We start from the raw sequence: 72089 nt of genomic DNA on the forward strand, positions 1-72089 counted from the left end.
TTTCTAATTACTCAGTGTTTATTACATTTAGACTTACGTTTAATTAATTTGGTTTAATAACGATAAAATAACATCAAACTACATTAGAAATGATATATAAAGTATTAATAGAAAATTCAAAGGAGAAGCTCCCATAACTAGATATGGGACCTACAATGCAACAATCTCTGAAGAAGCAGAAACTTTAGCCTTGCTAGAAGCAGTTTACTGGGTAAAGGAGATGAAATTTCAGGACTTCTGGCTAAAGGGAGACTGCTAGAGAATTATAGAATTTACAAATAGAAGAAACAACATGATACAATGGAGGAACTTGGCCATCATCAAGGAAGCATTAAAGATCCTTTCATGTTGTGTCTAACTTTTTGGGTTTATGTTTTAATACTAGAATGAATAATCAGGCTGCAGACACAATGGCAAAAGAAGTTAGAATACAGAATGACCATAAGAAACAATGGATAGCCATGCCAAACTACCTTTACTATGTACTTGCTATAGATATGATGCATATGTTTTCAAATGTTTCTCAATCTTTATTTTTTGAGGATCAGAACCTGTTTGGAGGTATCAATATCTCAATTCTTTCGAATGAAATAAGGGAATCCAACAGAAATGATAACCTTTTGTAAGTTTGTTTTCTGTTTTATAGAAGTCTAAATTTCAAAAAATAAATAAATAGAGAATTCAAAGAGAGCTGTTGGATAACGACAATATTTATAATGGCCATATTTTGAAAATTAATGAGAATATTTGTAATGACTATATTTTTAAAATTATTAATGACTATATAATAATGGATAGATTTTTTCTATAAAAAATCACACAAGTGAGATTCTAAACACAACCTACCGAAAGCATTATCCACCAAAACCAAGCATTCTAAAACCAAAGGAAAACTATGTATAGAATCAAAAGAGGTTTGTTCATTATGCTTCATGGATATCCATATTCAGATGCAATTCCCTTGGATGTATGTTAAGTATACACAAGAAGGTTGTTCACTCATCATAATGGTCATTGAATCACAACCAGAAAAGCTCAGGTATTTACGATGTCAAGATCCTAACTTTCATGAGGAATTAACTACGTATGCTAAATGAAGTTATGAAGGTTAAAGAAGATGAAAAAAAGGTAGCAGCACTATGCAAAATTTTTAAACTTACAGCCAAATTGAAGAAGTTACACTGCGACCACTGTGGATATGGAGATCACCAAATAAACATTTTCCACAAAGAATTAGTGTATGCTCAAAGCATGGTTGCATGACTTATATGCATTTCTGCACTTCTATATAAGAAGACACATACAGAAAGCACTTCTGAAAATGTCCTACGTGTATTTTGGTGGAGTGGACTGATTAAATGTAGGAACTGATCCATTCACTGTTTTTATGTTTATTTATTCAATGAAAATTCTTTGCACTTGCACCATTAGTGTATTTCTTAATTAGTTTGAACTTTCTTATTTTAAAGCAAACTACATTGGATTGGATAAAAAAATAGATCGGATTAAAGCAAAATCATTGAATTAAAACTAATATATCATTTAATTAAAACTAATCTACAATTCGATTAAAACTAAATTATAAAACTCGTTAATTAACGTCTTTATTCAATGGATGGCCGGTTGAGCATCTAGGAAGCAGAAGAGGTTGAATCTTTGAAGCTCTCTTAGAATGTTGAAATAAGCTTCATAAGTGAAAGGTTTGACGTTAGATGACCGTTATGTCACTAGAGTTCTTTGTATCAGTTCAACTTCAATTTCACCGTTCAATCTATGACAACTATTATGCATTACCAATCATAGGAATTGATTGACATGGCGACTCATTACTTAAAAACGAGCTAACGAGCATTGAGTATCACGTCTCATTGACTTTCCCGCTTCCTATGCGAACTTTGTAAAAATATTCAGCCATACACTATGAATCGTCATATTTACATTACCATGGATACTTTCCCTTTTTATTAAGAACATAAGCTCTACAGCGAGCTAAATCCTCTTCTTGAGTATATCTTGGAGCAGGAACTCTGGAAGGAATTGATATTGATTAAAGTGAGATTACCTAGAAACTGAAGTGAAATTACAAGAAATATTGGGAGTAGAAGATGTGGTTATAGAGTTGAAAATTATTGAATTTATAGGGAATGACATTAGAGCCGTTTGGATGGAAGTAGCCATTGTCAGATCTGAGAGAAAAGTCCGGCTTAATATGGGAGAAGCATCGTCTTAATATGAACCGACCCTCGGCCTAGGAGAGGCCGAACGTCTCAGTTTAATTCAGTCGTCTCAAGTTGAGTCGAGCGTCTAAACTTGAGATGGGATGGGAAAACTCTCATATTCGCCAATTTGCCCACCCCATTTGCCTGTTTGCATATCCCACTGTAGGATAGGAATAAGCAAATATGCTTTTTGCTTTTAGAGAGGACAACTGGTAAGTTGGTAAACCATGAAAAGACGTGTAATGTTAAACAACATTCCTTCACCTTCTTTGCCTTTGGTATGAGATTTCTAAATCTAGACATTGTAAAACTCCTCAAAAGAGTTAAGAGGTTCATGCATGACAGTATCCTGACGTCTAGGTCATTGGACTTTTTTTTCCTCTTTAAAGAGTCTATGATTCACAATCATCTGATCAACTCAATTGTTGGACGCTTACACTATAATTTCTTATCCATTCACAAACTACATGCTTATGATTTCATAACGTCTCAGAATAAAAAACTATTGCATCACAACAATTTTAACCTCTACGTCCCAGCAGAACGAAACTTTACACCGTTATCCGAAACCCCAAATTCTGGCTTTGCTTGTCATCACTGGTTACCATTTAAGAGCATCTCATCAGATAGAAGGTGGACGTTTTATTTTTTCCATAAATACACTTTAGATCCTCATTTAAAATAAATTCAATTCCAATAAAATTCTATAAAATGGAATAACCTCCATGGCATCAGTCTAACTAATTTTTTTTATCCTAATTATTAATTAGAATTAAAATAAACGAATAGAAAAAAAAATAGTCTAGTTTTTAAATTAACTAATATAAGATTTAAGGTTAAAATCTTACACTATTGAAAATGGTTTATAAGCCAAATGGATTATTTCTGCAAGATATATAAATCATACCTCCATACGGGAATTTTAGCACCCGTTAGTGGAGATGCCCTAACAACTAAACTTTCAATCACAAAGCAACGGCTAAAATTTGTAAAATGAGGAATTATTTTTTCTTTTGATTCTAATAAAATAAAATAAAAAATTTGAGAAACTCTTTTAACCCTTTTCTTTGCTTCCCTTCTACTTCCTTTCCACAGAAGTCTATTTGGCGGGAAGTAGGACCCACAGTCAAAATCTCACTCTTTATTGTCTCACTTTCTCTTACAGACACAGTCTATTAAATACCCACCAAATCCCTTTCTTCCTCTTCTTCACAGAGTGGAAAATTCAGAAAGGAGTCAAAATTAAATGAAGATAGTTCAACTACTCTTCTTCTTGATCCTATTCCTTCAAAACCCTAACCCGCTTTCCTCATTATCACCAGATGGTTTATCACTACTAGCATTAAAATCAGCCATGGATTCATCACCATCTTCAGTTGCAGTATTCTCAGATTGGAATGAAAACGATTCAAATCCATGTCATTGGTCAGGTGTCTCATGTATGAAAGTCCATGGATTCCCTGATCCTCGTGTCGTAGGCATTACAATTGCTGGAAAACACTTAAAAGGATACATCCCATCAGAACTTGGTAGTTTGATTTTCCTAAGAAGATTAAATCTCCATGGAAATCAACTCCATGGTTCAATACCAGATCAACTTTTTAATGCTTCTTCTTTACATAGTTTATTTCTTTACGGGAATAATTTAACTGGTTCACTTCCACCTTCGATATGTAATTTACCGCGGTTACAAAATCTTGATTTATCTTCCAATGCGCTGTCGGGTGGAATTCCAAGTTCTTTCTCTAGTTGTCGGGAGTTACAGCGGTTGGTTCTATCGCGTAATAAGTTCTCTGGTGAGATTCCGGTTGGTATATGGTCGAAACTTCAGAATTTAATGCAGCTTGATTTGTCTTCCAACAGTTTTACCGGTGAGATTCCTAATGATTTGGGTGAGCTGAAATCACTAACAGGTACTTTAAATCTTTCGTTTAACGAATTCACTGGTGAGATTCCGAAGGCGTTAGAGAAATTACCAGTTGCCGTTAGTTTTGATCTGAGGAACAATAATTTAAGTGGTGAGATTCCTCAGAAAGGTACATTTTCTAACCAAGGTCCAACTGCTTTTCTTAATAATCCGTCGCTGTGTGGTTTTCCGCTTCAAAAGTCTTGTCAGAACATTGAAAATCCTTCGTCGGGGAGCTCCGTTTCAGGCCAAGAACGTGGGAATAAGCCAAAGAAAGGATTGAAACCGGGGTTAATTATTTTGATTTCAGTAGCTGATGCAGCTGCGGTGGCACTAATTGGTTTAGTAATTATATACATATATTGGAAACGAAAAGATTCGCCTAATGGGTGTTGCAGTTGTACCAGTAAGACCAAATTGGGTTCGAACAATCAGAATCAGAATGGAACGATGGGCTGTTCTTTGTTTTCGTGCTCGTGTGCGAATGGGGAGGCAGAAGAATCGGACTTGGATTCTCCTTCTGAGAAAGATAGTCATGAACATAATACGAGCAGTGGAGACCAAGAGGAAGGGAACTTAGTAGCGATTGATAAAGGATTTAGTTTCGAACTGGATGAATTATTGAGAGCATCAGCATATGTTTTAGGGAAAAGTGGATTAGGAATTGTGTATAAAGTTGTGTTAGGTAATGGAATTCCTGTGGCAGTGAGAAGATTAGGTGAAGGTGGTGGCCAAAGGTATAAAGAATTTGTAGCTGAAATTCAAGCAATTGGGAAAATTAAGCATCCAAATGTTGTTAAATTAAGGGCTTATTATTGGGCACCAGATGAGAAATTACTTATTTGTGATTTCATTTCCAATGGCAATTTGGCTTTTGCTCTTCATGGTGAGTTTCTAACTTTCTATTTTCCATTACTTTTTCTTGTTTTGTTTGCTGTCTTATTATTTTTTTTTTTCTTCTGTCCTAACCATTGTTAGTTGTTCATGCTAGAAATACAGGTGCAACGCATTTTCGAACATGAGTCGTAGACTTCGACACCCAATGACTTTACCTTTTTATTACCTCTTTAGTCTTTCCTGGAAAAGAAAACAACATATGCTGCTTTTTTTTTACTGCTAACTTACTTGATTTTTGTTTGTTCTTATTCTGTTTTGTGTATTAGACTGTTACTTTGATAAATATTTTGTAGATTTAGTTTTTCTCCAATGCACAAAGGAAATGATAGTACAAAATGTACGGATGTACCTGCCTTAAGATTACAGAATGACAATAACAACATACATGCTGTGTGTGGGAATTTGCTTCCCTGCATTGTCCAATTTAGGATCCCTTGGGTCTACCTCTTGCCATTCCATTTGTGCTAAAAAATGCAAATATCTTTTCTTTTTTTATTGTATTCAGATATCTGTCTAGTGTCAATTGCACATTGTTAATGTTATCTTTGGAATGTGATTAATCAAAAGTTTGTTTTATTGACTCTCTGGTTAAAAGTTTGTTCCGTTGATCCGTCCGTCAGCCTTCTTTTTATTTTTGATTAATATACTTTTGTCTAATTACGAATTTGTTTACGATCAAAATGGGCTTTTCAGAAAGCTACTTTTTTTTTTCCTTGTAAGTACATCATTTCTTCTCTACTTGAAAAGGAAAAGAAAGATAGCTTTGAAGTAAAGATGTTTAATTCTTGTTGGAATCCCGTTGAAGCTTAGTAGCGAAGAATGCGTTTTTTTTCCTCTTGTGATGATTAATAATGTTAAAAGTGCTAAAACCGTTTTACATTTGATGCAGGGCGAAATGGGTATGCATCAGGAGGAGGTAGTCTGTCATGGACGACTCGCTTGAAAATTGCAAAAGGCGCAGCCAGAGGACTAGCCTACCTGCACGAATGCAGCCCAAGAAAATTTGTACATGGAGATGTAAAACCAACCAACATTCTTCTCGACAATGACTTCAATGCTTACATATCTGATTTTGGTCTCAATAGGCTGATTAGTATAACAGGAAGTGATCAAACTTCCACTGGTGGACTAATTGGCGGAGCACTGCCATACATGAAGGCGGTGCAAACGGAGAAACCAAATTACAAGGCCCCAGAGGCAAGAGTAATAGGAATGAGGCCAACTCAAAAATGGGATGTATATTCATTTGGGTTAGTGTTGTTAGGATTGTTGACGGGGAAATCACCCGAGTCTTCGTCGTCACCAATGGCATCAGCATCTACATCGTCAAGGGGAGAATCAGGGGTGGATTTAGTGAGGTTGGTGAAGAGAGGGTTTGAGGTGGAAAAACCATTGTCTGAAATGGTAGACCCCATGCTACTACAACAAGTACACGCTAAGAAAGAAGTGATGGCTGTTTTCCATGTGGCTCTTGCTTGTACTGAATCTGACCCTGAAATTCGACCTAGAATGAAAACTGTCTCAGAAAATCTTGATAAGATTGGGAATTAGATTGTAAATTAGCAAATAACTAATTCAACCAAAACAAAATGAGATAGGTCGTCAATCGTCATTGTTATTTCTCCCAAGGAGGCAAGATATCCGGTTAATTTCTTACAGTATAATTCAATATTCGAAGGTGGTTTCATTATTCTTTCTGTTTTCATTGATGCTAAATTGTAGATTGTGTAGTCATTCTCTCTTTCTGTAACTCGTGTGTTCCAAATTGATAGCAATTGGGATCATAATTTTTTTTGAACTTTTTGCCTCTATTATATTCAAGTACAGCCTATAGTGCTCTTTGTATCTACATTGAGCGACCTGGATGATTCCCTCAGACTACTTTTCTGTTTATCATTTGGCTTCCGAAGGGCAAGTCCTGTGGCAAAGGATGCAAATCCATCAACCCATTGTTTGTTTTAAGTAACATGGATAATTTCCTATTTTGAAAAGACTGAAGTGTTAACACTGATTTGAAGAATCTAATATCGGTAAATACCTGTAACTCGTACATTTGTGATCTGTTCTCTTATGTAACCCTATCACTATCAGAGTGACATCTTAGACATGCGTGCAGTAATTACACCACATACTTCTTGTTTGTAGCTTGAAATCTCTCTGGACGATTACGGAAGAGTTCAAAGAACTCTGACCACTCCACTATCAGTGTATCACCATTTGTGGAACCGATGCAAAGTACAGAGAGTGCCCGTCTTCAAATGGCCCAGCCCATTTGCTTAGTAATGGGGGCCCACAAACTCTGCAAGAAGATTTCTTAGTGTTCTTTAAGCCTTTGGGTTGGGATACACATGCAATTATTTGGTTCTTTATTTATTTGGCCATTTGGGAGCTTGACCCTGTCATCATCAGTGTAAATGAACCGATAGATTCCTGCAATTGGATAGTCGTAATATCTAGGTTGTTTTCTTTGCAGATTGAATATTATTTTCTTAGTGTTTTCATGCATCTCAAAACGGTAGATTGTTTACTCACTCCCTCTTTCTGAAACTCCCTTATGTTCCTATATGCAAGCAATTGGGATCATTTTTTTTTTTTGTTTTTAACATTTTCCCTTTAAGTATATTTGTATACAGACTGTTATAGTTTTTCTATCTAGGAAACTTTCAGTTGGCCTTGTTCAAATGCATTTGCTTGTATGAGGATTACTTTTAGTCAGCGTTTGCAGATTCCTTCAGAGTTTTCTCGCTGTTTTATCATTGGTTTCTTAAGAGAAATTTTTTGATGGGGGCCTTTTTTGAAGGAGGCATGGAGGACAAATGATACGTTAACACATGTATTTGATATTAATTGATTCCCATGAATTTTGTTTTCAAAAATACTAACACCAATTAAGAAAACAAATTTTCTCTCCAAAAACATGGCGAGATTGAGGTATACCCATTTTATTCCCATCCAGTCTTTTTTTTACTCGGTCAACAAAAATAGAAAAAAAAAAAAAAACGAAACTGTACAGGGACTAGGCTATATTAGCACTAAGCCAAAAGGCTGCACGCCAATAAAACCTATTTAAAACGAAAATAAACCTCTCCAGGCCATTCAACAGAATGAATAAAACCTGGCCCACCCTCATAAAATTCATAATTTTCCTCAGCCAACAAACAAGCTTGTTTGGCCGAGGCATCAGCTGAAAAATTAGCCTCTCTGTAGATATGAACATAACTAATATTGTTGTAAAAACTCTTCTCCATTCTCCACTTCTGCATTAGCTGCCACGGCAACTCTCCTTTTTGAAGAGCAAAAATGCAACTCATCGAATCCGATCTGACGCATAGATTTTTGACATTCCATCTTTGAGCAACAACTGCGGCATAGATAACCGCACAAACTTCCGCATATAAGTTGGTCTGCCAGCCCAGCCCAACGCACAAAACTCCCAAAACTGCCGAGTTAGCATCACGAAAAACTATACCAGAACCAGCTTGACCCGGGTTGCCAAGTGATGCACCATCACAACAGATCATAAGCTCACCTGGATTAGGCGACGTCCAAGTAACTTCAATTGGAACTAAGTGTTTGCAAGACCTATGTTTCACTCTAAAGAAATTCAAAATTCGCAGATCATCTAAGGCATTATACATGTGGCCCTTCATTCTAATTGAGTTATGACAAATTACCTGATGAACCCGTCCCTTAAATTCAAGCCATCGAACTCGCATGTTCTCATAATAAGCCTTGTTGCGCAACTTCCATAATTCCGTAACTATTGCAAGATTTGCAACAAGCCACAGATCCTTTATCATCCTACTCCGCCCTTTTGCAACCTTGTAAGAGGCCACAAGATCTTCTTTCGGTTTTAGATTAAAAATATCAGTTGCCCAATTCCAAATCTTCTTTGCAATGCCAAGTAATATGGCTGACATCTTCGCAATCCTCCCTGCACAAGCGACACATAGAAGGCATCTCCCTACCTGTCTTCTTCATAATATTATCATCAGTAGAACAACATTGCTTATGAAATAACTTCCAGTACTGAACACTTAAAGTAGGATGCGCAACACTTCTCGAGAATAAAGCTGCAGTTGGCGAAATTTTTGCAGGCCCCCTGATGGCAGCCTTAGCCGACTTAACAGAGAACACGCACTTGCTGTCCAAGTCCCAAATTTTGTAATCATCTCCACCACCAATAAGAGGCAAATTATCAACATCAATATTGCATCTTATCATCAATTCCTTAGTCTTTGGAGGAATAATCCAAGAGCCATCAACAATAATATCACTAACTTTGGCCTTAAAATCATTAGGACCCTTTTAGTGATGCCAAGTCTTTGCGCAATTGAAAAATCAACACACCAATTATCAAAAAATAAGGAAGTATTAGCACCATTACCTATAATTGAGCGCGTATGCCTTTGCACAAAATTATGCACCAATCTGATTCCTGGAAAAACCGAAGAACCCAACTTATAATCAATCAAGTTGCCATTAATCTTAAAATACTTCGCCTTCAAGAATCTTGCCCAAGTCTTATCAGAGTCACGAATCGAAACCCACAGCTTCATAAGCACGGCCCTATTAACATCAATCAATTTCTTAAGACCAAGCTCACCTTCACGCCTAGAACGGCATAAATCATCATAAAGAACCGTAAAGTATTTACACTTCTCAGCATCTCCAGAGCACAAGAAATTTCGAATGGCTCTTTCAACTGACTTAATAGCCGTGCATGGCCATTTATACACAGCCATGGAATGAAGCAAATAACTAGAAATCACTGATTTAATCAAAACTAGCCGAGCCTGAAAAGACAAGAGCTTACCCTTCCAACCTGCCAGTTTATCCATAATCTTCTCCATTACTTGACGAACATGAATATGACGCACAATACCAGGTTTTAGTTGGATTCCCAGATACTTATCTGGGAATAGCGCCCTTTCCATGCCCATAAAGTTTGCAATAGCAACAGCACGAGAATGCCTGTCGCCACCATAATAGAACTTGCTTTTGGCATAACTAACGTATTGCCCAGAAGCAAGTTGATACATACCAAGCATCTCCTTCAAATGCTGCAAACTGTGAAGATTACCTTTACAGAAAATAAGAATATCATCCGCAAAGAGTAAATGAGTTGGCGCCACACCTTTCTTGCTCACCATATGGTGCATACTTTTCGCTGCAAACAACTTAGAGATATTGCGGCTCAAGACATCTTCAATAAGAACAAAAATCAAAGGTGAAAGAGGATCACCTTGACGCAGACCTCTAGTGATACTGAAAAAACCTTCAGGGCTACCATTAATCATAATAGAAATCCGAGCAGAGTTGAGAATATTAAGCAGCCACGAACACCATGCATCAGAAAAACCATATTGACGAAAAACCTCAACAACAAATTCCCAACTAACCGTGTCAAAAGCTTGGGTTATGTCCAGTTTGAGGCCAACATTACCATGCTTCCTTTCCACACTAATCTCATTGATCAGTTCCGACGCCAAAGCTATGTTTTCATGAATGTTTCTTCCCTTCATAAACGCCACTTGCTCCTCAGAAATCAATTTATTTAGCACTGTACCAAGTCTGGTAGCCATAATCTTTGTAATGATTTTGAAGAAGAAGTTGCTTAAACCAATTGGCCTATAGTCTTTAATAGCATCAGATTTATTATTTTTTGGGATTAGAACAATAAAACTAGAGTTAATGCCATTAGGAATTTTCCGTATCGCCCAACAGTTTGCAATAGCATTAAAAAGATCTCTTGAAATAATGTTCCAACAAACTCTAAAGAAAGAACCTGTAAATCCATCAGGGCCAGGTGCAGAGTCCGCGCCCAGATCAAAAACAGCTTCCTTAACTTCATCCAAAGACGGAATAACATCCATAAAAGCACTTTCAGCAGCTGAGATGATTTCATGCTCATAATCAAACAGCTTTGGATCAATATGCATATCTCCACCATTGAATTTCGCACGGTAGTGATCAACAATGTAATCTTTTATTTCATCCTGCAAAAACAAAGTAGAGTTAGTAGAAATCTTCAATTCAGAGATTGTGTTTTGGCTTCTCCTCATACGAATGGTGTTGTGGAAAAACCGAGTATTTTGATCACCATCTTCCAACCAACTAGTTCTCGATTTTTGCTTGAGCATAACTGCCAATTCAGTCCGCACCTCATCAACAGCTTTCCTGGCATCGACAACCTTCAAAAATTGCAGCTCACACCTAACATTTTGATCCAATATATCATTCTCCTTATCAAGATTCAATTCCGCTTGTTTTAAGCGAAACTGAACATCCCCAAACACAGTTCTATTCCAAACCTTCAATGCATCCTTCAGTCTTTTCAACTTAGACGTGAAAACAAAAGGAGGCCCACCATCCAGCCTGACACTCCAATTTTCCTTTACAAAGTCCAAAAAAGTTGGGTGAGAAAGCCACATTTTCTGAATTCTAAAAGGAGCCCTATTTGGCCTTGGACTATCAAAAGCAAAACCAAAAAGAGGAGAATGATCAGAGCAAATTCTTGGCATAGCTTTGCACCTCCAGTTAGCATACTTATCATGCCAAGCATCGTTAATAACAACCCTATCATGTTTAAAAACGATTCTATGAATGCCACTCCGACAATTAGACCAAGTATATTTCTTCCCAATAGCATCTACTTCCACCAAACCATTGTCAGAGATCCAACTTCGAAATTCATTCATAAATATTTCTTTGATCGGCCTTCCACCCTTCTTTTCATCCAAATGCAAAACACAATTAAAATCACCCAACACCAACCACGGAATATAAATAAATCCCAACCCCAGTTGCCGCCAAAGAGACCTCCTTGCCACCGCATCAGAAGAAGCATGCACAGCCGTGATATAATTACCAGAAAAATCCAAAGTGATAGCATGTTTTGAAGAAGATAGAAAATTCGTCCTTGCCAGAGAATTCCTCCAAAAGACCCAGATGTTACCTCTCTGACCATTCACCTCATTAGTGATAACATCTTCACAAAATTCAAGCAAATTTAAATTTCTAACAAAACGTGTAGTGCAACGAACCTGCGGCTCCGCAATACAAATTACATCAAGATTGTGCAAGCGATAAAACTCACTCAAATTGGCCCTTGCACCATCTTTAGCCAAGCCTTGAGCATTCCAATAAAAGACACGCATTAATTAACTCTGCTCTTCGAAGGGCTTGCCGAACCCTGTCTGGAAAATTTTCCGCCTCGTGTTTGAACTTGACTAACATTTGCCACAGTAATAGTCTTCTTTTTAGTAACTTTTGATTTTTTTCTTTTTGTCAACCAATTCCTTCTTCTCACGCTCATCTAGTTCTTTGTTAGCAAGTAACTCCAAATTTCGTGCATCCTCTTCAACTACCTTGGAATGCTACCGTGTCCACCGCATCTGCAACTTCGTCATCAGTTTCAATAACTACCTTATCAATTTCTTCGGTCCCAGTTTCAAATCTATTAGAAAGCGTTAAGTTCTCTAAAGATTTAGCTGGAGTAGATCTTCTTGAAGTTTTAGTGGCTTCACTAAAACTAGCTTCATCATGAGCATCCATAGGAGTCGGACTATTAATTGGGGAATGTTGCAAATCTAAAACCTTCTTCCTCAAATTTTCTAGCCTTGTCTTAGCAATCTCTTGTTGAATTTTGGCGACTTCAGCATCAACCTCACATTGCCGGGCTGTCTCTTTCATGGCCTCATAAGTCTTATAAGCTTCCATCTCTTGCATCCCCAAATTGTTATCATCCTCCTTGCACAAATTATCGTGCACAGTTTCCGCAAGTTATGCACCATCACTATGCAAAACTGATTCAGCATTATCATTGCGTAAAACAGATTCTGCATCATCATTATGCATCCCAGGCAGAGCCTCACCACCATCGTTGGCATCATCTCTGCATTGTATGGAATGAACAACCCCATCAATGAGCTGCACAGATTGGACAACACTTTCATTGCGAACCCCAGATAATGACGTACCATCATTGTGCGGCACGGACGATGCTGTACCATCATTATGCATCTCTGATTCATTACCATCTTCACCAAATTTTCCACCAGAACTAGCACTATGCTCGGGGAAAATTGTGTGTTTTCCAGTAGCCATCTCAAGAATTGAATTCTTCTTCTTCATAGTTTTGGGATCATCTCCAGGCTTGTTAGTTTGATCTTTCTCCAAGATTGGAGGATCTTCTGGCACGTTCTTCTTACCTTTAGGAATTCGTTATTTTTGCCAGAAATTCTTAAGATCATCCATATCAGCTTCAATTGATTTTTTGATCTCAGGATCAGTTTCTTCATCAGCTTTGTCCTTCAAATCATCAAACTTTTTTGTTCTACAATCATATTTTTTATGGCCAATAGATTTGCAATAATCACAAAAACTTGGCCTGTTTAAAATTTTATAATCCTGAACAAAGATTTCCTCATTCTCTTCACCATCAATCAAAATCCTTCCTAAAGGTTGAGAGAAATTTATGTCGATCAAAGCAGCAGCAAAGTAACCATATTCATGACGCAAAGTACGCGGATCAACAGAAACCGGCTTACCAAGCCCTCTTGCCATTCGAAAAATCGTCTCTTCATCCCAAAACTCCATTGGCAAAGCCGTGAAACGAACCCAAACTACAGCTCTAGTAATCTTATCCTTCCCAGGATCAAACATAGGCGTCCATGGATGAATTTTAAGCTGTTGAAACCCTGTTTCAGATTTAATCTTCCACGGACCATCATAGCTTACACGTTTTCGATCATCTTCATTGTCTAGCTTAATAACAAAATATCCTTTTTTCCATGGAATAAATTGAACCGAACCTGATAGCTTCCATTGATTCAATAAATCTTTTTTAACATCCTCGAATTTTAGGGTTTTGAAAAATATCAAACGCCCAACCAAACTAAATCTCCACACATCCTTAATCCTTGCGTGAGTCTCTCGTGGAATTTTAATCAAAACATCATTGTTTGTTGTAGAACGAATTGGAGAATGAGAGAGCGTTTCAGCATCAATCCTTGACAAAACATGTGTTCTCTTCTTTAATATAGCCGCATAAGAGCCTTCCTTATGCACGCCTTGATTGCCATCTTCATGCGGATTCCTAAACACGTTAGGATTGTCGTCTTCATGCAGATTCCTAAACGCGTTAGGATTGCCATCTTCGTGCTGCTTCCCAAACTCGGACGATTTAGGGTTCATAGCATTAGGGTTTGCAGCGTTAGTCCTTGGGATATAGATACTTTTTGTTCGAGATTGATTACATACCCTTTTAGGTTGATTAACTTGATGATTGCTTAAAACAGGCGGATTATTATCTTGATTTTGCGCTATTAGGGCGCAAAATCAAAAGAAAACCTAAAGAATGCAAAAGAGAAGAGGGAGAAAAAATCGGAGCTTCCTCTCGTGAAACCCTAGAGTTTGCGCTTTTGAAAACACCGTGCCGAGGTGTTAAAAGGTGTCTAAAAGGTGTCTAAAAGGTGTTAAAAGACCAAATTGCCCATACTAAAAAACCATGCCGACTAAAACATATTCAAAAAAATTTCAAAATCTTTCTTCAAAACTCTAACTATACATGATGAGATCAAAAAAAAAAACAAAAAAAAACGAAGAATCAAAACGGATCGAAAGTCGACAAGGTTTTTTTTTGTCGACCTTGGCCGACTAAAATATAGTCGGCAGGGTATGAGGTTGAATACCGTGCCGACCTTTTCATCTCTGAAATCAGCAGTTACAGGGTCGGCACGATATTCAACCTTATACCCTGCCGACTATATTTTAGACGACACGATATTCATCCTTATACCTTACCGACTATAGTTTAGTCGGCATGTTATGAAATTAATACCTTGTCGACTAATCATGCATTTGTAACACCTTTCTCTGTATGTCAAAAATCCTATAGTCGGCAGGTTTTTTTTTGTCGACCTTGCCGACCATAAGGTAGCCGTCAAGGTAAAAAATCAATAAGATGTCGACTAGTGAAGCATTTGCAACAGTCTCCTGTGTGTCAAAAAAAAATAAAGTCGGCATCTTCTTCATTCACCGACCTTGCCGGCCGGATAAAGTCAGCATGTTATTCATCCGTAGACCTTGCCGTCCAGATATAGTCGGCATGTTCTTCATTCGTCGACCCTGCGGACTTTTCATAGTTTCAGAACTGAAAGTGTTGATTTTTTTTTTAATTTTAAGTATGATTTCATACATTAGCTTTGCAATCCTCTTTTTAGAAATGTTTGGGTAGTATGTTTTCATTTTCGTTGCAAAAAAAATTCTCAAAACAAATTTTTTTCATCAAAAATCTTCCCACATGAGTTCAATCAAAAACCAAATTTGATAACTTAAATTCATAAGTTTTAATCTACTTAATTAATTTATTTAAACTCAATTAATTAACCTAATCAGATTTTTCAGTGTTAATTAAATATGAGTATATTAGCCATTTAGAAAATACAAGGTTAAGGGGTAGCCTGTTTTACTTCAAAATGACCTGGCTTTTATCTTATTAGGTATACCCCAATTAATTTGGGTATATCCCAATCAAGTCAGGTCAAAAAATACACTTCTTTTATAATTTTGGAAACAAAATTCACTAATATCAAAGACATGTGTCAATGTATCGTACAAAACTTCAACAATCGCCTCTCACAAAAATATTTTCCAGTTAGGACTTTGGAAAATATAATGTCTGCCCGTTGGAACTAGTAAAATTGTACCCCATGCTCAAATTCATATCATTCTTACAAAAACAAATGTGTTTTTGCTGATATAACGGTTTGAAATCAGTTTTGTTTTACGATTAACGACTCTTATTTCTATCAAAATGCCTCAAAATGCAGAAAAGGTAAGGAGACAAATCGTGGCTGAGAATGCATCCTTCTCTTGCGCCCACATCCAACGTCCCGTACTACTTCTCCTCCATTAATTTCCATCTGTTATGCTTATGAAAGCTAGACTGCCATTAATCGGGTTTTATTTAGCCCATTTTGCTCCAGCTTTTCATCCGTAACGGCAATTGTTTATACGTTAGCAAAATAAAAGATAGTATCAATCCCTTGAAATGTTTTACTATATAACCCCCAAAACAAAATAAAAAAGTTTTCTGGCACAGGTTCACAGTTCTTACCGATCTCCCTTATCTATCAAGATTCATCCATGTAAGTTTCCCTGATTACGGTATTTTCTCATGAAAATCTATCTCTCTCATTTAAATCTTAATGTACAATAAAAAAAAATCTAGAAGTTATTTTTTCTGAATGATTTTGCTGTTGCAAATTTTTTTTGTTGGTGGTCTCAAGTAGGTGCCAGCTGAATACCGTGATTTGAAGTAGTTTTCATTGATATCAATTGTTAATCAGTATGATGCCAATGTGGCAGCTGTTGTTATTCATAGAAAATGAAATTGGGTTTAGCTAAAGAAATCTAAAAAAGAAAATTGAGAGTCTATACATTCCCATGAACGAATCGAATAGGGTTTCTTACTCCCATGTCTGAGACTAGGGTTTTATCTTAAACCTCTATACTCTTTCTAGACAAAAATAAAATCTTCGGGTGTATAATCACAACTTTTTACCATTTTATAAGTTCCATATTCTGATTATAGAATGTACGAATATTACCATCTGCTTTTTGAGTTGTTATAACTAAATTGAAATGAAATGAGTTTAGGAAAGTGGAAGTGTTTATTGATAACAATGTTGGATGCAAGTTAGTTGTTTTCTTTATTGTAGCACTGTCACTGTGTACTATGGGACCACTCATGTAACAGGAGAATGTATGGGATTGGTATAATTTAATTACTCCACTAGTTTGTTTCTCTTTTAACTGCTTGGACCATCACTTCGTTCTTATCTCATGTATTTTCAATCTAGCTAATGCAATGTCTTTGGTCCAACAAGTAAGGAACCAAGCAGTTGAGTTTCGTTTCAAGTGGGGATATGAAATGCCATTTACGTATCGGCACAATGGTATGGTGAATAGACCACCCACGGGATAACTTCATTTAACCGTTTTTGTTCTTTTAAGTTTGTTAACCGACTTATGCTAATATATGATTAAAAAAAACGCAGGCTTGCTGACTCACCGGAAGAAATTACAGGTATATACCCAACATGCCTATACGAGGCCCTTCGGAGTAAGTAATTTCTTCCGGTGAGTCAGCAAGTCTGCGTTTTTTTTTAATCATATATTAGCATAAGTCGGTTAACAAACTTAAAAGAACAAAAACGGTTAAATGAAGTTATCCCGTAGGTGGTCTATTCACCATACCATTGTGCCAATACGTAAATGGCATTTCATATCCCCACTTGAAACGAAACTCAACTGCTTGGTTCCTTGCTTGTTGGACCAAAGACCTTGCATTAGCTAGATTGAAAATACATGAGATAAGAACGAAGTGATGGTCCAAGCAGTTAAAAGAGAAACAAACTAGTGGAGTAATTAAATTATACCAATCCCATACATTCTCCTGTTACATGAGTGGTCCCATAGTACACAGTGACAGTGCTACAATAAAGAAAACAACTAACTTGCATCCAATAAACACTTCCGCTTTCCTAAACTCATTTCATTTCAATTTAGTTATAACAACTCAAAAAGCAGATGGTAATATTCGTACATTCTATAATCAGAATATGGAACTTATAAAATGGTAAAAAGTTGTGATTATATACCCGCAGATTTTATTTTTTTCTAGAAAGAGTATAGAGGTTTAAGATAAAACGCTAGTCTTAGACATGGGAGTAAGAAACCCTATTCGATTCGTTCATGGGAATGTAGAGACTCTCAATTTTCTTTTTTAGATTTTTTTACCCGAAACCCAATTCCATTTTCTATGAATAGCAACAGCTGCCACATTGGCATCATACCGATTAACATTTGATATCAATGAAAACCACTTCAAATCACGGGATTTAGCTAGCACCTACTTGAGACTACCATTTTATAAGTTCAGAGAAAATAACTTCTAGATTTCTTTTTATTGTACATCAAGATTTAAATCAGAGAGATAGATTTTCATGAGAAAATACCGTAATCAGAGAAATTTACATCGATGAATCTTGATAGATAAGGGAGATAGGTAAGAACTGTGAACCTGTGCCAGAAAACTTTTTTCTTTTGTTTTGGGGGTTATATAGTAAAACATTTCATGGGATTGATATTGTCATTTATTTTGCTAACGTATAAGCAATTGCCGTTACGGATGAAAAGATGGAGCAAAATGGGCTAAATAAAACCCAATTAAAAGCGGTCTAGCTTTCAAAAGCGTAACATATGGAAATTAACGGAGGAGAAGTAGTATGGGACATTGGATGCTGGTGCAAGAGAAAGGTGCATTCTCAGCCACGATTTGTCTCCTTACATTTTCTTCATTTTGAGGGAAATAAGAGCCGTTAATCGTAAAACAAAACTGATTTCAAACCGTTATATCACCAAAAACACATTTGTGTGAAAGTCCCAAAGCAAGCAACAATACATCCAAAAGCCCGGACCGTTATGGCACGGGTCATATTCTAGTTCTCTAATAAAGACTCAAAGTGGGAATTTCCTGATATAACTGGAAATTATCCATAACCCTCTCCACTCTCCTACTTTGAGATGTGGCCATCTACAATCAAGCCTTACCTATTGAACCCAATGGCTATAAACTCTTAGTTGATTTTTCATTTTTACTTGTGGTTGTGAACCTTGACCGTGTTACTATCAGTTTTGTTTGAATTTAGAAGTATTTTCCGTATATTTGAATCCATCCTGGACTTCTGAGTCGCTTCGTTTTACTTTTCAAGGGAATGATACCGAAGGAAATTAGTGGAAAAATTGAAATTTCATTGATTGTTAATTTCTTTTCTTCTGAGAATTACCATGATATTTCATCAACGAATACTCTTCCATGATACATGACGTTGACATCTAAGCTTTATAAATATAGAGGAGCTCAATGCTCAAACCCAAAAGCAAATATCACATCCCTTTGCAAATCCTTATAAGCCAAAACCTTAGTATTTTCAGCCGTTTCTTATTGTTTTGGAAAAGAATAGTCTAACATTACTCGCAACATGAAACATAAAGATGTTAGCGAACGAGTGTTTTTTTACTTAGACGAAGATGGAGATGGCATGATATCGTTCGTGGAGTTGCGACGATATATCGCGGCAGTAAGGGGCGAAATGGGTGAGGTGGACGAGATAGTGAAGTTGTTGGATATAGACGGAGATGGATGTTTAGAATTAGATGATTTTGTAAAGTTAATGGATGGATCAGAGGAAGAAGGGAAGATGATAACAGAGTTGAAAGAAGCTTTCGAGATGTATTTAATGGATGGGTATGAATGTATTACACCTAAGAGTCTGAGAAAAATGCTTAATCAACTTGGTGAATCGAAGAGTATTGAAGAATGTAGGGTTATGATTAGTCAGTTTGATCTTAATGGCGATGGTGAACTTAACTTTGATGAATTTAAGGTTATGATGTTGTGATATGCTTGCTTCATACATGTAAACTTTGTTTCCGAAATATGCCAGAGGTTTTGTTGGTATGCTTTCTCTCATAAGCGAATCCGCTACGAAGGGAAAATGTTTAGACTAGTGTTTTGTAATGTTGTAGTATTGTTGACTTTTTAGCTTGTCTTTTTTTTCTTTTCTTTTGATCAATAACTTTTTACCTTGTCAGTGTAATTTCCCCCCGTCTTAATATACAACCTTTTTTCAAAACTCGCGTCTTTGTCCGAATTACGGCAGTTACGACTTACGAATTTTCTATGGCAGCAAACACATCTGTACATAACGGGATGAAAGGAAATTACCAAATAAATGTATTTACAAACTAGTCGACCTTTCGTGGTCGAGTATAATGACTCTACACGTTTCGGACACAAATAAACAATCTTGTTAAAGGGACGGCGGATTTTATTGGAGGGGTGACAGTGAATAGGACAAAAAGGTCATTACATGATAATTCGAAGTGCCCCTTATAAAAAAATTGAAAATGACTAATTAACCCTTGTATAGTTTAGTTTTGATAAACTAGTTTAGTGTTGATAATCAAATTTCACTTATATTAACTCTAAACCAAATCAAAATTAGATTTTTAGAGTTTAAAAAAAAAGTTTAGAGGAGAAGAAAAGAAATTTTTTTGTGATATTCGTGAAACACTAGATTTTGATTCACTCAATCAAAATGAGTGAATCCAGTGACAAATTTGAGATGGGTGAATCTCCACATTAGTTCCCATTAGCTTTTTGTCGCTCAAAATTATCTAAAGTACGTAAAAAAATCGAAACTTTTAAAATTTCAGAAGAACTTACGGTTGGAATTTAGCTCGTTACCAACCGTAACTCTCTGTTATGGTTCCAAAAGTATCGAATACCAACTGTAATTGGTCCAATTTGGCGAAAACCCAATCGTAATACCAGTTACGGTTGGTAGAATGACAATATATAGCAACCGTAATAAATTACGATTGGTAACTAATGAATCGAGATCAACCGTAACTAACCAACGATTGGTAACGTTATTTGAGTTACAAGTCATAACTCAAATACGGTTGATAACAGTGATGCAATTACAAACCGCAAAAAGAAAATGAAACATCCAGGACAACTTACGGTTCGTAACTTAAGTAACGAGACCAACCGTAAGTAATTTCCGGTTGCAAAAAAAATTCGTAACTGAACATTTTATCTCAAAATCAAGAACTTACGGTTGGTATTTGAGTTAAATGAACCGTAGCATCAACCAAATCTATAGTCACGGTTCCAATTGGAGTTATTACCAACCGTAACTCACATGCCACACAGAAATTTCAATTTCAATTTTGATCCAAAACCCTAATTTTTGATACAAAACTAACTTAAATCAAACACAATAAACTAAACCCTAACTGGGTCTTTTCGAAATATAATTTTCAATCAGTGATTATCAATTTTTCATATCGCTGATTAATCGAGGACGATGAAATTTCAATTTTAATGGAGGAGGAGAAGAGAAGAGAAGATGAAAAAATCAAAAAAGTTTTTTGATTTTTCTGATTCCATTAGGTTAAAAATTGGAGATGGTAATCTAGTCAATTTACACCCCCTATAGGACACCCCCTAACCAATAAGAGGGACATTGCTATCACACTTGCCGCCCCTTTAATGAAACATGTCGCCCCTATAACAGGGTTGCAAATAAATGTCTTGAGAACCAAACACTTAATTTTTGCTCAAAATGTGATACGAAATTTTCCATGTGATCTGAATCTGCTAAATAGCGTAAAATTAGTCATATTATCATAAATCGCATGTTAGAATGATCATAAATTAGTCATATGATCATAAATCGCATGTTAGAATGATATTTGTCATGTGATCTGAAATCTTCACTGCTATTATGGAACTACCATAGAAATGCATTTTTTTACCCATTTGCAAACATAATTAAAACAGTAATTATACTAAAATTTGTTACAAGATCTAACATAGGCCCTGCAACCCAAAAATATACCAAGTAAAATAAGATTTATTGCCATTGCAGAGTAATCTGTTATGAAGGATGGAAGTTCTGAACAAACCACTATCTCACAAAACTTTAGTGCAACATCATGCATTATAACAAAGTTAATTTATGCTAAGTTCTCCAGAGTAAATTTTTTAAAGGTGAATGTTGATCTTATTGATTATGTGCTTAGCATCTTTTTTTCTGCCAGGCATTAGCATTGTGCCTTTGGCTCTCGTGGTTCATTCATGACACTGTTAGAAAAATTCTGGAGAGGGAAAGTGTGTAATTTAAGTATAAAACGGGGGAAAAACCACTGTTGTAATTATAAAATGGGGATCCTTATGAAAGAGGGAAATGGGAAGACACGGCTAAGAAGAAACTTTAAAACTGGCAAAGGTAAACATGTTAAGGCAAAACCTTAACTGTGATTATGCCCCATTTTCAGTGGAACCCTTACTTCCACAAATGACAGGACAAGACCTGCCCTGCCTGGGAACAAGCAACCAGTACATGCCATGCCTACAGGTTCGGGGTTCTCAATTTTGTGAGTAACAAAATCCTTCTCTTTCTTTTCTCGAATTTATAGGTCACCAATCTCGTAGGTGATCAAATATGAAAGCATTTATCCAAAAATTTGAAAGAAATAAAAAGTTCTACAATGTTTGTAAAGCTTTTGGAGTTTCCATTCCATGGAGGAAGAACCAAGAGCAAAATTTGGCGGTAGAAAATAACATCATTTGTCGATAAATGCTATTCAAGTTTCCCCTGTAAACCATTCTTTAAACCAAAATGAAGTACATATAAATTATAAATAGCTTAGTTAAGCTAAACTCTTGCAGGGAGATTGTCATCCAAGAGTTGAAACTCTTATTTCTTCTGAAAAATCAAAAACACGAAACAAAGCAGTAGAAAGACACTAACTTACTAGAGACGAATAAAAGTCAAGGAGAGAGAGGGTCTGGATAGAGGCGATTTTTCAGGCGACGCTGACTAAAATCAAAGTTTTTTTCCGTTCAATTTATTGAGTTTTTTCTCTCAGATTTCTCATTCTTTCCATCTAGTGTTGATTCAAATGATTGGCGTTGATTAGTAAGTGTGTTATCTCTGTTCTTTTCTTTCATTAATGTTAGCTATGGCCTCTGGTTCTCAAGCGGTAGAAGGACCTAGGGTTTCTGATAATTCTAGATTGGGTTCAGTAAATTCTCTTAAATGGTCTGATCTTCTCTCTCGTGAGAAAGACGAGGGGATTCAGGATCCACTACCTTTTGAATCTCCTTCGATGGTTGAAGGTAAGAAGATGATGGTTTTTTCAGAAGAGGAGATTTAGAAGGATATTCGTAATTGTGAAGATATGGTTGTAGGTTGCTTTGTTGGTCGACGATTGGCTTATCAGGTGGTGAGAAATTCAGTCAGGAGGGCATGGAAATTGAAGGCAGACTTCAAAATGACTCTACATGGAGATTCTATCTTTGTTTTTGAGATTCAGTCTGGGGAGGATAGAATTTTTGTGCTGGAACATGGTTGTTTTTTTCTTTGGAGGTAAATTGTTTATGGTTCGACCTTGGACATTGATGATTGAGCAGGAACTGAATGAGCTCAAGACAATTCCTATTTGGATCAATTTAAGGAAAGTGCCTTTGTACTTATGGAATAATAGGGGTCTGGGAAAGCTGGCTAGCTTTATAGGAGTTCCTTTGATGTTGGATAAGCAGACAACAACACGATCAAGAATGGCTTATGCAAGAGTCTGTGTGGAAATAGTTGTGGATTCTGATTTTCCAGACCACATAGATGCAATGGTAGGTAAAGTGCCAATTCAAATTCCAGTGGAGTATAGTTGGAAACCTCCAAGGTGCTATCACTATGGAATATTTGGACATCATCAAGAGAAATGTGGTTCAGCTGCTGCACAAGTTGCAGCTACTGCTGCTGCAGCAAAGTTGGTTCAGGGGAGAGCTAATCAGAAGCAGAATCCTACTAGTCAAGAGGTCCGTCAAGTTAAAACTTTAAAAAGAGGAAGAGGACTAAATGGAGGCAAGCAGGATAGGCCTAATAGTGAAGGTGGCTCTGGGAGTAAAGGTGGACCTACAACTGTTTCGCAAAACAAATTTCAACAACTTTCTAGAACTGACACAGATGGGAAAGGGGAACCGATCCTAGTAAGAGGTGCAATACATCACAAAGGGGAATCTATCCTTGTATGAGGTGGAACAAGGTTTATAGCAGAAAGGGGAACCGATCCTATGAACATGTGCAACACGTTTTTAGGCAAAGGGGAACCGATCCTATGGACATGTGCAACACATATAAGTTAGGTACCATATATATGTGGGGAACCGATCCTAGTACCTAGTCAACCGAATTTTGGAAAGTTAGTGTGACTATGCACAATACTTACATGGAAGGTAGAACCGAAACTTGTTTTGGTAGAACCGTTAAAACCATGATTGGGAGGATCAAGGACTTCTTCAAGAGAGGTTGAAGGTGATAAGGATGGGGCAGTGAATATGGAGTTGATTGAATATTCTAGTGAGACACCAGTAGGGGAGGGGAATCTTCCCTTGTCTGGAAATGAATCAGGAGGGTATGTGCTCTCACATGTTGGAAGAATAGATGAGGGACAAATGGCAGATGAGGGAGGAGGAGCAAGAGCTCATTTTATCTCAAATCCTGAAGGAGTAAGTAAACTAATTTGGGAGTAAAGGGGGCAGTGAAACCTATCAAGGGGAAGAAAGTCATTCCCCCTAATCTGATAAATGTTTAGAGTGGTATTTTGGAACACAAGGGGTTTAAATGACCCCTTGAAACAAGTAGAAGTTAGTAGATTTATTAGAAATAATAATTTGAGTATTGTAGGGATTATTGAAACTCATGTCCAAGAGGTTAATAAGGATATAATTAGAAATAGAATTTGTCCACATTGGACATTCACTGATAATTATACTTTAGATGGTGCTGGCAGAATTTGGGTAGGATGGGATCCCCAAGTAGTGAAGGTGCATGTTATTCACAGTTCATCTCAAGCCATACTTTCGGATATTGTGGATTTGAAAAATAAAAATTCTTTTGCAACCTTTTTTTATGGAAGTAATGATATGATAGTAAGAAGACATTTATGGAGGGATATTAGTGCTTTTTCTGAATCTAACACTAGACCATGGGTCTTAATGGGAGATTTTAATTCTCTTTTGGCTGTTAGAGATAGAGTGGGAGGTGCAGCATTTACTTCCTCAAACTATAAAGAGTTTTATGATTGCTCTCAAGAGGCCCATATATTTGATTTAAGATACAATGGTAGCTTTTACACTTGGAGTAATAAACAGGAAGGGACTGATAGGGTTGCTTCCAAGATTGATAGAATAATGGTTAATATGGAGTGGGTAGAACAGTTCTCTGATTCAAGTGCTGAGTTCCTTCTTCCAGGGATCTCTGACCATAGTCTAGGGGTGGTTAGTATTTTTGAAAGAAGATTTCATGGTCCTCCCCTTTCCAGATTTTGTAGTTTTTGGGTTGATGAGCCAGATTTTTTAAATATAGTAAGAAAATCTTGGATGAAGCCAATTCAGGGTAACCCAATGATGGTGTTGGTGAACAAACTCAAGAGATTGAAGAAGATACTTGTTGATTGGAAGAATGAGAGACTCAAGAGATACTCTGACCAAGTGTTAAATGCTAAGAATGAAACGGATGAAGTTCAACAGCAGTTGTAAGCCTTTCCTCTGAGAACTGATCTTGCTACAAAGGAAAAGGACTGTGTAAAGACATATGCCAGATTGAGTAAATATGAAGAATCTATACTTAAGGAGAAATCAAAAGTAAAATGGATGGAGGTTGGGGATTCTAACACAATATTTTTCTACAACTCTCTCAAAGAAAGAAGGTCTAGGAATAATATTCTAGTGCTGAACTCTAGAGAGAATGTTAGATTGGAAGAGGACAAGTAGATTGGAGCAGAGTGTGTGGATTTTTTAAAGACCTTATTTGGAGTGACTTCAAACACTAAGGATACTTCAGAAGTTATTGATGGGTTGCAATTTGATAGACTTGTCTCCTCAGAGGATGCTGAAAAGCTGCTATTGCCTGTTATTAGAGATGAAACTATTGAAGCTTTGGTATCTATTCACTCTTCTAAGCACCTGGACCTGATGGGTTCAATAGTTATTTTTTCAAAAGCACTTGGTCTATCACTGGAGATGATTTTGTGAAGACAATTAGCAATTTTTTCAGGTCAGGTAAGCTTCTCAAGGAAGTCAACAGTACTTTTATCACTCTTGTAGCTAAATGTGAGAATGCTTCTTCTGTTCTTGATTTTCGACCCATTGCTTGTTGCAATGTGATTTATAAGTGCATCTCAAAAATTATTGCTTCTAGGATGAAATTTATCTTAAAAGGTTTAGTGAGTTCAAATCAGTCGGCTTTTATCTCTGGGAGATCTATTCAGGACAATATTCTTCTTTCCCATGAAATTGTCAGAAATTATCACAAGTCCATTGGAAGTCCTAGGTGTGCTCTCAAAATATATCTTCATAAGGCAAATGACTATGTCAGCTGGGAGGCAATTGTTGCTGTGATGAAGAAGTTTGGTTTACCCAAGCAATTTATTGATTGGATTTATGTTTGTATTTCCACTGCAAAATTTTCAGTCATGATTAATGGATCACCATATGGATTTTTTGGGGATGAAATGGGTTTGAGACAGGGATTCCCATTATCCCCTTATCTCTTTGTTATGTTCATGGAGGTATTCAGTGGTCTTCTACAAAAACAAGTCTCATCTGGCAATTATGGGCTTCACCCAAAGTGTAGAGCTACAAAACTTACTTATCTCTGCTTTGTAGATGATGTCTTGGTCTTCTTCAAGGGCAATGTGCAGTCTTCTCAGGTGCTATCTAAGGTGGTGACAAAATTTAGCAACTTTTCTGGATTAATAGTAAATTGTGTAAAACCACTCTCTTCTCCTCAGCTGTTGATCCAAGGGAACTGGAGGTCGTTCTTGTTTGTTTAAAGTGTGTTGCAGGAGAGCTACATGTCAGATATTTGGGAGTCCCATTGATATCCACTAGACTCTCCTATTCTGATTGTCAAGCTCTTCTTTGTTGTGTGACAAAAAGGGTTAAATCTTGGAAGGAAAAGCATTTAGCTTTTGTTGGCAGAATGCAACTCATCAAAGTTGTGCTGAGTGGTATGGTATACTTCTGGTTTTCTTGTTTTATTCTCCCAAAAAGAGTGATAAAGGAACTTAATACCATCTTCAAGAGATTCCTTTGGGCTGGCTCTGATCTTGGTAAAAAGCACAATCCTATCAGCTGGATTACAGTTTGCACTGTGGAGAGAGCTGGGGGTCTTTGTATTAGAGATCTAGAGCAAACAAATATTGCAGCCAATCTAAGACATATTTGGGACATTACCTCAGGCAGGGAATCAATATGGACTCAATGGGTTCACTTGAACCTCATTAAACAGAGGGATTTCTGGGATTTAGCGACTCCTCAAGACTGCTCATGGAGCTGGAGAAGAATATTGGAACTGAGAGAAGTTGTTAAACAATTTATAGGAACTTGCTTGGGAAAAGGTGCAGCTACAAACTTTCTATTTGGATTTTGGCACCCCAAAGGAAGACTATGGGATTGGTTAGCTGATGAGTGCATGTGTTCTATATGCCCTGACAGGTAGAGCAGAGTTGCTGACCTTATGCATGATGGGAAGCTTGTACTACCTAATGACTCCCATGGGGCCAAATGTGAGTGTTTGGATCTACTATAGAGGGTTGAGTATGATGCTATAGATGAAGACAAAATCATTTGGAAGGGGAGTAAAACAGGTGATTTCTCAATGAAGGATACTTTCAAGGCTTTATCTGGTGAAGTAGTTGAGATTGGATGGACTAGACTGGTATGGTTTAAACATAACATTCCAAGATATTCATTCATCAGCTGGTTGGCTTGTCATAGGAGATTGAAAACTAAAGCAAAATTGATGAGATAAGGAATTGTGGAGAGTGCTGGCTGTGTGCTGTGTGAAAATGGGACTGAAGATGAAGAACACTTATTCTTGAATTGCACTTATTCCAGGGATATTTGGTAAGGGATACTGATTAAAATGGGAGTGTGTAGAGAGCTATCAAGCTCATGGGATAATGAACTCTTATGGTGCCTGAACAATTTTATAGGTTTTGGAGCTATTACTACTGTCAAAAACTATGCATGAATAGCTTTATATATCATGTGTGGATGGAAAGAAACAACATAATATTCTCTTCCAAGAAGATGGCATCTTCTGGTGTGAGCCATTTAATCTCCATGGATGTTAGACTCAAGTGCTTAGCTTCAAAGCTAACTGACAAGGACAAGCCATTTATCAGGAGATTTATGGAAGCCTGGGGTATTGAATGTACCTATAAAATTGAGAGAGTAGTGGAATATAGATGAGGTCATAGTGAATATAGATGGCTCTAGAAAGGATAACTCAGGAGGCAGTGGAGCAATAATTAGAAATCATCATGGAGAAACCAGCTGGCTCTATCCTGCTGAAGATGAGGTCATAGTGAATATAGATGGCTCTAGAAAGGATAACTCAGGAGGCAGTGGAGCAATAATTAGAAATCATCATGGAGAAACCATTGAAATTGGCTATGTTCTTACTACTATAATGGCTCATGAACTGCAGGGGGTGGAGGTAGGTATGAAATTGGCAATTGCAAACAACTGCAGAAGAATTCACATCTGCATTGATTTTATGAGAGTCTACAAATTGCTCTCAGGGGAGTCTGTTGCTGCTTGGAGTGTATTGCATGTCTGGAGAAGAATACAGCACTTGATCAGAGAATTTTCTTTCATTAGATACTCCCATGTGTACAGAGAAACTAATAGGGCTGCTGACATGCTAGCCAGTGAGCATCCCAGAGACAATTTTGTAATCATAGATATTACTAGTTTTGATGCTTAGCATCTTGGAAGAGGATAGGGCAGGGAAGATTTACTATAAAAAGTAGTTTTTTCTGTTTTTTGTTTTTTGGTTTTAGTTCGTAAGGTTTTTGGTTCTCCTTAATCCTGGCGGAATTTGTCAAAACCAAAAAAAAAAAAAAGACTAGCTGGAATAGGATTTTATACCTGTACAACATTAGATTAATCGTAAAACACAAATGTGACAATTTATCGCCCAGGCTTATACAGGATGCACAGGCCAAGTTCCAAATTACAATACTGTGCCAATACTGACCATTGAAGCAAGAGTAGCATGGAAGTAATATCAAGATTTCGAGTTACATTTTTATTAGTCCATGAAAACTGGTGGCCTAAGGATAGCCAGAGATCCTAAAGACCCCTGGGGAATAGTGTCACTGTGCTGCACCCTATGCAGTGTTCTAGTCTCTAATTTCCAGTACAACAACTTATTTTTGGTTGTGTCATGTCTAATCCACAGACAAGCAATTCACTCTTTACAGTTGGCCCTTGCAGTTTAAACTGAAAATTCACTTAATGAAAAACACAACACCAACACAACACAACAATGACAATCTTATTGTACAAAAGTACTGAAAACGGTGTCTCAATCTTTAAGTCTCTTGATTACAAACATATATATTAGAGATATGTAATATATATACATACACAAAGAGAAGAAAACCAAGAAACCCCATGTTTTAGAAATGACACCCTAATGTAGCTTAATTAACACAAACTCTATAACATTACAAGTAAAATCATTCTTATTACGAAGAAGAAAAACACCCCTACAACTTTGATACTGAGAGTAAACTAAAGCTAACTTTATCCTAGGCATGATCATTTGAACGTACCTTAACTTGAGATTTAGAAGAACTTCCACTGCTTGAAATTTGATCTGCATCGGGTAATTCATCGACTAGTCGTGATAACTTATCAACAATTTCTTTTGCAGTAGGTCTTAAAGCTGGTTCATCTTCAACACATTCTCTAGCCAATTTGGCTAAAGTAAGTGCAGTATCAAATGAATAAGCATCTCCCATTGCATGATCCATCCAATCCTTAAGTTCATTATTACAATTACTCGACGCTAGGATGCTCTTAATCTTATTTGAAAGTAGAACACTTCCTTCTCCCTTATCATCAGCTCTTGTTGCAGGTGTTTTGCCTGATAAGACCTCGAGTAAAACAACCCCATATGCAAAAATGTCAATGCTTGACGAAATTATTCCATGTTTTAAGTACTCAGGAGCTAAGTATCCTCTGCTCCATGTTGCTGGATGAGTCAGGAGAGATTTCGAGTCGTCTGCATCGTCTTGAACACATCTAGACATACCAAAATTTCCGATTTTGGCATTGAATTCATCGTCTAGAAGAATGTTTCTACTCTTTATGTTGCGGTGGACATAGCTTGGATTCATAACATGATGCATGTAACGTAATCCCATAGCCACATCTAGACAGATCTTCATTCTCTGTTTCCATGTCAGGAAACAGTAGCATGAAGCAATGAATTGACTTTTCATTGCTAATCCACCATGAAGCCAATCTTTCAAGGACCCATTTTTAGCATACTCGAAAACAAGAAATGAATCAGGACCGTCTATCAAACACGTACCAAGAAGTCGAAGTATATTAGGATGGTGATGGTATGCATCATGGAAGAGGCCGAACTCCATCTTGGCGATTGCGTCCGGTTGTGTTCGTTTTATGGCCAAATTCTTCCCGCTGAGACGACCGTGAAAGGTGAATCCTTCGATTAGATTACTAGGATGGAAATCATCCGTGGCTCTTTGTAGCTCTTCAGTTGAGTATGTTCCTACCCCCATTTTGTGAGGTGTAACATCCATAACTGGCCCATCTAAAGGATCATGAGAGAATTCCGAAACTGTTTTTATTTCACTCTTGGTTCTGATACTCAGGTGGTGAAGCTCCACATCATCATTCCTCTTGCTCAAGTCTTGCAACTTCTGCTTCTTCGACTGAGTTACGAATATTGCTGCACCGACTCCAATAATTGATACAATTCCGACCACGGCAACTCCGGCGTAAACTCCAACCATGTTCTTCTTTTTCTTCTTCTTGGGCTTCTGCATTGCCGGCTTTACAAATGGCTTGTTAGTAACATTAAGCTTAGCCAACTTGGGAGGTTTTGAGAACCCAATTCCAGGTATGATTGCAGGTTTCTTGGCAAGCGGAATCAAAAGGGTTGAAAGAGGTTCAAGCTTTGTTGGTTTGAGAGGACCTGATCGGCTATTGGAGGAGATTATAGCAGCTGGGGTTACTTTGAATTTAGAGGCTACATTTTGAATTGTGTCTCCAACTGCTACAGGATAAGAAAGTAACATTGCTGTTTTTTGTTTTAGCTCCAATTGAGTTGGACAAGCACATCGTAATGGAACCAATACCCGGAGTTTCTCTTTAAGATCCCGTGGAGATATACCTTTGTTCTTCTCTTGGATAGCTTTACAAGTTGTTAAACCTTCCAAAGATTCAGCAATTTCATAAAAGCCATCTTTCATGATGGTTGTTTTAGTAACATCTGACTGAAAGAAACTACCATTGCACTTGCATTCAATTGGGATCAAAATAGCTTGATCTTTTACAAGCAAATCATTTTTCGGAGTAAAACCATTTGCACTGTCAAGAACTTTCCGATTAAAACTTAAATAAAAAGTGAGATTGTGAAGGGAAGAGTAATGAGAATTGGCGCGAAATAATGCAAATGTAGAACAATGCTCTTGTACTGATGCAGGGGCATTGCAATGGTAACCAGATGCTTGAGGGGATTTTGAATCACAACTTAGGAAGTTTGATTTTGGTTGAGGTTTTGGTTGTGCTTTTGGTAAGATTTTTGCGTGAGGTTTTGTCTGAGCTTTTGGCTGAACAAATGCAACACAAGAAACACAGTTGATGATGATGAATAAGAATAAGGTTGCTAAGCAAAGTTTAGTAACTAAAAATTCTGCCATGACCAATATAGTAAATATTAATCACACTCTAACTTCCTCACTTCATAGAAAAATTCTTATTCCTTTGTTCTCCATTGATAAAACATGAATAAGAAAAGAAGAGGTTACAAAGAGTACAAAGTAAATGTGGGGATGTTTTGCTTAAAATATCTACTTAGAGAAGAGACAAACTAAGGTGGTGAAGTGGTGAAGTAGGAAGATATATACTTGGGGATGTGGTGGTGTAAGAAAGAGATAGAATGGTGTAATAATATTTTATAGTATGTATTGAATCTCTGACTAGAAACAGCTAAGTAAGTGTGTTGTGTTGGGTGCTGGACCATATTCCATGTATGGGATTTGCTTCACTGTGATTGTATCCAATCCAAGTTTTAATTCCATTGGTGTTGGTGGTGGTTGGGTACAGCCAACAGGAGTATCTGTGATCTGCTCTTAAGTACTAGTCTTCTTAACTCTCGAATTACTTGTGGAGTGCTAGTGTTCATGAGTTGCTCTTTTCAAGTACAAAGAAGAATTCTTGGAGACCTCAAAAAAACCTGTTAAACTTTATGTACCTCTTCATCATGTATATTAAATGGTTCCCAAGACAATGCATAGTCACCGTAGTTCATTTTTATGGGCAGTCTTTAATCTTTTTATAGAAACGTTTGCATGTCTTGTAAGAAATAAAGCAAGGCTGAATTGGGGGCCATGCAAACTAATTGGGGGCCATGACACATTTTATACCCACACCCAAAAATATATGGGGCTTCCAAAAATGAGGGTGAAATACCTATTTTATCCTTCTCTAACAAAAAAAATACAGTTTGAGTCGCCAATATTAGAGATGTATAAAAAAACGACTCTCGTTTAATATGAAAGGGTCGTCCGTATATAGTAATTCTTAACTGACGACCCTTAGAGTGATAGCTACAGAAAGTAAAAGGTTTTTTAGTCGTTCGGTTCTAAATATATAGAGTTAACGACTCTATATGACCTAAAAGATGGAGTCGTCATCTTTTAGGAACCTCATTGACGATTTTTCATAACTGAACAATGGAGTCGTTTATTTTGGTGCCAGTTCATTGACGACTCTAAAGGATCGTTAGTTAATTATACTCACGATCTAACGACCCCCACACTGAGCTGTTGCATAGTGACCATGAATCGACCACTTGGAGCATCATTCATGCGATTTGAAGAGTATAGGAAGTTTACTTGATTGTTTAGAGTTTTGGGTTCTTCATTTTGAGCAAAAGGATCTTCATTTGCAACAATTATCAAAGCTTCCTCTATTAACATCTCTTCATCAAACATCCAATCCATAGGATTAGTTGAGACAATCTCACCATCAACACAATCATGTATATTGTTTGAAGCTTCGCCAACATCATTTCCTCCACTAGAATCACTCATTTCAAATAACCCTAAGTTTTCCCCCAAAACTCAACTTCTTCTTCTCCACAACACAAAAACACAATTTTTTTTTTATCAAATTTTTATCCCTAAATCTGATTTTAATCTACCCAAATTAAATAACAACTAATCAACACTCAATTAACACTAATAATCCTGGGATAGTTTAACCATTTCTAAAAAAGTGGGATAAGGAATAACTCTCAATTACTATTTCATGATCTTTTTTATCCTGTAACTAGGGGTCCCCAATTACTATTCTAGGGCCCCCAATTCAGCCCTGAAATAAAGTTGGGCACTCAAGTTACTAAACCATTTTTTGAGACTATCATCTGATTACAGGAAGAGTCCATGAAAATAGCAACACTGGCATCTCGCATCTCATGCCTGTCTGTGACCTACATATATGTTTCTTTGAATCACCCACGGTATGGTTAGCACTCGTTGACACTAACAATAAATGTCACAGCAGAGGTTCAGAGTTTGTTAAGATTACAGTTTCAGGGCTGGGAATCGGAGTTAGGACCCACCAATTCATGGGTCCATTTCCAATTCGTCTTATCTTTTGCATGGAATTCGTTAAATAGACGTGGAAATGCACAAATGCATTTGAATTCATGGTTTGTAAAACGGGTCTTGTTAACATGTATTCCCGTATACATGTTAAAGTTCATTAAAACAACAATTTTTTGCATAGGGAATAAGATTTGTTTGTTTTATTACATTGAAAACAGTAATTTTTTGCATTGGGAACAAAAAATATTATTTTTAGTGCAAGAAAAATAAATTTCTAGTAGAATAAGACGAAAAAACACAACTTTCAGAAAAATAAAATAATTATTTATTAAACCTTAACATGTATACGGGTATACAAGTTAACAAAACCCTTGTAAAATTGCTGATATATATATGTTATCTACGATAGCAATGTATTTCTGTTGCACCATATACTTTTAAGTTTTGATGCGCAAAACATCATGCGAATAAGAAATTCACATGTTGCATAACAAGAATTCTGAGATGGACATATATTGGAGTTGAAAGGAAAAGGATAAAATAAATATGCCGATGCACCCTAAAGATGAAGCACAAAAGCAGACCTAAAATGTGTACGTCTTGATTAGGGTCAGGTTTAGCTCTAGACAGTCTCCCAAGTAAATTGACATCTACCAAAAGAATAGCACAACAAATTCACCTTTACATTATCCTATTATCTCTATTCCTACACTTATGTCTCACTGGTAAGGCCACATGTGCAATGCACATGCTTGAATTGGATTCTTTTAACAACATCAAATTTGATAATAATAAAGAACAAAATTCTTAAAATAAAAATTTAGTATTCTTGTTTGTACTCAGTACATAGATAATTTAAAGAATTTTCCAAATATATTAATTTTGCAAAAATCTGATGTGTATTTTTGAAGATATCTAAGTTTTAATATTTTTGATCTATTTTTAAAACAATGGCATTCCTTTAAATATACAAATATAAAACAAAAGCTTAGTTAATGGGGGTATTATTGTCATGTGAAAAGGCTTCACCAAACAATTACATCTTTTCTTTATATTAGTAAGATGTATGCCAGTGATTCAGTCGCCACCAATTCGATGACCTTACTCATGTGATGCTAATGTTTACCAAATCACGAACCTGACAAGATCATTGTCTTTTCGAAGTCCGAACCGTAACTGTATTTGTCAGTGTTACTGTAGTATAATGGTAAAGTAGTTGGAATGATGATACTAATGATAAGTCCGAAATTCTTCAGCATAATGTGAAAACTTTTGCTTAGATATTTGGGTTTGTAGGTAGCGATCTCTTCTTATATAAAAAAGAGGTTTTATAAAGAAAAATAAGAAAAACTGCTGACTTTCGTTTTCCTAAAAAATAAAGAATCCTAGTATTGGGGTTGTAGGGGGCTAGGAATTTAGGGGCTTAAATTACTAATTGGGACCAAAACTTTATAGGGAGAGACCATATTTATGTAAAAGTTCATAAATACCCTCAATCATTTTCACTTATTACCCTTCTACCCTTCCATTAACTAATTAATATAATAAAAAAAAGTCATTAAATAAAAAAAATACGGAAAATCATTAAAAGAAAAAAAAACGTTCCTCCCCTTACTCTCCTTTTTCTTCTTCTTCTCCTCACTTTCTTTTCTTCTTCTTCTTCCATTTTTCGTTTGAAACGATTAATCGTCGATTCAAAAAAATTTCGTCGTCGATTAAATTCACTGTATAAAACCATGAAACCTAAGAAAAATATAGGTCAATCTTCATCGAATCCACCTCCTTCTGAAGCAGAGAAACCAACTTCATTAAATGAAGATGAAGATCAAGAAGAAGTGAATGAAGGAGATGCACCAGCCGCCGAGACTCCTGCTATGACAGCAATAAGGTATGAATTGACAAATCCACTCTTTATTTAAGCGTTTTATTAATTATTCAGTTGGTTTCGAAAATTTTAGGTCTGAAAAACAGTTTATGAAAATGCTTACGGCTGGGAGTTTTATTGTTCCCAGCCGTAAATAGGCTTCACAATTGGGATCTACTATTTTCCCAGTCGTGTATGTGTTTTACGGTTGAGATGTCTAAGAAATGCCAGCCGTTTGTAATCTTCACGGTTGGGATTTATAAGAACTCCCAACCGTAACGGAGTCGATGCGTACGAGATTGAGAAAACCTATCCGCAACAATAACCTAGCCGTATATTGTCTTGTGTTCGAATTATTTTTCAGCGGTAGTGTCTAGGTCTCGGTCTTTATAACCGTATTATTGTTTCCCGGCCGTTATATTTAATTTCCTAGCTGATTTTATATTACGGCTTGGTTTTCCTAGCCGTATGAGTTATGTGTTGAATGTTAAACTAGGTGTATTTTCACGTATAGGTTTTCCTATACGTAATAGGAGTAACCAAGCCGCTAATTATGTTTCCTAGACGTTATTTGTTTTACGTCTAGGTCGATTACTTAATTTCTCATCCGTAATTGTGTTTGCGTCTGGGACTATCCATTTTTTTGCCGTTTTCTGCGTCACGGCTTGGTTATGTCAAAATTTTCGGCCGTTTTTGCTTATCTACTTTTGGTTTTTGGTCTTGCTTGTCTTTGAATAGAGCAAAAGAAAATAAGAAGAAAAGATCACCAGAAGTAATACCTCGTAGTGACCCGACTCCACAACCTCGTCACACAAAACCATTGGGTGCAAACGCAAGGAATGCAAGTGGAGTTGTGACTGGTAGAGAAAGTGAAGTTGGAGGTGTTGTAGTTGGAGGTGGAACTGCTTTAGGTAGTCAAGTTGTAGTTTACACGGGAGGAGGAAATGAAGTTGGAGTTGGTGGAGGAAGTGAGGTTGGAGTTGGTGTTACTGGAGGAACTGAAGTTAGAGTTTGGTGGAGGAGTTGAAGTTGGAGTTGATGTTACTAGAACGAACTGAAGTTAGAGTTGGTGGAGGAAGTGAAGTTGGATTTGCTGTTACTGGAGGAAGTGAAGTTGGATTTGGTGGAGGAAATGAAGGTGTACTTGTTGTTACTGGACGAACTGAAGTTGGCATTTCAAGTGGTGCTGCTATTGGTAAAGGTAAATCCGTAGTTAAGGAGGACAAGAAGGAGGGAAAGAAGAATTATCCACTAAAAAAACGACAAGAAAAATCATTGATGCTATGGTGCCTTTTTACCTCCCAAGAAGAATAGGAGACCTTGGGGTGTGCCAAGAGATCGTTCCGTCTTGATTGATTACTCGTCTTCATGGACTGATAGGGTTTGTGGCACAAAGGTGATTAATCAAATTAAATATATGTTATTTTCATTTTATTATGGATTATTAATTATAACAACCATTTTTGTTGTTGTAGTTCTCGGATAAAGCGGTCCCTAAACTAAAGCACCAACAAGGAAGGTTTTGGCCGTTGGACAATGAGCATTCAGATGCGGTAGCTTTGGTAAAATCTTCGGGGTTATCTAGTACTTTGTCTATTTACTATTTTCGTTGTTTGGTGATGGATTTGGACGGATGAATTTCTATAGCTTTGCATGTATGAATGAATGTTAGTCTTCCCATTTGTCTAATCTAAGAAAATTGAGGAAAAAAAATCAAGATTTACTAATTTTTTGTGCACTTTCGGCTAGGCAGATGCTTCACATAACTAACCGAAAATGCATATAATTCTTGTCAAATAAACTTTCACAATATTTCGGTTAGAAATTCCCGGTCGTTAACAGGAAAACGGTTAGGAAAAGCAACCGTTACGTAGTTACGGGTTAGGAACTACCTAGCGGTATATTATTATGGTAACTCAAAAACAAAAAGAGTCGTGGTTACGGCTACATATCTGGGCCGTGTATCATATTTGCGGTTAGAACTCCAAACCGTAATTCTGACATAAGTTTGTAACTCTGGTTTACGGCTTGGTCGACCTTTCAAGTTCCTGACCGTATATGCAGAACGGTTAGGAACACCATCCGTAATCATTTTTACGGTTGGAATTACCTAGCCGTATATCGCTCTGATAACCCAAAGAGAAAATGGCTCATGGTTACGGCTAGATATCCAGGTCGTAATTCTGACAGTAATTAACAACTATTATTTACGGTCAGAAATACCTAGCCGTAAATATGACACACCACAAACCCTGCAGGTTTATACAAAATTCTGGGTCTACCTTGCGTTTTCCTAGCCGTAAATACCTATAATTTTGAATACCACATCATATCGGCTAATTTTTTGAATTTTGAAAAATATATCCGTTTGAAGACTGATCTATAGCACGTTCTAGTTGTTCAACCACTTATTTAAACTTGAAATAACTCCACCTCCATATAACTACCCATTCCAAATCAAAGTCAAAACTTCTACATCAATAATCTCCACCAAAACTCCTACAAACTCAATGGAATGTACTCAAAGGATAAACCCAACTTTACTTTGGAAGAAGACTTATCTCTTTGCAAAAAATTTGTACTATGCTATCCAAAGAGGGGAGAAGAACGAAGGAAAGGTGGTCTACCAAGTCAATCGTATTGGAATAATATTTTTGAGAATTTTTGTAGTGAAACAGGTAACACTAACAACCGCGATGTGGTTGAATTGTATCTTCGATTTTCAGACATCCACAAAAAAGTGGAAGAATATATGGCTTTACGTCGTATGTGCGAGCAACTTCGACTTAGAGGTGAGACTGATGGAGAAGTCATAGCTCAAGCTAAGAAGGAATGGAGAAGTCATAGCTCAAGCTAAGAAGGAATGGAGAAAATGGAAAGGTTATAATTTCAACTTGGAAGCTTAATTCGGCATCATCAAAGACTTCTTGATACATCGAAAGGGATGTTATTTAAACCAACTTTGTAATTGGGATCTATTAAGTATGTAATGGGTTTTATTGTGGTCTAATTAATGAAAGTATTGCTAATTTTTAATCGTACTATGTATTCATGATGAAAATCAAAATTTCTCAGCTTACATAATCATTTACGGACGGAAAATATATGTTATCCCAGCCGTAAAACAGACTCAGTAGATTATGGGTAGAATAACGGCTAGAAGTTCTTAACTTCCCATCCTTTTTCTTGTTCACGACTGGGAATTTATCATATCCTAACCGTAATCTCTTATTTACGGCTGGGTCGACACAATTTCCCTGTCGTAACAAGTAAATTTTCATACTTTTCTCTGATTTTTAACGGATTTGAATTGATAAAATTGATGTTGGGATTTGATTATAAGGTTATTCCGAGTTTTGTGACGAAAGGTTTCATCATTTTTCTTCAAATTTTTTCAAAAAAATTTCACCAAAATCACCATTTTTCCTTCTTCAAAATCAAAATCAAGTTTTGATTTCCAAAAATTTAATCATTTGATTAGTCTAATCCATTCACTAATACTGATTAGTTAGCTTAATTAATTTAATTAGTACTAATCATATTAAGGATAGATTGGGTGTTACATAAAATACTAGGATAAGGGGTTCTATACATTGTTATTTCATGACCTTATAAGCCCCCAAAATCCGAGCGGTTTTACAGTCCCAGTAATAAGATTTAAAATAAATCCGGTGAAAACAAACGCTCTCAAAGACTAGTGTTTAGCTTAAGTCCCAATTTTACCAGTAAGAGCTCGTAATAAAAAACCGTACAACTGTGCCAAATCACATTAGGTCAAATATGGATCCAAGTACCAAAAGAGAAGTGTAAACAAACTCCAAAGAAATCCAACATTTTTAAGCATGATCACTTTGCACATGACACCACGTGATAACCATGCTAAACAAACTACAAGGCAAATGTAAAAAATATGTAGCTACACCAAAAGACTTGGGGCTCATCAAACTAATCCTTGTTGGTTTTGATAATACAAAATCAGAAGAGATATATTTATCTAGGATCAATAAACTCTGTTTTGGCAACGAAATTAACTTAACCTACTCTCCCTAAATCAAAGTTTATTATGATTATTAGCCTCGAATTTAACACATAATCTTTTATCGTCTACTTTGTTAAACCCAAAACCTTAAATACGACTGGCGTAAATTCGCCGTAGATGATTAACTTCCAATAAGGATTTGGGATGTGATCTTGTCTACTAGTTAATTAAGATAAGTTTAACACAAAATTAGAGAAAAAATTTGGTTGTGTTAATTACTCCCTCCCTCCGTTCTTTTTTAATAGGCCAGTTTAATTTTTAGCGAAATTTAAGGAAATTAAGAAAACTAATCATTTAAAGTGGTCCTCATGACACTTGTCAATAAAAGAAGTGAAGTGAAATGGTCCCCATGACACTTGTTAGTAAAAGAAGTAAAAGAAGTAAACTGAAGTGATCCACATGACACTTGTCGTCAAAGAAGTTAAGAGAAAAGTGGTCCCAAAAAATTAAAATAAGATTTGACTTTCTCAATTAGGAAACTGGCCTATTTTTTTTTGAAATTTTTATTTATAGAAACTGGCCTGTTAAAAAAGAACGGAGGGAGTAACTTTTAGTCGTTTGGATCCCCTAAAGTACAAATTTCAAACAGTACCTCCCAACTTCGACACTTGTCTAGTGCGGTAGCATGTTTGCTTGTTTCACTCTTAGGTTTTTCTTGTTTCATTTTTTTTTCAACAAACGGCATTGAGAACCATCAAGCAGTCTGATAGTTTTCATGCTTCCTCCCACTATAGAGGTCAGGATTCGAACCCTTGTAATTACTAAAATTCCTAAATAAATGGGATTTAGGAGTAGTCTAGGGACCACTATACCAAGCTAAAAAAGCAAAAAAAAAAAGAAACAAAACAAAACGGCATTCAAAATTACTACTCCATCCATCCCGTTTTGTACGAATGTCTTAGGTCCATGTTACTTAGAAGGTTTTTCTATTTTTTTTTTCAACAATTTCATAATTTATCCTTACTTTGAAATCATATACAAAATTAAAGTATGATAGAAAGCTTAACTTCCAAAATGAGATTCTTAAATAATCTACTAGGTACCAAATTCATACTACTATATGAGAATTAAAAACTAAAGACTTAAGTATTTTAGGAGGTATCAATGAGTGTAGATTTGAAAAATTTGTAGTCTCTTTCATTATCCTTAATCTGCATGAAGACACCTAAACATTTATCCATACTAGAACAGAGGGAGTAATGATCTATATATTAGTTTTTACTCTTCGGTTTCCAAAAAAAAGTTAGTATTTGACTAGCGATAGTAAAAAGTTTACAGGTAGTTTTCGGAAAAGAGTTAGTATTTGATTAGCAATTGTAAAAAGCTTGAAAGATGTAAGTAAAGTATAAACTCAAGAAAGAAAATAAAAAAGAAAAAAAAACCATTGGTTTGACATATCAGCCTACACATATTTGTATATGTTGATAACGTTCCAAGATCCTTAATTGGAATGTAGTCAAGATTAAAGATCCTTAATTGGAACGTAGTCAAGATTATTAGCTTTGTATTAACCGATATGGACCAGAGAGTTTGTACGTTTCCTCCTCAACTTCAAAATTAAATATTTTTATTCGTTTCTTTTTTCATAAAAAAGGCGAAGCCTCATTCAATATTGATAAATCCACGATTCTGAATCGGGAAGGTTACACAATTGACTAAGTAGGTTACATAATTCACTGGGGATTTTATAACAGAATTAAAGTATTTCTCAGGCAAACAACATACATAGGCAAAACACATAGCATTATAGTTACAGACCCGTTCCAGAGAAAAGTTTCCTACAATTCCATGCCAACTCCTTAGTAATAGAACATGTTTAAATGGCCTGATTTGGATAGAGAGGAGCACATCCAAACCACATAACAGGTCTACAAACAGTAAAGAAGTTAGGATCCATAGATCCAACCATTTTCAAGGTTTTTTCCATAATCATAATAACACAAGTGACACTGATATACTAGGATCCATAGATCCCACCAGTTGTCAAGAGTTTTTTGAAAAATAAAGTAACGTAACTGAAAAATAAAATCGAAATCGGTGATCTTTAGGCGGAATCGATCGGAGTCTTCATCGGAAGTGGTTTGTGTCTAACTGTTGCTGGTGTCTTAGGAGTTGATATTGTTGTTGGTGTCTTCAGAGGTGATGTTCGTGCTGCTGGAGTTGTTGATCTTTTTGAAGATGTTGCTGCTGATGTTATCTTGATTAACTTCATAAGGTGAAAAAGCAAATCCATATATAAAAAAAGCCCCTTCAAAAGCTCTTAAATCTGAACCCTAAAACGAAACAAGTAAAAATAGAAAGATCTAAATCAAAGAAACAAAGGAGATAAAAAAAAGAACATACCTGCTCAGATCTTCTCCAATGTGGCAAATCTGAGCAGTGTTTTCGTCGGAAGTTTTTTTTGGAGAAGAGAGGGAAGTTTAGGTGGGGACCAAATATGAGATTATATCTTTCTATTGAGGCATATGCTTTTTATTTGAGGTCTATCATTTAATTATACCAACCTAGAGAACGGCGTATGGAGTTTCTAGAATGCGTAAAAATATTAAATTAGCATCTATACAAACCTTAATAATTCTAATTATCTAAAACAAATACAAAAAGCTTAATCATTTCTATTAACAAACTTTCATCAAATCTTTTATTTTTTCAATTTCCATCAAAATCAAAAACTAAAACACAATTGATAGACGCATTTATGTGTCTATTTTGATCTCAATTGTATATATTGTTAGTGCTCGATTTTGGACTTATTTGGTTATTTTATGTCTTTATAGGTACTTTTGGAGAAATAAACATGTGCGGAGAAATTGGCTTGAAAAGTGGAATTTGCACTTTTGAGAGAAAATTACTATTGGCATCTAGAAGATGTACTAAAGGCACCCTGGAAGTGTGTTGGAGACGTCTCAGAAAAGTTATATTTACACCCCATAAAAGGAATATTTCCACCCTAGGTCATGTGCTAAAATGACCCCAGTCTTGGCTAAGGGGAACCCTAAATACTATTTACCCCCACCTGTTATTCACACCCCATCAGTGGTTAGGGGGACATCACTTTCTTCTCCGTTTAAATCAAGTTTTGGCGGGAAAAAGAATTATTCAGCAGCGTGAATTTCAGGCGAGAAAATGATGAAGATTTTGTCAGACTTTTACATGGATATGGACTGGTATCAAGTTGTGGATACCAAACAGGGTTGGTATGGAAGTTCATTGCGTTAAAAAGGGAATTCTCATCTTATTTTCGAAGAAACAGAGGAGGATGAAAAACTCGGGTATCTGGTAATTGAGTTGGAGAGGCGTGAGACTTTGGAGGAGTTTTAATCGGACTGCCTTAACTATTTGGATTAGGAATGTGCTTTTGATACGAAAAAAGGAAAGAAGATTTCTCTTCATCTCGACAAATCAGGAAAGCAAGAATATATCGGAGTTTTGGTTTATATTTAGAATTTATGTGAGTAGGGGAACATAAATCTCACATGACTGTATATATCTAGTTTAGGAAAGCTTGAACGCGGAAAGAAGAAAAAAATAAGGAAAAAAATCAACCCCGAAGGATTATTTCCCGTGAAGAGAAGAAAAGAATAATGAGAGATAACTTGGGAGAGAATTTATCTTGGAGTGCATAAAAGGCTTGTACGAGTCTCACAGAAGGGTTATCGGTAGTTTGGGGGCAGTAGTAGAGGCTGCAGAGCCGAGAAGAAAAAGTTGCAGAGATACTCCTCTACTGCTGTGAAGAAGGCAAGCTAAAGAACATAAGACGGAAGAAGTGTGTCGCAGAACCAGGCGTATATTCAACTGCAACGACACCAAAAAGAGAGCAGGTTTAGTTATAGGTGAATTCATAGAATATAAGGAAAAACTTGTCATTCTGAAAAATCTGGAGTCACCTCATCAGGTGTACTATGGATTTAATTAGTTGTGCTTCATTTTTTCTTTAGAAATCTCTTTTGGGTTCCTTTTGTTTTGTTTTTCTTGTTTGTCAACCTTTCCGGTAGTATTCTTTTTGACTTATGAATTTTCTTTGGTGATTAATTAGAATTATCAATTGAGCAAGAAAAATATTTATGTAGGCATATCCTATAACCCGAGTTGAAATGTCCACTTTTCTGGAGGTGGCTTATGGCGCGGTAATGGATATGCCATAATTCTGGCCATAGTTTACCAAGTTGAGTTTGGCAGTGCCATGGACTTAGCCGATTGCTCTCGGATGATTCTAACTAAGTCATTATTCCACTCTTATCTTATCTGAGGCGCTTTGAGATGCAATAGATGTATTATGGCCTTAGCCATAGCTAGCTAAGGTGAAAATGTGGGAGTCTAACAACCACACCCAACAATTCGTTTGGAAATCTGAGAGGACTTACTCCAATATACTTTTTAGAGAATCAACTAGACAGTCATACTCAATCTAGAATAAAGTATATCAAAGAGTGTAATATCTCTAACTCTTAATTCAATCCGCAATCAGCAAATAGAAATATGCGAGCCCGGTTAAATATAAGAGGCGTAAACTTGAATGGTACCAAAGATCAATGTTCAAGGATCAATTAATCTCAATCAACAACCAAAGGTTGGATTTCCTAATTGATCGATACAATGCACAACCTGTGATATTTCAATTATATAACAAAATATAATGCGGAAAAGAAATAACACATACACCAAAGTTTTGTTAACGAGGAAACCGAAAATGCAGAAAACCCCGGGACCTAGTCCAGTTTGAACATCACACTGTATTAATCCCCTACAGACACTAGCCTACTACCAATTAACTTCGGACTGGACTGTAGTTGAACCCTAATCAATCTCACACTGATTCAAGGTACAGTTGCGCTCCTTAGTCTCTGATCCCAGCAGGATACTACACACTTGATTCCCTTAGCTGATCTCACCCACAACCAAGAGTTGCTACGACCCAAAGTCGAAGACTTGATAAATAAATCTGTCTCACACAGAAAAGTCTATAGGATTGAAAAATCTATCTCCCACAGAAATACCAAAGAGTTTTTGTTCTGTCTATTGATAAATCAAGGTGAACATGAACCAATCGATAAACCAGACTTATATTCCCGAAGAACAGCCTAGTATTATCAATCACCTTACAATAATCTAAATCGTATGATGGAAAAACTAGATATTGTGGAATCACATAAACAATGAAACAAAGATGCTTGTGACAACTTTTCTATCTTGCCTATCGGAGAAATAAATCTCAATCCAATTTTACAATTGTACTCGTACGATAGAAACAACAAAATCAGATCACACAACTACAAGAGAACTAGTATCGGTTTGGCTTCACAATCCCAATGAAGTCTTCAAGTCGTTAACCTACAGGGTCTCGAGAAGAAACCTAAGATTAAAGGAGAATCGACTCTAGCAATACAACTAGTATCACACAAGAGGTGTGGGGATTAGGTTTCCCAGTTGTTAGAGTTATCCTTTATATAGTTTTCAAATCAGGGTTTGCAATCCAAGTTACCTTGGTAACAAAGCATTCAATAATTGATCGTATTTTTATATAGTGGTAAATAGAGTTGTCGCTCACTCGAACTAGATGAGATTAATTTTTAAGGTTGAATCAAAGAAAATAATAAAACTAGCAAAAATACAAAAAAAATATGAGTAACAAGATGGAGGGACACTGGGACTCAGGATTTCACCAAAGAACAATTTTATGCGGTTCAAATATCAATTCTAAACAGTAATAGCTCATAAAAATTCATTAACTCTAATTCATTTCCTAAAGTAGATTTCGAAAATAATGGATGTAAATCTAAAGCATGGGATATCAAAACATTTAAGAAAGCATAACCCATCAATTGAAATGACAACCATTCAACGAAAATCATAAATCAATTAAATAACAATGCAAATAGTCATAATAAAATTAATATAATTACCGCATTCATGAGATTTGGTTTCCTCCTTCGTCCCAGAAATGATAATACCAGAGATGATAATATGATTAAATAAATTTATTTTATTAATCACCATTGGAGTTCTCACAATAAATCGTACAATCTTTTTTCTAAAATAATAATAATCAGAAACAACAGAAAATAGAATTGAAAATATTAAACTCCAAATGAATAACGTTCTTGTCTCCGGACTGCCAGCCAGTAGAAAATAGAATTGAAAATATTTAACTCGCAGAATAAAATCCAAGATAAAATCTTCTAAGGATATCTTTCTTGTTTAATACAAGATAACTTCTCTTTTCTTCAAACTTCATGTTTATAAGGCAAGAAGATATTATTATCTTAAAGATAATAAATCCTTTACTGTTGACACCAAATTTCCCGCCAATTTTTATTATCAAATCAAGGAAGAAGATGGAGTCCCCTTAACCAGTGATGGGGTGCGATTAGCAGCTGGCTCCCTGGGGTGCCCCTTATCAGTTAGGTGTCCCTTATCCAAAATTGAGAGCCCGAATAACATGTGTCCTCCGGGTGCCTATACCAACTTTTCGAGCCGAATTTTCCAAAAATGTTTATTTTCCAAAAATACCTACAAACACATAAAACACCATAATAAGTAGAAAATCGAGTACCAACAATACTGAAAATTGAGGACAATTCAGTCATAAAAATGTGTCTATCAAATACCCCCAAACTTATTATTTGCTAGTCATCGAGCAAATCTAATCTAGAAAAATAAAAAAAGACTACACTTAGCACGTGCAGCAAGTCATTAAACCGCTAGGTGGCCCTAGCGGCGGAGTGTTGTCTCCGGAGGGTTTACCAGAGGTGTACCCACAAAACCTTTACTCCGGACCCTAGCTATCTACGCAAAACCTTGGAAGGAACTAAAGAATCTCCTTGGTTGGCATACTCTCATTGACTACAGGAGGAAGTACCCTGATGTGAAATTCCAATTGTTGTACACGAGTTTGCACTCAAGCATACTAAAATTCATATAAGTGACAGAGATCTACTCAGATAGTTTCTGTACATCATAACTGGAGTCAACCAATCACATGGAAAGATTAAGAAGATGGATGTATAGAAAAACATAGATGGTTTTGATGTTGACTAAGGTGAACCTATCCTAATGGACTAAGATACCGGTCTGACTAATATCAACACATCTGGCATATACAAGGGAACCAGCGGGTGATAATCCTAACTCTAGGTCAACACAACTGGCATATACAAGGGCTCCAGTGGTCGACTTTATTGAATTTATTCCGATTGGTCTGATGGTCTGGTCTTTTTTTTTTTTTTTTGTATCTCACTCACTCTATTTCACCCAATCACTTATAAGAAAATAAAAACAGAAAGTGAAAAGGATTCAACGAGATATGGCGAAACTACCATGTTTTTTTATTTTAAATTCTAACACCTGAGCTCTGTGCTTTTATGAATAGACTCTTTATATGTTTCCATCTAATCAGATTGGTTCCTCAACTCTTATAACCAAGATGCTTCCAGCCACTTAGATTGGTTAGTGCTATCCTTAATAAACATAAATTTCTAGGCTCTGGAGTTTATTTATTGCAACTAAAAAGTTCCTCCCATACCCCCAAACTTAAATCTAATATTATCCTCATGTTCTAAAGATAAAATTAAAAGCATATGAACAAGGAGAAACTGTTACCATTTGAAGCAAAAGAGTTAAGGAAAGATATTACCGTATTGCATGAGATTGGGTTACCTCCCCAAAAGTTCTAAGTTTAACGTCTTCAGCCAGACCAAGAAAGGATCAGTCACCTTATAGAATCATAAAGTAATATCCGGAACAACTGCGGATCATGAAAACCAAATAGAGCTATCACAAGTAAAAGGAACCTGCAACATGCCAAGAAAATTAACAAATAAAGCACAACCTTGTCTAGTTTCTTGTTTAAGACAACTACATCTAGTTGTGGTTCATGTTCAGGTTCTATAACAGGGTCTAGATGAAATATTTCCATGGGTTGCATTTCCTCATAAGTTAGATCCGAATGTTCAGGTTCTAGAGTCTGGAAAAACTCAAATAAAAACTTAGAAGCACATAATAATAACCTGAATAACTGGGGATCCTCTAAGTCAATCAGATCTGACTCACACATCTGACCACAATGAGAGTGGTGGTGTTCCTTAAACAAATGTGTCGACCCTAATCTCCTAAAGTAATTAGGTTTAGTCTCAAAACTCAATAACTGACACATTTCAAATTCAAACGTTCCCATAATTGGAAAAGTTTTTGGTGGGAAAACAAAATCAATCTGGGTATCATAGCCTGGGTAAACCACATCAATCAGAGGATGGGTTTCTAACAACTGAACTTCTTCCTGGACATTATTAGGTTCGGGAGAGCTAGTATGACGGTAATCTGGCACAATGGTTGAGGAACATATATCAAGTACCAAGTGAGGGACCTTTCTAAGAGTTAAATCACACAGAGAATGATAATCACCTCCAAACTTAGAGTTTTCAGTGTCTCTAGAAATACTAGTCACAACTTCCCTAATTTCTAGGTCATCAGATTCCTGAAAATGGTCAACTGATTCTTCTAAGTCAGGTTCATACTCACTCATCTCTACAAGTTCACTTTATTTGTCTAAGACTATTGTTTCTAAATCGCTAGACTCAAAATAAACTCGTTCCTCTAAACCTTCGTTGGCTTCGTGAAAAGGAAAAACTATATTGTCTAAAACGGAAATATTTCTAGTCAAATCCTCGTCCTTTTGAATAGGTGAATAATTATTAAAATTATTTGGATTTGTACTAGAAATAATATTATCATTATAAAGCTCAACCAGAGTAACAAATTCCTGATCACTATGCCTACATATTTCAGATTCTTTATCAATACTAACCTCATCATAATCGTCATTATATGAAAATGATCGAACCTCATCTAAACAAGTAGTGTTACCAATTCTAACCTCGTCATCTTGATTATGTGAATAAAAACTATCCTTATTTTCAAGGGTGGTATTGGGAACACTATATTGGAATTTAAGACTATTTTGAGCAAATTTTTCCACAATCCTATTTGTACTCTCAGTAAATTGGTTGAGGGACTCTTCTAGATACATCTTAGTTGACTGCTCTACGGACTCTTCTGGAAGCGGAATATTATAAGTCTCCTTCATAAATAAGTGAAACTTTTGTGTTGACTCATTGAAACTCTTGAGAGACTCTCCTAGAGAAATAGGAGGATCGCTTTGCTCGTATAACCCGGGGGTGTGCGAATAGTAGTTGGGCTCACCATGGTATGAGAAACTTTCAATAGGTTGATGTTCCCAATCACTATTCACACTATGGTCAAAGTAGTAATGTCCATTTTGTTCAGTCGGATATTCGTTGTATTGGCTATTATAATACCAGTTCGACATTCTTAACACAAAATAAAACCCACTGACACGGGATTCGTGGGTGGATAGAGTCTTACCTTCCGTACCAGACGGGCGATGAATAGATGAAGTCGACTCAGGCCACCGACTCCAATATCAGTGTACGAACCTGAGGGGCCGAGACAGTATCGTAACTGTCGTCCTTCCCTGCAGCAGTTTTATTTAAATAAACCCTTCCTTAGGGTTTTAAAAATAATAATGTCCAATAGTCCCAAAAATAAAGTCCAAAAGTCTAAGAGTTATAAAAAAGAAAAAATTACAAAAAATAATACCCTATTTACAATTTCTAAAAATAAAATCAAATAAATATATACAAAATCTTCTTCTTCTCTCCTTTTGGATTTCTCTTTTCTTTCCTTCTTTGGCTTCGCTTTTCTTTTAAGCACTTTTCTCTCTTTTTATTTAGCTCAGCTCCAAACCTGAAAACAAACAAGAAATACCAAAACGCGGAAAAAAGAACAAAAATAATAAAAATAAAACCTAAAAACAAATCTATATACAAGTCCGCGTTGGTGGCGCCAAAAATTGATTGTATTTTTATATAGTGGTAAATAGAGTTGTCGTTCACTCGAACTTGATGAGATTGATTTTTAAGGTTGAACTAAAGAAAATAATAAAACTAACAAAAATACAAAAAAAATATGAGTAACAAGATGGAGGGACACTGGGACTCAGGATTTCACCAAACAACAATTTTATGCGGTTCAAATATCTTCTAAACAGTAATAGCTCATAAAAATTCATTAACTCTAATTCATTGCCTAAAGTAGATTTCGAAAATAATGGGTGTAAATCTAAAGCATGGGATATCAAAGCATTTAATAAAGCATAACCCATCAATTGAAATGACAACCATTCAACGAAAATCATAAATCAATTAAATAACAGTACAAATAGTCATAATAAAATTAATATAATTACCGCATTCATGAGATTTGGTTTCCTCCGTCGTCTCAGAAATTGGGTCTAGCTCCTCATGATAATACCAGAGACGATAATATGATTAAATAAAATTATTTTATTAATCACCATTGGAGTTCTCACAATAAACCGTACAATTCTTTTTCTAAAATAATAATAATCAGAAACAATAGAAAATAGAATTGAAAATATTAAACTCCAAATGAAATAACGCTCTTGGTTCCGGACTGTCCGCCTCCCCAGATGTGCTCACTAGCTCTCTATTTATACACACAAATACACATTACTCAAATATATTCTTCCATAACTCCAAAATCTTCTTCTTTTTAATTAAAAATATCTTCAGAATTTTTCCTTCTTTTTATTCTATATATTTCTTTACTAAACCCATATCTTCTTTAACTCGCAAAATAAAATCCAAGATAATATCTTCTAAGGATATCTTTCTTGTTTAATACAAGATAGCTTCCTTTTTCTTTAAAACTTTATGTTTATAAGGCAAGAAGATATTCTTATCTTAAAGATAATAAATCTTTTACCGTTGACACCAAATTTCCCGCCAATTTTTCTTTTCAAATCAAGGAAGAAGATAGAGTCCCCTTAACCAGTGATGTGGTGCGATTAGCAGCTGGCTCCCTAGGGTGCCCCTTATCCAAAATTGAGAGTCCGAATAACATGTGTCCTCCGGGTGCCTATACCAACTTTTCGAGCCGAATTTTCCAAAAATGTTTATTTTCCAAGAATACCTACAAACACATAAAACACCATAATAAGTAGAAAATCGAGTACCAACAATACTGAAAATTGAGGACAATTCAGTCACAAAAATGTGTCAATAATCACTGTTAGATGAAAAACCTGATTCAACCAAGCTAATATCTTTCAACCGTTAGATCGAACTTAGCTTGTTACACAAAAATGAAATGTACCCTCATTTAGGTTTATGTAACCATACCCAAACGTGTACACTCATATTGGTTCAAATAGTTAAGCGAGGTTAGCCATATGTCTACTCTCATATTAACCTTATTCATCTTAACCATAACTAGTTCAAATGACTCAAATGAAACTAGTTAAAGAGTTGTTCAATTGTATAGAAGACACAATTGAAACCAAATCGGTTTGATTCACTCGAATCAATCATGAGCCACGGTTTGCAAAGATGGCATTCCTTAAGATTTAAATGTTTAAGTTCATGAACAGACCAATTTGACAAAATAACCAGCTTAAGTATGCGTATGGGTATGCGTACTTAAGCAACCGGATTTGATTTTGTTAAGTTTTCTCCCACTATAGAATGAACAAACATGAAAAATGGATGTTCAAATCAACAAATCTGTTGCTTTGAACATTGATTCGGAACATCCAACGCGCGTCTGTGTTAATGACGAGCGACATTGCTATCTACGCTGGCGACAGAAGAAATAACGCCAGCGTAATTATTTCCAGCGCGCGTTTTCACTTATAACGACCGCGTCCATATCAATAATGCCAGAGTCAGTCCCAATGCCGCCAACGACTCAATCTGAACGGCAGCAAGACCCTTTGATCCAACGACTACATTTTTTGAAATCTATAAATACACCTCATTTCAACTCTAAATTCACACATTTTACACATTCTTCAGTCTCAAATCATCTACAAAAATGCCTTCTAGAGTTCGTTTTGTTAAATTCACTCAACAATAGGATTTAGCTATTTGCAGAGCCTACATTTTTCAAACACAAGATGTTGTCGCTGATATTGCTAACGATAGGAATGTATCACAATCGACGTTCTGGCAGAATTTTTTTGAAATGTTCGCTGTTGAAATGATGAAAATTCATAGGCATGATTGTCACGGATTGGCGCGTCGTTTTAGTGTAATTAGTTGTAATGTATCGGAGTTCATCGCTCAACTAATGGAGAATCACAATAATAATCTCAACGGTGAAGCCGAACATGAAGTGGAACCTAGAACTCTAGCGATGTGGCCAGCATCTCACTGCGGTCGTCAGTTCGAATTCCATGCTTGTTTCAACATTCTTATGGTTCTCATCAAATACGATCCCTACATCTCCCTAGGAATTCCACCACCCGCCGAGAACTGACGCCGCCTATGTAGTAGTTGTCTTAATCTGATGTATTTCTTTTGTTCTCATGTATGGTGTGGTTGTTCGATGCAGTATGTTTTTATTTATGAAATTGATGGTGCTATGTTTAATCGAGGAAAAATTTGAATTACTTGATATTGATGGTTTTAGATAATCGTAATAACACAAAATAAACAACAAATTAAATAACATAATACCATAGTGAATCGATTTGTCCTACAACTTCAATCAGCCCACTCCACCAAAAAACACCTGGGACATTCCCAGAAATGCCTTCCATATGTGTCTTCTTCAGAAGAAGTCCGCAAATGCATAAAATTCCTGCAACCGGGCTTTGAGCATGAACTGATTCTCTGTGGACAATGTTTGTATTCGTGACATTGTAATCTTTTCTTCTTCTTTTTTAATCTTCATAGCATCATCTAGCATATGTGGTTCCTCTGGACAATTGGGATCTTGACATTGCAAATACCTGAGCTTTTCCGGTTGTGATTCAATCACCATTCTGATGCGTGAACAACCTTCCCGCGGACACTTTGAATACATCCAAGGACATTGCATAAGATTGTGGTTATCCATGAAACATAATGGGAAAACCTCTTTTGCTTCGACACATAATATTTTCTTCGCTTTGCCTTTAGAAAACATGATGGATGATGAGAAAGAAATTGGTTGGTTTGGTTTAGAATAAAACCTAGTGATGTACTTATAATAGAAAATAGGCGTTGGTAATTCAAACGGGCGCCCAAATGAAAGTCGCGGGCGATTTTACTACAAACGCCAACGGCTAAATTTCCATTTCCAACGGAAATTTTTTCTCTCTCGACCTATAAATTTCATTCCTCCCATCTCCAAAATCACATCTTCTTCTTCTTCTTTTTTTCCTTACATCTCTCTTCCTTTGCAGAAATGTCTGTTAGAAATCATGGTCCCAAGTTTACTCAAGAAGATGATATAACTCTATGCAAATCATATTTGTTTCATAGGTTAATCACTGGTGTTGTTATTTCTCATGACACTTCTTTTTGGAGAACGTCTTTCAATGTTCGTCTCATTGACGGGAAACCCAGGAAACTGAGATGCTCGTCGATTGCGTGCTCGGTTTCATTATATTAGGCTTGCAGTCCAGCCATTTCTTGCTCTGGTAATAAAAATTGATCGATAAAAGTTCAGCGGTGTAACTGAAGATGAAGTGATCCAAATAGCTCTTGATAATTGGGAGGAAGCTCACGGTAAGCCTTTTCGTTACGAAGCGTGTTTTAGAATTTCAAAAGATGGTCCATCTCAAGCATATCGTTACTGCACTCGAATGTCGCTGCCGGAATTTACAATGAAAGAAGATGTTTCTCTTGTTCGATGTTGGTTACATCGTATGGTGAGACCAATCAACAATGACAATTTCTGGGAAAGAGTATTGAGACATTTTGTAGCATCGCGGAACAAAGCCATAAGAAACAATAAGGGCCTAGAACTAAGAATTGCACTCATCACTAATGAAGTCAAACATTATACAGAAGTATTGTGTATGGTTCATCATAGCAATTCTGGATTATCCGACGAAGAACTGGAAACCATTGCTCAGACCAAGTTTACCGAAGAAAGCGGGAGAGAGTTTAGGCATTTTGAATGCTATGGACTTTACAGAGAGAATGTCGCTGGATTTGATGTAGTTTGATGTTTTTGTTGTGGTTTATTAAAATGTAGTTTGATGTTATTTGCAAGTTTAATAAATTGTAATAAATTTCACTTAATATGAAGTGGAAATCTATTTTAAAATATAAACATTTTCATTCATTGATATTACTTCCAATTCTTTTACAAGATATAAACTTAGACAATAATAAAAACTTCAATAAAAATCAAGTAAAAGTTTTGGCCTCATGTTTATCTTCATTTGACGTATTTTCCATTCAACGCGCTATTTGAAAGTTTCACCTTTGTTTTTGAATTTTTTGTTGTTAACTTTCAAAACTGGAGCTCTTCTTTGCCTTTTAGTGGAACATTTTCTTGGAGCAACTTTTAAAACTTGCACTTCCCCTTTACAATTTTCAATCTTTTTAAAACTCCCACATATCTTAGAAACAACAACATCAAGCTTTGCATCGCAAAAAAGTGTGATCGCCTTTTCTGCTATTTTAGAAGAGAAAATTCAAGTGAATTTTGATGTGAGTGAATTGTTTGAATATGGTGGTAATTTATAGAGGTAAAATGTGAAATTCGAATTTTAAAAACTACCCATTGGCGTTAGAAGCAAAAACGCCGGCGATATTAATTGTGACGCCGCGTTTTTCCTTCTGACACGAGCGTTTTACTTTCCGACGCCAGAGTTCGATATATGAACTCTAGCGTTTTTACCTAGATCGCACGCCTATTGATATAACGCCCAGTGTTTTACCATAGTGGAAAACCTAGTTTGGCCATCCACCTGGATCAACAAACGAATGGATTTGTTCATTCCCATAGGAAATGCTCTTAAGGTGACTAGTTTAGGAGTTTGTAATTCCCAAACTCAACAGATATTTTTGGTTCAAAAACTTCCTCTAGTATGCATATGGGTACGCATACTTAAGGTGACTATTTTAGGAGTTTGTAATTCCTAAACACAACAGATATTTTCGGTTCGAAAAATTCTACTAGTATGCGTACGAGTACGCATACTTATGATGTCTCCTTCACCAATTTTGTATACACACATATGCACACACTTGGTTCCCAGTTTATGGATTTATACACTAATGTGCGAACACACTATATATGCTTATGTCCAAGGATGGTTATATCATCAACTCTTAATTTCAATCATTGAACTTTCTTAGAGGACGTTATACAGTTGTTGTTCACAAACTATTTTCGTCAAAGCGATTTTCAAGTTATTGAAATTATCATAATGAAACATTCTAAGGAAATACCAAATGATTATATCATAAAAACAATGTTAGATGTAACTCAGAAATTTTCATATGATCTTATTCAGACTTTCGTCACGAATATAAGATGAACATGGCTAAAGAGAAAGCTTTCCAACACATATTTCGAGAAATATATAGGCGAGATAAACTCAGCTCGAAATATCAAATGTGCAGAAAACTATATCGTAACACGACTTATGTTTCAATATAGGAGATAGAGTAGAAATAGACTTTCCAAGTGATAGATGAGTTTAAGTATCCACATACCTTTTGCTGATGAAGTTCCACAAGCTCCCTTAGTAGTTTTTCGTCTTCAAATGATGAACGTCGAGAGATCTAAGCTCAACTACATTATCTATATCCTAGTCCGAGACATCTATAAATAGGCTAGAAATCAAGACTTATAGTTTTGATCACTAACATTGACAAACATGCTTGAGATAGCAACGCATGCGAGTTCGACCGAGCAATGCTCTAACAATCTCCCCCTTTGTAAATTTTATTGACAAAACTATCAATACATATGGATTACAAAATAAATAAAAATTGAAGCTTCGTCCACATGCTTGATCTCCTTGGCATCTTCAAGACGACTCGAAATATTCGTCACTTCCAAGTACTCCATGATTCCAAAGGTTGTAAGTTTAGTCTCATAGTTGTTGAAGATCCGTATCTATAACAATGATAAAAGAAATGATCTCAATCACTGTTATACAGTGTCATAGTATTATTACACAGTATCAAAGTTCAATTGTATCACAACTTTGACAACAATACTATGATGATATGTATCACTCCCCCTTAGTCAATACTTTATCTCAACATGAAAAACACTCCACCTTACATAATGATCCGTAAACCATATGTATTTGTAGTATGAACTACACATTAATTATCCCCCTTTTTGTCAATAAAATTGGCAAAGGTACGAGATCCTAATGAAATTTCCACGGATACACTTCATGACAAAAGAGAACAACATACCAACAAATTAGATGCAATCATAAAGCCGAAGCTAAATGCATTCATCAAGGAGTTTATAAAGATATAAGATAAACCCTAAAATATTCCACAGCCGCACTCCCCACAAAGATATGGCGATTAAGCACAAGTTCAAAAAGAACTCTCCCCCATAAAATGTCATCCCCAAAGGAACAACAAAGGCGACCTTACTTTCACAAGAAAAGAAGGATTTCTTTGGACATAACCAAATCACATGAAAACATGAATTTGAATCCAAAGTATTCAATGGAATCATCCACAAAAGAATTCATGATTAATCCAATCGAAATTAATTCAATCAAAAATACACAACTAAATTAACCACAACGTGATCAATTAAATTGTTCATGCTCGACATAAGAGAACTTACGGAGTAACAACTGAAGTAACCAAAAGAGAATGATCAACTTATTTGGTCATGCTCAAACATAAGGAACCTTACGGAGCAACACAGTATATGCACAAAGATGTGGATCGGAGATCGACTAATACTGCGGAATATACAAGGATTCATCCTATTTTCCATCACTATTTGCATAATGACATATAATAGACTTAATCCTTGTAAAAAAAAAGTTATATCCTTTCTCTTACCAAACTAGTGACATAAAAGGCTTTAACTTTTGTAATGTCAAAAGTATTAGAGCACTGCTCGGTTGAACCCACCAAGCGTTGGTATGTCAAGATTGGTTGTCATATTTAGTTCCAAAACTCGAGTCGCTTAATATGTAAACTACAGTCAACTTCGAGAGGTTAGACTAGAAATGATAGAAGTATTGTGCTCCAGTTACTCACAAAGATCTGAAGATGGATTGAAGACAACAAAGACATCATCCTTCAGCTTGAGGTTAGTAACTATGACTTGACTTGTTCCATATCTATCTTGTGTGTTTCAAATGTTAGATTGAAAACATAACATGCAAAATTATATTTTGATGATCAAAGTGTCAAGGAATTTATTGAATTACGAAGTATAATGTTTATCTTTTGAACTTCATATATATGACATCGACATAATCTTTTGGATGCTATTATGACTATGTATATGGGTAAAGGTGAAGATTTCGTCCTAAGAAACAATGTTTATAATTGTTTAAAGGAAGTAAATTCATGAACTTGTTTTGTGAATCGAAAGGGAAATCGCTAGGCTTATTGGTATTGTTATTCATTGCATATCTTTTGAACTACCAATATGTGTGATTAGTATAACCGTTCATAAACGTGTTTACGTATCTTGGTAAAACTAATCATAATGTCTGACTTTTGTATTAATATGACTTTTATTAGTGAAACCGATCTTAAGTAATCACCTGAGATGGTATGAACATGTGCAACACGTATTTAGACATTGGGGAGCCGATCCTATGAACATATGCAACCGAATACAAGTTTATACCATAAATATGTGGGAACGGATCCTATGGACATGTGCAACAAGGGGGAACCGATCCTATGAACATGTGCAATCGGACAAGAAATCTCAACCCAATCTGAGCACGTTTTATGTTTTTAACACAAAAATTTATCCAAAAATATATTTTCGAATTTTCTATTATTCTGGAAATATAAGAGATACCGAAAATATATTTGGTTAATGTTGATACGTGAATAATTTCAACATTAAGATTTGAGCATCTTATTTACAGGAATTATGAAAACCGGATTTTTCTATTTATTGCATATCTTGAGAATATTTTCGGTTTTGGAAATTCCTTGGTGTCCAAACTTCCTTGATCTATAAATACCTAAGTTTGCATCTCTAGCAAACAAATTCTCAGAGCCAGAAAAACTACCTAGTTGTGTTGTTACTGGTGGAGCTGCCTATTCAGAGAGGAAAGTAACCTAATTAGGCAAAATCTCTTACGGCCGCTCAGTTTAAAGACTTCTTTGGGATTGTGAAGCTCTATTAGTACCGTTGGTGGGAAACTAGGTGATTGCATTGTTATTTTAGTTTTCGATTGTTGATTTGATTGACTAATGGTTGTTGAATCTTTGATTGCACCTAGTTTGTTTATTCTTGAGAACCTTCTCTTCAGATATAAGGCTCACTCAAACTAGATCAAGGATTTAACGTTTCTACGGATCTAATCTTTTCTAGATCCGTAAGATAGATTCATTGATTTTCCATTGTTAACAGACTATGTGCTGTGTGACAACTCAATAAGGAATCAAGTTTTTTTTTTTCAGGTTGTTACTTTGAAGATTAAATCGAAGATTGAAGACTTTTATTCTTGTATTTTGATCTTGGTGTAACTTTCTGTGACTTGATTTCCCGGGATTAAAGAGGTTGTTTATTTTCAATAAACATAATACTTTCTAAGATCAACAAGTAGTTTGTGATTTTATCATAAACCTTGTAATCAAGACTGATTATTTCGGTAATCATTGTCTTGTTTGATCTTGTAATCAAGGAGCTTCGGATATGGTAGCAGGTCTTAAAAATAGAAGATCCTTAACTGTGCTTATATCATATATTTCGGTATTGTGATTATAAAGTGAGTTTTGTTACCAAACAGTTTATCCTTTATTGTTTGGAATACGATCCACAGGAATCTTGTTTTCGCAATTGAAAGATTGAACCATTAAGAAGATATACTAGATTTAAGTCCTAAAAAGAACGGTTGTTCTGCTAGGATATCTAGTATCAAATATCTATTGAGAAATTCGGTTCTGCTAGATATTATCAAAACAAGAATAATGTTGAAGCCGAGTAACTAGGATTTTAGTTTACTTAGTATTGTATACACAAAGTTGCAGGTTTACCTTAATTCATTGAGTATTCAAATCTGGACTAGCTCCCAGGGTTTTACTACAAGATTGTAGTTTTCCTCGTTAACAAAATTCCGGTGTGTGTTTTACTTTATTTCCGCATTATAATTGTTTTTATATTATAATTAAAGTAATTACACTTGTATGTTAACTAGGCACTTGATATTTATCTTATAAGATGTCGGTTATACCGTACTATTATCAAGTGAACACTTTGTTGTAGTATTGTCTTGATTTCATATCCTTAGACGATCACACAAAATGTATTGGATTTCTCCACTTGTTTGATATAATTATTCACGTGTTAGGCCAGTTCGGACTAACCCTATTTCAAGTGGACACTGTGTTGAAATATTCCTTGAGTGATTGTTGCTCCAAGAGGTTTATACACAGTAGGTCTTGTATAGGTTGTGATCAAAATAAAAGATTTTGGTGTATTTGGGTACCCTCGTCTTTTTAAAAAGTTCATTATATCTTTTATCAATACATTCATATCAACATAATAGAGATAACTTTTGAACAAGTATGGGACAATCATAGTTCACGGACGCAAACACACATATCCCATAACAATTTGCAATATATAAAACCATAAAGATTAAAATTGCAAACATCATCTTCCAAATAACTTAGAATTTAAATTAATAAATCTAAAAACATGGAGATGAAAACGTTTGGAACTAGCTATGTGTAATCACAATAATGGATATTCCAAGCCCTAGTTATTCTTCTAAACAAAAACAAGAATAAAAATTCTCATAAGAAGATTTACTGGACATTGTAGAGCTTCCTCAGGGGATCTACCGAAAATTCCTTCTCATTGTTGAAGAAACCATTGATAATCGGATCATTCAATTCCTCCAAATCTTCAGAGATATCCGTTAACTCACTAAGTTCTCTTTCAGTTCACACAGAGTGTTCTTGGTTAGAGACAACATTTGTCCATAGTGAGTGATATCATCCAAAGATGAATGATTCGAGACTTTAAATCATTCCTTTTTCTGATGAACTCCTTCACCACATCCCTAAAATTATTATCAGAATGATAAACAGACAATAGGTAGGAGGAAGAACCTGGATCAGTAGTCGTATCCTTCACCTTCCTTTTTCTTGAAGACTGAATTCCTTCACACAGATACACATTGACTCCTTGTACCTCATCTCTTTTTGTGGTTCCTCTTGTTATAGGACCCATTAGACTGTATCTTTAGAAGAGAGAGAATGCAAAGGACAAGAATGTTCGCAGATGAACATAAATAGACTCTAGGATAATAAAACCCTAGTGAACCTTGAAAAAAGTCTCCATGGTTCATGATTCATTATCTATTTTAATGATAAGATATTTTCTTGCACAAAATAGAAAAAGAAATCAACAAAAGATTTACAAGTCTTGAACAACCTTTGATGTAATCCTTATTTTCAAGTCAAAAATAAGGATACAATATATTACTATGGTTTAGATAATAATAGGGTGAACAGACGTTCACATCTTGTGTCACAAGGTGATATTTCAAGGTTTGTTGTAACAGACTTACCTCGTCTGACTTTGATTCTTCTGGACTTCTTCTTGCATCCATGCGTTACAGATTGCTTCTACAGGATTAGATTCATCTTTTGCGTGTCATTTTGAAGTTCGGAAATTCTTTTGCAGTTTCTTTTGAACCTCAAACACTTATCCTGGAAATGACTTGTACTTCCACAAAAGGAGCAAAGCAGGGATTTGCTTTGAAGGAATGACTCTTGATTACAGCGCACACGTTCGATTGGTTCCGAACCAGCTGGAACAAAAGAATTAGATGTGCTTACTGTCTTCCTTTTCAACCCTAAACCTTGTGTGTTTCCAAAAGCCTTTTGACCAAATAACATTGCTGAAATTTTTTCAGAGCTTCCTTATAAACTTTGCAGGTCACACTTGAGAGAGTTAATCTCTTTTTCTTTCAAAGTTAGGATCCGGTGAATCCATCATTAAGACAGTCAATCTCAAGAGTTCTCACCTGAAGTGATGATTCAAGTTTATGTAACGACTCTTTCAGTCGAAAATTTTCCTGATGAATTTCTTCATACTTATCCAGGAAATCAAGGATCTTAGTGTCAGACTCACATTCCGAACTAGAATTTGAGTAACCTGAAACTTTTACCGAGAGGGCTAAAACTTCCTCACATACTTCAACAGTGTGTAGGTCGTTGTGACTCTGAGACCCCTTTTCTTGAATTGAATCATCAGAAGCATTAGAGAGAGAAGATTATCTCTCAAATCTTTTGCTTCTCTTCACCATATACTTGATCTTTTGTGTAATCAGTGATTTATTAAGATCAATGTGATTAGAACAACATTCATCAGCCCATGAAAAGTTGGAAGTTTCACTTGCAATGGTCACAGCGTTGAACGCAGAGGTTCTGACTGTATTCTGATCAGGATAAAGTAACTTAATCTTTCCAACAAGGGTGTTTCTGGAAAGAGTATCAAGGTTATTTCCCTCAACGATGGCATGCTTCTTAGAATCGTATTTAGATGACAGCGATCTGAGAATTTTCATCACAGTGTTATTTTCAGGAATAGTCTTACCCAATGCAAAAGATGCATTAACAATTTCAGACACTTTGTGATTAAACTCATCAAATGAATCTTCATCTGCCATACGAAGGTTTTCCCATTCAGAATTAAGGTTTTAAAGCCTAGATTCCTTCTCACTGGTATTACCTTCAAATACGGTTTCTAAGATATCCCAAGCATCTTTAGACCGAGTGCACGTAGTCACATGGTGCTGAAGATCTAGGGTAACAGCATGAATGATAGCATTCAACCCGTCGGAGTTTTGCTTTGCAGCAAGTATCTCGGCAGATCATACGCACCAATATTCTTTGGAACAGTTGCATTACCAATTTGCACAATGGGAGCATCATAGCCATTAAATACATAAACCCATGATTGAAAATCACGCGATTGAAGAAAAGATCGCATAGCAATTTTCCACCATAAGTAATTAGAGCCATCGAAGACTAGTGGTACGTTTATAGAGATAGCACCTTTGTGCATGTCAGATCCCTACAAACACATACTTATAAGGTCTTTAATGTGTTTGCCTGCTTTGATACCAATTGAAAATGCGGGGGTCTAACAACCACACCCAACAATTCGTTTGGCAATCTGAGAGGACTTACTCCAATATACTTTCTAGAGAATCAACTATATAGTCAGACTCAATCTAGAATAAAGTATATCAAAGAGTGTAATATTTCTAACTCTTAATTCAATCCGCAATCAGCAAATAGAAATCTGCGAACCCGATTGAATATAAGAGGAGTAAACTTGAATGGTACCAGAGACCAATGTTCAAGGATCAATCAATCTCAATCAACAACCAAAGGTTGGATTTCCTAATTGATCGATACAATGCACAATCTGTGATATTTCAATTATATAACAAAATATAATGCGGAAAATAAATAACACAGACACCAGAATTTTGTTAACGAGGAAACTGCAAATGCAGAAAAACCCCGGGACCTAGTACAGTTTGAACACCACACTGTATTAAGCCGCTACAGATACTAGCCTACTACCAATTAACTTCGGACTGGACTGTAGTTGAACCCTAATCAATCTCACACTGATTCAAGGTACAATTACGCTCCTTAAGTCTCTGATACCAGCACGATACTACGCACTTGATTCCCTTAGCTGATCTCAACCACAACCAAGAGTTGCTACGACCCAAAGTCGAAGACTTAATAAACAAATCTGTCTCCCACGGAAATACCCAAGAGTTTTTGTTTCTTCTTTTGATAAATAAAGGTGAACATGAACCAATTGATAAACCAGACTTATATTCCCGAAGAACATTTTGGTATTATCAATCACCTCACAATAATCTAAATCGTATGATGGCGAAACTAGGTATTGTGGAATCACAAACAATGAGACAAAGATGTTTGTGACTACTTTTTTATCTTGCCTATCGGAGAAAAAAATCTCGAGCCAATTTTATAATTGTACTCGTATGATAGAAATAGCAAGATCAGATCACACAACTACAAGAGAAGTAGTATCGGTCTGGCTTCACAATCCCAATGAAGTCTTCAAGTCGTTAACCTACAGGGTTTCGAGAAACCTAAGGTTAAAGGAGAATCGACTCTAGCAATACAACTAGTATCACACGGGAGGTGTGGGGATTAGGTTTCCCAGTTGTTAGAGTTCTCCTTTACATAGTTTTCAAATCAGGGTTTGCAATCTGAGTTACCTTGGTAACAAAGCATTCAATAATCACTTTTAGATGAAAAAACTTGATTCAACCAAGCTAATATCTTTCAACCGTTAGATCGAACTTAGCTTGTTACATACAAATGAAATGTACCCTCATTTAGGTTTATGTAACCGTACCCAAACGTGTACACTCATATTGGCTCAAATAGTTAACTGAAGTTAGCCATATGTTTAGTCTCATATTAACCTTATTCATCGTAACTATAACTAGTTCAAATGACTCAAATGAAACTAGTTAAAGAGTTGTTCAATTGTACAGAAGACACAATTGAAACCAAATCGGTTTGATTCACTCGAATCAATCATGAACATTATAGCCACGGTTTGCAAAGATTGCATTCCTTAATATTTAAATGTTTAAGTTCATGAACAAACTGATTTGACAAAATAACCAACTTAAGTATGCGTACTTAAGCAACCGGATTTGAGTTTGTTAAGTTTCCAAACTCAGCAAAAATTCTCGGTTCGAAAAATTCCGCCAGCATGCGTACGGGTACGCATACTTAGGGTGACTAGTTTAGGTATTTGTAATTCCCAAACTCAGCAGATATTTTTGGTTCAAAAACTTCCTCTAGTATGCATACGGGTATGCATATTTAAGGTGACTATTTTAGGAGTTTGTAATTCCTAAACACATCAGATATTTTCGGTTCGAAAACTGCTACTAGTATGCGTACGGGTATACATACTTAGGGTTAATTAATTAAATACCCTTAGTTATGAAACCCAACAAATATACCCTTATACTACGATAAAAATAACCCTATCATTTAAAAACCTTATTTATTAGAAAATAGATTATCTTAATACCCTCATTTATAATTATTTTTCCTTTACAAACATTATCCGTTAAATTTTTTTTTCTTTATTACTTCACAATCACTACCACCACCACCAACACCGCCGCCACCACCACCACTTACTAACTACAACCACCAATAATATTCCACCACCGCCACTACTATCGATGATGTCACCGTTGTTGTCGCCACCAGCGTCACCGTCTCCGCCGCCGCCACCGCCGCCTACAAAATTTGGTGTCAACAACCGAAGTTGATCCAAAAATTAAAAGTTTTAAAAAAACTTTACTAATATATATCTCAGTTTTCTTTGTGTCAACAATCGTAGTTGATCCCAGTGAACTCCAAATCTGATACAAATAACACAAAACATTCCAATTCAGTTGAGTCAACAATGGAAGTTGATCCCAATGAGTGGGGTCAACAACCAAAGTTGACACAATAACTGAAAAATACTCCAGTTTTTTTGTGTCAACAATGGAAATTAATCCCAGGAACGGAGTCAACAACCAAAGTTGACACAAATAACTGAAAAATATTCTAATCCAGATGTGTCAACAATGGAAGTTGATGCCAGTAAATGGAATCAACAACCAAAATTTGACACAAAAAACAAAAAATGACATGAATGAGTGAATTTGGAGTGAGTCGAACACGCATCATCCGTCATGAAGTCAGTCATGCTACCATTGCACCACAAATTCAACATTTGAAGAAATTTACAACTATAAAATCCAACAACACCACCACTACCATCAGTCAAACAACAATACACAAACCAACAAGAAATTAAGCTAATTATTTTTAACAAACATGATTTAAACTACAAACATGGCTACACTAATCCAAGAAAATGATGTCAACAATAGGAGTCGGTAGTTGATCACATAAAAAATGGCATCAACAACAGGAGTTGATCCCATTTATGGGATCAACAATTGTAGTTGATCCCACAAATGACGTCAACAACAAAAGTTGATCCCATAGATGGCTGCAAAAATTTATTCAAAGAACAAGTTGTTGGAATAACTGAACGAAACACGTTTTCATGCACCTGCAAGATGAATAAGCACCAACAAGCTTGTTCAACATTCAAGGGTTATAACCCACCTAACGATGTGTGTTTAAACATGGGTTAGTGGCAGATCAAGTTAAAGAGTATATTTGTACCCTACTACAGATTAAAATTGCAAAAAAGTGATTAATATAAACTTTGAGCTAATTAAACTCACTTGGTGCTTGGACATGATTATCACTGTAGCTACAAAAACTGAAGGCACACATAACGATTGTCTGTTAACTTATAAAAGTTAACTAAGTTGTATTAAGTACAAAGGTGACAAATAAAACAAAATATATCATTCCCAAAGTTGAACAATACTAAAATCTAGTTGTATTTGTTGTTGGGAAATGAAGTATAACAGGCTGTTTCGGTATTTATAAGAAATCAACATTAAATTACTTACTGCAGCAATAATCTTTTAAGCATATACCTTCAATGAGTTCGTTCAATAAACAAGCTTGACAAGGAAAGTTTCTACGATCATAGCACTGCTGCTGCCACCGTCTACATTCACCACTCTACTGCTGCTCTTACATCAGTAATAAAAGTAAAAAAGTCCCTCTCAAAGTCTGCCATCACCACCTCCACAACACCAACGCCAACACCAATATTACTATCACCACCATTATCACCCTCACAACTACAGAAAACGCCACCACCATCACCTCCCCAACAACAATAGGCTCCAACAACAATGATGCAATATCCACCACCGCTACTGTAAACACAACAACCAACACCACCTATGCAACAACACCTGCAACCACCACCACCATCACAACATCCATTACTATAAACATTCCATAAATTGAATTACCGATTGAAAAAGACCTAAATAATTTTCATAAAATTGAAAGACTAAAAGCAAACAATTGAAAATCATTCTTCACATCAGAAACTAAACACATACATAGCATGGTCGAACTTAAATCAGTAGCAAAAGAATTTATGTCAAAATTCAACACATCAACCAAGAATGAGTTCGAATGATAATAAGAGATAAAACTTACCTTTTTATTCGTTTTTGATGATTGAATATTTAGATCCAATTGTTGACGGAGATTTTATCATCTATTCCCAATCGATGCAGACAATCTTTAAGAACTAACATTTTAGGTTTTTACAAATTGAAACCAAATCCGGTAGAAATCATTGGTTTTAGGTTTTCCAACGAAATCAAAATGAAATTAATGTTTCCGATGCTTAAGATTAGGTTATGGAGATTAATTTCTCGTTGATTCATCATTGGATTTAAAATTTCTCTTGACTCGGTCTTGTGACGGAGGTGAAAACGACGATGGAGTGGTGGTAATGCAGAGGTGGTGGTGGTGGTGATGATATCAATAGAGAAGGAAAAAGAAGAATAGAGATTTATTTTTCCTATCTGAAATTAAAAGGACCTTACTGTAGTTTTTGCAGTATTTGTAGCAGTGGAGGTGATGGCGGAGAAGGTGGTGGTGGTGGCTGTCGTTGTAGAGGTAGGAAAAAAATGTCGTTGTAGAGGTAGAAACTTCTGATCTCAAAGTTGATTTAATATGTATCGTGTATGGTGGATAAATATGGAAAGAACAAAAAATGTTATTGGACCCAGGCAGGAGAGGGGTATATTTATTGTGCCATAAGGTTGTTTGTAAAACCCATCAGAACAAGAGGCATTTATACAATTTCCACGCATATTTATGCTGTCTCCTTCACCAATTTTGAATACACACATATGCATACACACATATGCATACACTTGGTTCCCGATTTATAGATTTATACACTAATGTGCGAACACACTATATATGCTTATATCTAAGGATGGTTATATCATCAACTCTTAATTTCAATCATTGAAACTTTTTTAGAGGACGTTATATAGTTGTTGTTCACAAACTATTTTTCGTCAAAGTGATTTTCAAGTTACTGAAATTATCATAATGAAACATTCCAAGGCAACACCAGATGATTGTATCACAAAAACCATGTTAGATGTAACTCGACAGTTTTCATATGATCTTATTCGGACTTTCGTCACGAATGTAAGATGAACATGGCTAAAGCGAAAGCTTGCCAACATATATTTCGAAAAATATATAAGCGAGATAAACTCAGCTCGAAATCTCAAAAGTGCATAATAGAAAACTATATCGTAACACGACTTATGTGTCAATATAGGATATATAATAGAAATAGACTTTCCAAGTGATACATGAGTTTAAGTTTCCACATACCTTTTGCTGACGAAGTTCCACAAGCTCCCCTTAGTAGTTCTTCGTCTTCAAATGATGAACGCCGAGAGATCTAAGCTTAACTACACTATCTATGTCCTAGTACGAGACATCTATAAATAGGCTAGAAATCAAGACTTATAGTTTTGATCACTAACATTGACAAACATGCTTGAGATAGCAACGCATGCGAGTTCGACCGAGCTAACATAAGGTATTATGGGATATGCAGTATATGCTTTGGGCTTGGCTATGCATAGAAAATGTGCCATGATATTTATGCCACTGATTATGACTTAATCATCGGGTGGTCATAATTTAGGGTTTGATCTGTGGTAATATGATATACCCAAATTTAGAGTACAATGTCATTCCAGTATATATTGAATACGATAGCGCCAATATAGCATGTTCAAGGAACTCGTCCGTGGGAGTTTGCGACTTGAGACGATACTAGATATGTCTATGTATTAATATAATACTTTCAATAACATTTTGTACAGGAAGAGACCATCTTAAGGGTAGTCGTCACCAGCATCAGTAGCAACCCGAGGACAATATTGCTCTATACTAGCAGTCAATTCATCTAAGAGTTGTCCAATCAATATGATAGAGTACTAGTAGTGAAATACCCCTCTCATATATGTACGTTATGCGACAGCTAAACCGGAGGTTGGATATGCATTACTGATTCTCTTGCGGAATATAAGTTGTAGATACAAATCCTTAATCCCGTTGTTGGGTCAGGGATACATCACACTTATACAACCAGGGCAGCGCAATTTTACCATTTATGTCATTGTCAAAAACTCACCATCAACAAGCATTAAAATATCAAGTGTCGTTGTAGCACAAGAATAACGCTAGGCTTTAGTACTAACCTATTGTGGTATTAAGATTCGCCTGGTATGCTGAAATCCAGAATAATACCTAATATATTTGGTCTTAGCTGTAGTAGTTAAGACTAGGTCTTAATATAACCATTGGCATATCATGGCATGGCGTGGCCTATTCTAGCACTGATATTTGGCACGCCATGGCCTAAGATGGCATCAGTGTCGGCCTAGCAAGATGTGGCCTTATAAGTGGCGTAACATGCTCAGAGCCACCCATGGTGATTGAGACAAAAATAATTGGATATCATCTTAGCCATGGATGTATAAGGCACATGTACAGCGTTGTAACATGTTTGTGGTCAACCATGGAGGTTAGGCAAACATATATTTGGTGGTGGCTTGATATTGACCGGTTAGGGCGCAACTTGGCCATCGCTAATTATACGAGAATTAGGGTTTGACCATAGTTCTGTCATGGACTTTGGATTAGTCGTGGAGTATTTATTTTAACTTACATAGGAGAGTTGAGAGTTTCGCTGATGATTAAATTTACATAACCACTATAGCCAATTATCAGGTCAAAGGATAAAGTTGACCGGCTATAGCCAATTATCAAGTCAAAGGATATTGACCATTCCTTTATTCCAACTTGAGTAAGATGAGATTAGCTTAGCTGGAGCGGAGTCGATATCAGCTGGAGCTAAGCTGAGATCAAGTCTTTTAAGTCATTGATTGGTCGTGACCCTTTAATAATATATTAAGGTTTCATAAACTTGGCCACCGCTCGTTTGTGACATGGGAGTAATATTGACTATGCCATGGACTTGGTCGTAGCTGTCCAAGGTCCCAAAGGGTCGTGGTATATGTTCCGGACTTGGTCATAACTGGCCAATGAGCCATGATCTTTATTGAAAACACTAGGGGTACCAAAATACACCACCAACTTTTTCGTAGGCAATCTGTATGGAAAAACTCAACATAACTCGGAGAGTTAAAACTCAATCAAGGAAAGTGTATAGAGTTATATCTCTATCTCTCTTGTGGTTAGAACGTTTACATAATGAATTCGTGAACCTAATTATAAAGAGAGTTCTTGGAAAGTACCAAACACCAATGTCCAAGGATTAATTAAGTCGTATCCAACAAAACTAGGTCAGACGTATCTACTCTGATTGATCAAAGCACAACCTGTGATATTTCAATTATAAAGATAAAACATATAATGCGGAAAAAGAAATAACACAGACACCGAAAATTTTGTTAATGAGGAAACCAAAAATACAGAAAACCATGCAACCTAGTCCAGATTGAACATCAAACTGTATTAAGCCTCTACAGACACTAGCCTACGACCAATTAACTTCGCCCTGAAATGTAGTTGAGATCAAAATCAGTCTCACACTGTTTCAGGTACAGCCGCGCTCCTTAAGCCTCTTGAATCATATCAGGACTCTGCGCAATTGATTCCCTTAGATGATATCACACCAACTAAGAGTTTCTTCAACTCAATTGAAGACTTTAAACCAAATCTGCCTCCCATAGATTGAGCATATATAATTTGTTTCCTGATTTACGATCGAAATGCATGATCTGATCAAACGTAGGATCAAGGTGATGGAAATCAATAGCAGTTTGAGAAAAGTTTAGCTATCCTCAAAATCCGGACTTATGCAACCCGAAGTGCAACCTAGGTTATTATTCACCTCGACAAGTATAAAACTTACGGAATCACAAAGTTGAGACGAAGAGAACTTTGTGATTTTTATCTATCTCGTTCAAGTGATAAATCAACAATCATACAAGATCAGGATACACAAGTTATCAAGATAAAAGATAACTGTACCTGGATTCATGAATTCCAATGAAATATTTGATATTTGCTAAACCCTAAAAGGGTTTCTGGAGATGACGACTCTAGATACAACTAGGACACACCAAAAAGTAGTGTCAGGATTCAAAGATCCCAATTGCCAAGAGTTCCCCTTTTATAAACATTCAAAGCATATGTTGCTTTAGGTTTAAGCTAAGATATCTTTGAAATCAAGGAAACAGTATTCACTGTTAGATGACTTTGAATCTTATTCACATAAACAAGATATACACCCTGGTTAGGTAAACCGTAACCAGACCATGTACAAAGACTGTGTCCAATATGGTCATCCGAAACTAGCCGGTTTGAACTTAAAAGCTTAACACTCATTTTCATGAACACAAAAACATTCATCTTGAGTCACAATTATGTGATCAAATGGGTTTATTATCTTAATAAAGAACTGACCAAATGAAAATTATCTCATAAAAATAATTTAATTGCAATTGAATCATAACCGAGATAGTTGGTAAATGCACAAACTACAAATACATGAGTCATTCATGAATCGGCCGAGTCATAGTACGTGGACCGGTTTGCAAATTTATGAGTAAAGCCGAGCTCCGGAATTGACAGAAGTTTTTCAGTTCACGTACCGGTTTGCAAACTTAGGTGTAAAACTGAGTTCCGGAGTTGACAGAACTTTTTCAGTGTGCAAACTGGTTTGGAAACCTTAAGACTTTATCGGTTCCGGAGTTCGCAGAATATTTTTAGTTTCCGTACCGGTTTGGGTACTAAACTGGTTCGGGAATTAACATAGAATTGTATTGGTTCATATACAGGTTTGAATACTTAAACCCTTTTCCCTTACCACGGTTCCAAAATGGATTGTATACAAATATACATACCTATCCGGATCACGAAACAAACACACTTTCCCATGATGTGCATATGAATACGCGTATCATAGAAATCTGTAAGTCGATAAATAGATACTCCGCTACGTGTACGAGTACATGTAATACGGCTCCAGACATATTTTCTCAGTTTGTAATACTGATAACACTGTCTTGTATCCCGAATATAGTAGTTCTACATTTCTCTAAATCAATTTGAAACATTCCGGAATAACATCAAAGACACATATCACTGTTACAGGATATTTTTGAATGATAGAATTGAATCATGATTTGGTTCCGAACAATAAATTGTTCTCCACCGAAATTGATCAAGTATGAACTCATTAAGCTTAGTCATTATATTTCGAGAAATTCGTAAATTAAATAATTAGTTCTCGACTCGAAATTCTTGTGTATGCAAGCTAGTCTAATTAGTTATGCGATAAACATCTCAAGTATAGAAAAGTGAATAGAACTTGAGAAATAGGTGGTTCAGTCTTCACTTACCTTTTGTTGATAAAGTTCCCGAAGCTTCGGTTGATCTTCGCCTTCAAATGGTAGAACGCAAATGATGACTGGTTTGTTTCTCAACTACCTCTATCATAGAGTGAGACTTAACTAATTGTAGACTAGAAGTCAAGATATAGTTTTGACAACTAAATTTGACAACGAGCTTGAGATAACAACACTTGTGAGTTCGACCGAGCAATGCTCTAACATTTGTGCCGCTGATTATGACCTAATTATTGCGTGGCCATAATTTAGGTTCGTATTGTAGAAATGTGATAAACCCAAAATTAGAATATAATGATATTCTAGTATGAATATGAATACGATAACGCTAATATAGTATGTTCAAGGAACTCGGCCGTGGGAGTTTGCGACTTGAGAAGATACCCGATATGACTATGCATTAAATACAATACTTTCATTAGCATGTTAATTCAATAATGACGTCAAATCCTATTCTGAATATAAACTTAATATGAATAATGCATTCTATGTGGCATAAAAGGTACATATACCGGTGCACATGAAATAACGAGGTTTCCGCTGGGGAAAGCCCTGAAATTTGGCGTACATATGCACATTTATAAGTCCCTTAATTGAATATGGATTATTGATTCTCTTGCGGAATACAAATTATTATTGTAAATTCTTAATCCTGATGAGTCAAGGATTTTTATACTTTACTTATGCAACTAGGGAAAGGCTATTTTTACCATGTACTCACTTGTCAAAAACTCACCATTAACAATAGGGTTTATGCTCCAATAAGTATCAATGCAAAATCTCCAATACAGAGCAATATAAATATCAAGACCATACATGTTGAACACACCGAATGCAAATCACCTGATGCAATAATTCTCATTCCCTTAGAACTTAAGAGTATGTTTTACTTTGCTTTGTACGCAACTGATGAAATCGAATCCTACACATAATCGATAACATCAAACACTACGTCATCGAAATCTACAACATCAAAATAGGCTCGAGAGAAAGAGTTGAGGCGAGAACGGCCATACTATAGATGTAAGGCCTTTCCATTATTAGGAAGAGCATCCACTGAAATCTCACATACTTGATGAAACCAAATCCGTCGTCTTCAAAATTTTCTGCCAACCAGGAAATCCAAAAATTCTCTCTTCAAATATTCTATCCATCCTAAAACTCTGGTACTTATTGTTGGGGCAATCATCCATGATATCTATTAGTGTAACAGTACAATTGTCTGTGTTCATAGTTATCTACATGCTAACATTTCGGAAACAAACAAGCCAACAAGAAATACTAGATTTCTTGCATTACTCCATGAAACTCAATACGATCTAGAGTAAGAAGAAGAGAAAGAGAACCGAAAACATGCAAGTCATAAACAAAAACAATGACTGAAAACGTGGGGTAGGGTGGGGTGGACAACAACCACACCCAACTATTTC

General features: G+C 36.0%; 3 protein-coding genes and 1 long non-coding RNA gene across 4 annotated transcripts; 2 read left to right on the top strand and 2 right to left on the bottom strand.

Moving 5' to 3' along the window:
• Positions 1-3416: 3416 nt before the first annotated feature.
• On the top strand, positions 3417-6820 carry LOC113302839 (receptor protein kinase-like protein ZAR1). Its single transcript, XM_026551793.1, has 2 exons — positions 3417-5011; positions 5912-6820. The coding sequence occupies exons 1-2, from the start codon at positions 3466-3468 to the stop codon at positions 6571-6573; spliced, it is 2208 nt and encodes a 735-aa protein (XP_026407578.1). The 5' UTR covers positions 3417-3465; the 3' UTR covers positions 6574-6820.
• Positions 6821-18983: 12163 nt separating this feature from the next.
• LOC113301147 (calcium-binding protein CML39-like) lies at positions 18984-19718 on the top strand. Its single transcript, XM_026549915.1, has one exon. It carries the CDS (start codon positions 19074-19076, stop codon positions 19491-19493), a length of 420 nt encoding a protein of 139 aa, XP_026405700.1. The 5' UTR covers positions 18984-19073; the 3' UTR covers positions 19494-19718.
• A 9327-nt stretch (positions 19719-29045) lies between these two features.
• LOC113303795 (protein LYK2-like) lies at positions 29046-31471 on the bottom strand. The gene has a single exon (XM_026552877.1). It carries the CDS (start codon positions 31408-31410, stop codon positions 29269-29271), a length of 2142 nt encoding a protein of 713 aa, XP_026408662.1. The 5' UTR covers positions 31411-31471; the 3' UTR covers positions 29046-29268.
• Positions 31472-63294: 31823 nt separating this feature from the next.
• Positions 63295-65914, bottom strand: LOC113302843. Its single transcript, XR_003337145.1, has 3 exons — positions 65399-65914; positions 64819-65145; positions 63295-63550 (listed from the first exon to the last, which is right to left on the bottom strand). It is a non-coding gene; the product is annotated as an uncharacterized LOC113302843 (long non-coding RNA).
• Between the last annotated feature and the right edge of the window lie 6175 nt (positions 65915-72089).

The sequence above is a fragment of the Papaver somniferum genome, chromosome 8 (assembly GCF_003573695.1).
Source record: "Papaver somniferum cultivar HN1 chromosome 8, ASM357369v1, whole genome shotgun sequence".
Lineage (NCBI taxonomy): Eukaryota > Viridiplantae > Streptophyta > Magnoliopsida > Ranunculales > Papaveraceae > Papaver > Papaver somniferum.

Coding starts and splice junctions, on each gene's coding strand:
- LOC113302839 (XM_026551793.1), top strand. CDS start 3,466: ATGAAGATAGTTCAACTACTCTTCTTCTTGATCCTATTCCTTCAAAAC. Junction 5,012..5,911: donor TTTGGCTTTTGCTCTTCATG/GTGAGTTTCTAA, acceptor CATTTGATGCAG/GGCGAAATGGGTATGCATCA.
- LOC113301147 (XM_026549915.1), top strand. CDS start 19,074: ATGAAACATAAAGATGTTAGCGAACGAGTGTTTTTTTACTTAGACGAA.
- LOC113303795 (XM_026552877.1), bottom strand. CDS start 31,410: ATGGCAGAATTTTTAGTTACTAAACTTTGCTTAGCAACCTTATTCTTA.